General features: G+C 35.9%; 1 long non-coding RNA gene across 1 annotated transcript; it reads left to right on the top strand.

The window, feature by feature from the left end:
• Positions 1–15,491: 15,491 nt before the first annotated feature.
• Positions 15,492–69,058, top strand: LOC122272010 (uncharacterized). The gene is made up of 4 exons (XR_015428565.1): positions 15,492–17,256; positions 19,940–19,995; positions 60,513–60,572; positions 68,093–69,058. It is a non-coding gene; the product is annotated as an uncharacterized LOC122272010 (long non-coding RNA).
• Positions 69,059–72,089: the final 3,031 nt, after the last annotated feature.

Below are 72,089 nucleotides of genomic sequence, written 5' to 3'. Positions count from 1 at the left end.
ATATTAAGTTTTTCTCAATCTTTCGAGATAATATAAAACAGGAAAAGCATTTTAAAATTTAATAACTTTGACGCTAATTTGAATTTTTTTGAAATGTAAAGATTTTCCTTTCTTTATTTCTAAGAGAACATGGTTACAAAAAAATTTAATTAGTCGAATTTTATTTCGCTTGTTTTGAGTTTTGCTCGCTTGTTTTTTATTTCGTTCGTTTTTTATACATGATGGAAAATCGGTCAATATAAACTATTTACTAACTGTTAAAGTAATACGAAATTTAAATGAAATAAGACGCGTTACGCACTTTCAGTCTATTAAGTACGTGTCTGCAAAAATAATCAAATAAATAAAATTTTTAACTCCCCTGCTATTTGTTTTGCTAAACTAAATAAAACTTCGCAAAAAAAAGTAACAATAATAATATTGAGCGCATTAATAACATTTTGATATCAGAATGTTTTTTTTTTTCTAAAATCTCTAGAAACATGCAGAATTTCATATTGTTTTATTTAATAGTTTTTTAGTTAGGTAGTAGGGAGCACACTTAACGAAAAAATTTTCCGAAACAGCAGAAATAACTTTATTTTTTCTTAAATATAAAGAGATTTCTGTCCAATGCTTTTATCTTCCTTGCAAAAATTTGCATATTTTTAATAATTTTTAATTGGAAAATTGAATATTTGTAATGAAATCATTTTGCTCTCAGATTGAAAAAAACCACAAGTTTTGAGTTTTCAAAATTTTAATTTTACCATTCGTCAACTAATATCGTAAGTATTTAACTGAATTGAGTTATGAAAGAGAAATATAAATTATCATAGAGACATGCTTTAATTCTAAATTCTAAACATATAGTATTTTTCGTGCGTTTTAATTAAGAAAATAAAGTTTGTTCATCATGAGCATATATGTTCCAATAATAAATTGGCTTTATTTTTACTAATAAATCAAATGCTAAAAAATATAATTTAAATCTAATTATAATCCAATTTATATATTTGAAATGGAGGGGTAATGCTGGGTAGCTAAGATTCGAAGGCCAGTTGGAGCTAAATAGTTCTATCTAGAAATTATTCTATTTAACCAAGATATTCATTGTTCATATAAATCTCAAAAAGTCATAGATGTTCTATTTTCTTTAAATAGGATTTTTTTCCTGAAAAACTGTAAACCATCTGGTTTTACCCAACTAGTGGGATATTTAAAAACACTAGAATTTCAGTGAAAAAATAGCAGACATTTCTATTTTGTAAGACAAATTTATAAATTATGCATGTAATTTACATGTTGTGGGGGTCGTAGTCGAAGGGAAGGGAAAAAGAGGAAAAATTGTCACATAGCGGCTGAGGGCCCAAGCAAAATTCTTTACAAAAATATAGTTTTTATTAAGATTCTTTTTTTTTTTCTAAAAAAAGGAAAGAAAATAGCAGAGATTACCTGTATAAAAATGCAAATTTTATACAAAGGGTATTCAAAAATTCTACAAAATATGAAAATCAGGCTTTTTGTGCAGTGAGGATAGGACTCGCAAACGAGTTTGTCCGGCAACCCGTAAAACCTTTGTTCAGCTTTGAATGTAGTTTTCTTCTTCCTCTGCTGCACTGCAGCTTTTGTGGGCTCAGCATAGACACACATCAAGAAAGAAGGCACCGGTAGTACGAAATGGAACAGTACTAATAATCGGGTTAAATCCGTATTGTTAAGGTCCTTAGTCAACATATAATAAGCTAGACTAAAAATAATTTTTATAACTGTAATCATCAATAAATAAGGATAGCTTGAAAACGAAAGAACGTTAGACAGTAAACTTAATTAAACTAACTTATCTACACTGAAGCCGTGAATTTATTTTGAACAAGAAGCCAATATGGCTTATTGACTAGCAAAGTGTAATTTACAGTTTGTCTGCAGAAGACATTACTAATTTCCCTAAAATTGATGTGCCGGTTTTAGCTCACTCCCCCCTATCTAAATATTATCCAATTTATTTATATATATTTATGTCAATAATATATTTTCCAATTAACATAACGTAAAGTTAATCGAAATCGGAATATTGTTAATGTGATTGCACTTTATAGAAACCGTTCATCACCTCTTATGATTAAAATGTAAATTTAATTCCGAATTAAAATATTCATCACCAAGCTTGCCCCTACTACTAATGCTTTATATTTATTGATGCATACAATTAACTAAACAAGTGTCTAAATATTTTGGTAGGAAATTTAATACTGCAAGAAATTTTTTCTTTTGTAATATTTTGTTTTCGAAGCAAATTTTTCGTTGTAGCCTCAAACCCTGTAACAGGGCTCGAAAAAACTCAGAAATTTTACCCGTCCCCGAGGACGGCTTGTCCAACAATGTACCCGTCCTCCTTTGAAACTAACCCGTCGCTTCTAAATAAATAAAAATATAATTTTCTCTTATTTATTACAAACATTTATATAAATTGCACAATGAATTAGTAGTTACTAGGATTACATTATACAGTAATAAAAGAAATACTAGGTTACTAATAGTAAAACCTAGTATTTCTATTATGAAATAATTTATTTCTTTGATGAAATAATTTAAATAACAAAAGTTAAGTTATCTGTCAATTATCATGTCAATTTATCCGATGGTACTGCGTTTTTTAAATGAATCAAATATGACGTTTGCCAGTTCCACAATCAAGCCAATGATTTACAGAGGTTTCTGCACAGAAATCTGAAAGAGGTTTTCCATTTAGGTAGATGTTCATAAATGCGTTTAACGCTTCTTGTTTAAGACCAGTAAATATTGTGTTTTTTTGTAAGTTCTTTGCTGAAAAGCCCCTTTCAACCGCTGCAGTACTCCCAGACAGAGAAAACATCAATTCCACCATGCGCAGTATGTTGCTGTATTTCGAGATTAGAGGGTCATTTTAGAAGTGAGGCGCTAGACTCTTGTAAGATAACAAAAATTGAAAATGTATCACGAACATTAACGGGAAAATGGCCGTCCGCGCGGACGCTGGATTCGAGAAATTTGTTGTCCGCGGGGAATTTTTGACCGCCGAGGACGGGCGGTTTTTCGAGCCCTGCCCTGTAACCTATGGTCATTTTGTATTTTATTCAGATTGCCATTTGGGCAGTCTATTCCCAGATGCCAAAAGGGCTGTCCAAGTTCAACAGTCTACCTATTTAATTAAACTATGGAAAAACTTCTCTGAATGCTAAGCTAACTTGATTAATTCGAGAAAGTCTGTTTTATGTCATAAAACAGAAGTCAATACTTTAAGTAAATATGGATAATGAAGAGATTTGAATGTCTTCTGAGTTCTAGGTTCAAAGGAAACATAAAAATAGCAAATGTTTATCTAAGATAATACACAATAAAATAAACATCCAAACGAACGTTTAGCGGAACTGAATAATTGAATAAAAATTTCCTCTTGAAAAATTCTGGAGAAATTTTTCTATTTCCTCTGGATTTATCCACAAAATTTTTATTTACTAATTTATGATACTGACTTTCGAATCGCAGTGATATCAATCGTAATAGTACAAAAATTGGGGAAAGAAATATACAGAATCTCGAAAATAACAGAAATGTGTTACACATAAGCTATTTATGACACAACATAAGAAAAAGGCAAGCTATTTAGACACAAAAGAAAATTAAATATATTTCCCAAATTCACTCGCTCTTCAGTTAAATTATTTTTCTATTAAAAAAAGAATTGAAAAATAAAATATGTGGACAAAAAATATTTTTTGATGAAATGTAATATAAGAAATGCATATTTTGGAGCTTGAAATTTAGTTTTACTTTTTTTATTATGTAAACTATCCGAGGAAATTTACTTAAGTGTCCGTGTAATATCGCGTTTTAATTCCTGCTTTAAATGAGAAAAAAAAATTAATTGGCAAAAACAGTTTAAAGATTTGGTTTAAAATGGATTGAGCTAATTTAAAACAAAATGCATGTTATCAAATTTCAATTTTAAAGTTTTGTGTCTTTTCTTTCCTATGATGTATGACAAAGTGTAGTTTGAGAGTTATAACTATTACAACTGCTTTAAATTCTAAGATATTATTTTGCTGTAGCTCAATTTTTTATCTCTCTTTTAATTTTATGATTACATTTTCTTTTTAACTTTGATTACAAAAGAGTTTTCAAATATTTCTTCCTTTTTTTCATTCTCCAAATTTAAGAGAAAATAATCATAAGTCTACTTATTACCTCTTTAAAAATGAATACAATGGTTATTAAAGTTTTTATTTCATTTCAGGCTCTAATGTTAATTTTATTTTCCAGGTAAAACTAATAAATAATTTAGATTCATTTTAGTTCACTAAAATACTCAGTTCAACTAATAAAACCGTGTCAACTGATTTTATCCACGAGAATGAATGGCTTTGTGACTGCTACTAATAGACAGAGAGGAAGACAGCAGAAAATCTTCAGAAAACACTAAAAAGATCGTCTTTTTTCTAAATTAGGTAAGTTTGATGAATCTTTTTAAACTTACGATAATCATACCTGCCAATTTGTCCGATCGTTGAAAAAGATGTTTACAAAGTGGTTGTAAAACAATTAAATTCGTAAGAATTTTCTTTAAGCAAAATTATTAAGACATCTCTAAGCAGAATTAGCCAACAAATAGATTCTAACTACATACTTTTTAAAAAAATTCTTGATTTGTAGTGGTAGTTTAAATTATTTTTTGAAACTTAAAACTTCACGATTTAAACCCCCGAAATGCTACCACTAAGAAAATTATATCTCAACGGCCGTACAAGTTAGCAGCTATGGATATAGTACTCTAGACAATACATTTTGCAAAATTCGTTTTTTAGGAAAAAATTCATAGATATGTTTACCAAAACAGTGGATGGCGAGGCGTCAAAAATACGATGTTGTTAGAAAACGGAATAATCATTTCTATTTTTTCGGTACGAACCACGAAAGTCTATTTGATTTCTGTGATGATTGCTGTTGACGTCTACAGCACGTCATTGACAATTTTGTGTCAAAAGCACTTTGACGTGCGAAATACGTCTTTCTAGCGCAAGTAGTTGAATTGAAATTTAAACTTGTGAGTAAAAATAAAGAGTTAAGTTATCACAGGATGAAAGAATGTCAAACTCATTGCAAAATATAAAACACAGAACTACTTAACTTTTGATTTAATAATCAGATTTTCACGTACGCAATCAGAATAGAATATTTCAATAGGCTCTGTTAGAATTGTATGTACAGTCTGCAAAAAAAAAGATATCACCCTGAATAACTTTTGTTCTAATGATCGGATTTTCACGAACTAAAAGTCTATGTTAATAGTTCGTGGTGGTGACCTCAAATATGCTCGTTAATTAGTGCTAACTATTAATTATGTTATAAAATCACACACAAAAACGTACTTTCTCTGAATAGACATATGTCCCGCAGTGGACTGATCGTTAAGACACGGTTCCCAGCAGATCACCGAAGTTAAGCATCACTGGCTACGGTCAGTGTGCGGGTGGGTGACCACTTGGATCAGCCTGCGTAGGGACCGAGGGTGTGCGGTATTTGACTCGTTAAACTGTTCTACCGTAAAGTGCTCGACTTCGCGTGCAGGTCGTCGGGCTACCGAAGCGGGGGTGCCATCCCCTCTGAAGAGGATCAAAATTGTGATGGCATGTCTTCGGATCATCCTCAGGGATGTTTCCCAGACCGTCGCCAATAGCCCATTGTGCAGCTCTAGTGCGACGTAAATGAACAACAACAACTGAATAGACATATATTTTTATTACATATTTGGAATCCTGACCCTTAAAATAGGGGTAAAATTATGAAAAAATTGGGTCGCAATAAAGGATTATATATATTTGCCGCAAATGAATATTTCAAGATATCCCATGGACTAAATCAAAAGAGGAATACTTAATTTTGCTAGGTTGCTAAGCAACCAATCTATAATAAAAATTATGAAGAAACTATAAAAAAGTTTATATAATGTTAGGTGATTGCTCGGAGAGGTTCAATTAAATAGTTAATAGAAAATATCACGAAGTTTCTAGGCAATTGACAGTTTTTAAGCTGATTTTTGACCAAAAAGAAAATATTGTTTTTTTCTTTTAATCTCCTTTGAAAAGAAAATTTGAATCAATTTATGAATTATTTATTATTTTCTAACTTTTTAGAATTTAAATACATGAATTTTTAATCTGACATTATTTAGATTTTTTATGTTGTTTTCACTATATTTATGCGAAGACTTCATACTAGAATCAAATTTACATAACTTATCATAATTATATACAAAATTTTAGGAATAATCATTTTTTCAGCTTTAATCGAGTTTTCTAGGCAAGAAAGTTTTAAGAAGCAAAAAAAAAAATGCTTGAAAAATGAAAAAAATAATATAGATTCTATAGTAACTCGAATGCACATTCACAAGGTTTTCTATAATTTACAATATTTCTTTTTTTTTATAACTCAAGGAATTGCTGAATGTTAAATGGCATTTTAAAAACATTGAAATATATTATTTTCAAAAATAAGATATTGAAATAATATGTTGCATACTGTAAGATTCATTGTTAAAAAAATCGTTTCATTTTGAAAATTATTTAGGTTACATGGTTTCCTTTGGATAAATATGATGTGCAAATAGCATCATCATACATTCTGAAACTTACTTTCGCAAATTCGTCATAAAATGCCACACAGCAGTTCTTCAATTACGATATGTTACATTTACCCCCAAATACTGCTACTATAATTTTTTTTGTTATTTTCTTACATACATCTGATACGATACTTTCTTTTTAAAGAGAGCTCGTAAGATCCTTAAGATACTGACATGGGGGAACAAAAACTTAAAAGCTAAAATATTCAATTTCATTAACTCAAAATATCTGCTTTCAAAATTTTAATTTTAAAATTAAGAATAACTTTTACAATATTGATACTCATGTTCTCTTAAGCTGTTAAAGACCACATGAATCATGTTGAAATATTAAAATGCATATGTTTACTTTAACGAGTTAAAAATCCTGATCCAAATAATGAACAAGACCCAAATGTGAAACAGTATAATTGATGATAAAACTCAACTGGCTTCAAGAAAATATGAAGAGGAAAGTAAAAGTCGACATGTTTCAAGCATTCAAATATAAGCGCCCGTTCTCAAGACTTGTCAGGCGTGAATGACTAGTGACTTTAACTATTGGACTCTCAAAACATGTCTATTTTTATTATCATCTATTATTTTATAAATCAATGAAGTTTTTATATTTTTGATTCAGTTTCTTGGGATTATCCATATAGTAACAGAGAATATTAAATTATTTCACTCGGTATTAAAATAAGTTTTACGTAAGATAAAGGCATAGGTTCTTAGATTGAAAAAATAATAATTCATTACTTTCTAAAAAAATCAATACAGTACAATTTTTCTTTAGTTACAAGTTTTAACGTTTTTTAAGGACGTAAAAAAATTACGTTTAAAATTGAAATTTCAAAAGTCGAATGTGAAAATGGAATGTCCCCTAGCACCAGGAATTGAAAAAAAAATAGTTTCAAGGACAGCTACTTCAAAGAGTGTTAGCGTTTCCGACCTACTCGAAGTTGTTTGAAAAGGTATTTTTTATCTATCGATTTCAAAGTTTATTCTACATATATTTTAAGGTATACTTTAGGAGTATTTCGATCGAGTTTATTTTTACACCCTTATTTGTTTAAAATTATTAAATAATTTGCTTAAAATAAATTATTCAAGCTATATGATTTAATGCATTTATAGTATAATAGTAAACGCGGCTTCCATCGCATATCCTTAACCTTGATACCGCTATCATTAAATAAATGGAATAAGCTTAGATAAATAATAAAAGTTAATTTTTTTTCTCGTTTTAGTTTTCAAGGAATAATACGTTTCGATAAAACAGATTTCATTCTGGAAATTACGAAATTATTGAGTAGGTTCCTCGTGGCAATATCATTCTTATCCTCCTATGGCGAAATATAGGAAAAGTTGGTTTTCTCAGTCTCTGTAAAAAGTATGTTAACCTTCTCGTCGCGTATTTTTTTTCCTCTTTATCGAAATATGTTCGAAATTCGTATTTTTCATTGAATTTTTTTTTTTAAATCAGAGGATTCTAAAATTGGCCCGATTATTTTTATTATCATTACAAATTTCAATTTTTAGTTTTTGCTGCTTAACAAAATGAGGCATTTTCCTAACTTCAAATAATATCTTGGGAATCGTGCTAAAGTTAAAAATTAAATAAAATAGTTTAGTGTATTATCCGGAAAAAAATCTAAATGGCATCTACAAGAAAGACTAAAAAATATGATGAAATAATTAGTTGGATAGTTCTGTGAATCACATGTGGTCCGTTAATTAAAAATTTAATTTCACAACTAAGATGTTGGAACGACATTTAAGATATTAGGATATTTTAAGACGCTTTAAAATCGACAGCTCTTTATGATCTGTATCTTTATACTCTTGGTAGTGACTTATAAAACATCAACACTATTTTAGATAATCTATGTTGAAGTCGCCGGAAACAAACAAAAAAAAGACAATCAATAATTTTATTCACTTTCCGAAAAAAATAGTATGCTTAGTAAACAGTCAGCTCTTCTGCATCAAATAATTTTAAACAGCGGAATGTTCTTAATTTCTTAACAACGTTTTATTCACAGCTGGCAGGCAATAATTCTAAGTTTTCTTTAAAAAAAATTGACATTAATTTAAAAATGAACTTTACTTTAAAGAAAACCTAAATTAAAGTACTGAAAAAATTGATTAGTATTTTAATGAGGAAATAATATACGTAGTTTGCGTAAAGAATAAGATTTTTAAAAATGTTAAAATTTAATTAAATAGTTGGTAGAAAAATTCTGCGAAAAACTCCCGGACTGGTGATTAAAAAATTTATTTTAAGATTAAGACGATGTTTAAATGTTGAGAAATTTTAAGATGCTTAAAAATTTTGACTACGTATTCGTATGAAATAGTACATTATATATTGAAGAAATAGTTAAAATAGTTGAAGAATAGTTTATAGTTTCAAAAAAATAAAAAGATTAGCAATCAGTTATTAGCGAAAAATATGAATGAAAGTTTACGCTGCGCGCACGAAGTCAAATTTCTCGTAAATTAATCACATTTTAATATTAATCGCCCCATTTAAATATTTCTCCATTTTCACCAAATTACTTCTTTAAAAATAATTAATTTTAATTTTTCTCAGCTTCTACTACATAAAAACAGTTGAAACTTTAGATTTTTCAACTGAAAAATATGTAGATTAACATGGTATAAGAAAATTCATACCTTATAATTCAAAATTTTTTCATCCTCAATTTAATTAAATAAAAAAAATAATAAATAATTATAAAAAAATATTTTTTACATGAAATTATCTTTGGGTAAATGAGATTTATGGAGTGGTTTCAATTTTTTTATTTTTTGAATTGCTTAACTAGTTTTTCAAGTATGACTAAAGACGCAAAAAGTGAAATATACATTAAGGTGTCCAAACTTTGAATCGCTCTCCTGACCAAACGGTGGGGACCACATTTCCCAGATTGCGGCTACCCCCTATATTTTGAAGATTAAGAATCCAAATATGTAAAAAAAAATAGACGTTTATTCAAAGAAAGTTCGTTTTGAGTCTGGTTTCGTAACTTAATTGATAGTCAACACTAAATAATTAGCATGTTTGAGGACACTCCCAGAAACCATTAAGATCGGCACTTAGTACGTGAAAATCCGATCATTAGAACGAAAGTTATTCAGGGTGATATTATTATTATTATAGTTTTGTCTTTGCAGACTTACTTTCACTTAGTTTATTGAATTAACGACAAAGTTTCTGTCTTGTGATGGCAATATTTATATTTCTAAGTATCTTAAGTAGGGGAGAGGGGGGCACATGTGAACAAATTTTTTTATTTCTTCACTTTTCGAAAAATATCATCAATTTTTCATAGTAAAAAAGTCCATATGTTTAAATAGTATTTTCTTTGTCTTGTGGAATTTTTTGAGATTTTTCAATAAAATATTTCTTTACTTTATAATATTTTAGAAAAATGACTTCAATTGTTCACATGTGCCCCTATTGGGGGCACATGTGAACAGGCCTGGGGCACATATGAACAAGATTAAAAACACAAAGCAATCATCATATTTCAAAGAAAAAAAATCTTTAATATAACAGATATAGATACGCATTATACTGAGGGGGTTGTAGCTTACTATGTGAATTTAAATTGTACAACAGTACTGTCAATAAGAAAATAATTTTTCAGCTGTACAATAATTTATCAGTAATTGGGTTTTTCGCAACTTCATGTTCCACAGGTGTTGTAATGGGCCTTTTTCTTTCTTCTCTAATACTCTTTCATGCTTTTTTTTTTCATTTTTTCTATCTTTTCATTTGTAGGTTTTGGAATTCTATTTTCTCAGGTGTATCAGTTAATATGCGTGATGCGCGATCAACCATTTAATAAAAAAAAATTTTTTTAAGGAAAAATTAATAAATTAATTATGGAAAATTAAATAATGATAATTTTAAATGCATACATATTTTTTAAACTTATAATATCATGAGGATAATAATCTTAATACTATGTAGGGGCACTTGTGAACTGTTCACATCTGCCCCAGATGTTTTGTTCACAAGTGCCCCCGACATCCTTCTTAAACCTAACTTGAAAAATAATGAACTTTTAATTGAGTAAAAAAAAAGAATAATTGTCATAAACTTACCTGAATGTTCATATAATGATCTGCAATAGTTAATTTTAGTTTATTAGTTGATTTATATTATGCTTTCACTTGGAGAAGCGAGCTATTATAATATATGCAACACCAGCTGATACAAAGAAATTGTCAGAATAGACCAACAAAATGTCTCATTGCTCTGAAAGTTTCTCAGAGAGGTAGGACTAGTACTGCCATCAATTGAAAATTTTTCGAGATTTTTTATTTCAAATCATATTGGTAAAACATACCATGTTCACATGTGCCCCCTGTTCACATGTGCCCCTCTCTCCCCTATGTATAATTAAAAGTATCTTAGAACAAAATATTAGTGATAAAGAAGTTTGTCGCAGAAAGCCCGAAAAAATTCTGCCAGCGGGGGGGGCTATTTATATTCTCATTGTCATGGTAACAATATAACTTCATCTAGAATCTAAATAATTGTTTGGCAGTATTTAGTTTTTGATAATTTTTTTTTGAGTTACTTTAATCATAAGCGAGTGGTAACTTTACTAATGCAGTTGCACAGAACATAATAATTAAATTTTTAACAAGAGGTCAAGATGTCAAATCTATTGAAATTTTGTGCAGATTGCTGGCATCATTTGGTGATGATACCCACCCTGCCCGAGAGCTCAAGTATGCAAATGTCACAAGTAGGACTGGGCTATAAATCGATGTATCGAGACATATCGATTTAACGCATATATCGGCAAGACGATACAGCGACTTTCATTCAAGGCGATCCATCAGAAATCTGATTTAAGCCGTCGAGTAAAGACAACGAGCGCAAAACGATATAGCGATATAAGACACGCAAGGATATAAGAAAGATATAGCGATATAAGACTCTTCTCTTACGTTCCGATGTCGACTCGCGCTGTGGAAAACGATGTTCGTTTCGTTATGCTGAAATGGCCTTGATTGGTGAGCTGTAGAATCAGAATCAGAGTTTTGAGAACAAATATCGTTATATCGCATGTTCCTTTTCGCACCTCTTAGCTTTTCTTTTTCGTTGTCGCGACTTTTCTTGTAGATTATTTTCAGTGGGACTAACTTCGTGATCGCCGATGTTACCTTGTTCTGAAGGCAATCTATTATTGAAAAGAATATATAAAGAAGAGTTTCTTCATTAATTAGATAAGTTTTTTTTTTTAAAAGCTTTTTTTTATATTTAAATGTGAAAATTATCGGCAATCTAATTTAGGCTCCCATAAAGAATTGAATTTGTCAGGTTATTTTTTTACTTTCTTTTAATTTATTAAAAACTTTTTGGATGAAATTTCTAACAATTTAATGAGTTTTTATTACTGATTTTAAATTTATAAATCTTGTTGTTTTTATTTTTAGAAATAAAGTTAAAACAAAATTTATTTTCGTCATTTGGATTTGGACATAAGTCAATTAACTTTGTTTATACAAAAAAATTTGAAAGGTTTGCACATTTTAATCATTTTTTTAAATCATTTAGCACTTTGTTTTATTAGAGAGTATAATAATTTTTTTTTAATATTCTTTTCATATTATTTGTTAATTAGCTAAATATATTATCGAATATCACAATTTTTTCATTTTTAAGAAATTAAGTCTTACTTTGTTTTTCGTTCATAATTCGGTCATTATTTAATTTAATTTAATTATTTATCTGAAATGATAAGGTCCCGCAGTGGACTGATCGTTAAGACACGGTTCCCTGCAGATCACCGAAGTCAAGCATCACTGGCTGCGGTCAGTGTGCGGGTGAGTGACCACTTGGATCAGTCTGCGTAGGGACCGAGGGTGTGCGGTATTGGTCCTCGTTAAACTGTCCTACCGTAAAGTGCTCGACTTCGCGTGCAGGTCGTCGAGCTACCGAAGCGGGGGTGCCATCCCATCTGCAGAGGATCAAAATTGTGACGGCATGTCTTCGGATCATCCTCAGGGATGTTTCCCAGACGGTCGCCAATAGCCCATTGGGCATCTCTATTGTGACGTAAATGAACTATAATAGAACTATAATAACTGAAATGATAATAATAAAAAATAGTGTTTTAAAAGCGTTTTTTTTTTCTAAAATTTATTTAGCACTTTGTTTTTAAACATACAAATAATTTTTAACGTTTCATTTAGAAATTGAACATTACGATCGAACTTAATAATTATGTAATTATTTATGCATAATAGTACAAGAAAATATTAATTTGTAAAAAACGCTTTAAAAAAAGTTTTTAACACTTTGTTTTACGCGTATTATGAATTTCTAAACAAACATTTCAATAAATATTTTAAGTAAGATTTGTACATTGTAGTCAATTTATTTAATATCTTTCTTAAGCAAAACATATATATCTTCAAATTTATAAATTGATTTAAATCAATCTGAGTATGACGTTTTGATAGAAATCTGACTTTCTGTGCCTTACAAGTAAATGAAATTCAAAAATACTATATCGCGATGCATCGCTATATCGCGATGCAAAACTGACGATGCATCACGATATATAATTTCTAATATCGCCCAGTCCTAGTCACAAGTTATTTGAACAAGGCCGTTAATAAATGGAATATTTGTCTCATATGCTTTTCGACCAAGAGCGAGTTTTATGACAGAGACGACAGGAGTGTAATGATAGACCTTATTCAGAATGACCGACGAAGGAAAGTTCGAAAACTTAATGCGATGACAAAGATGAGTTATGGAAGTATGCAAAGCATAATTAGTGACAATTTGGAATATCGAAAAGTCTCAGCGGGGTGGCTACCTAGAATTTCAAACAATAAACAAAAAGATGCAAGAAAAGACATTTGTTAAAAGCCGAAGTAACACAACAAAAGTTACAGACATTTCCCTGGGTTACAGTTAGTCATCCTCTATACAGTCTGAATTCGTCTGAATGAATTTTCAGATTACCGGCCCCTTAAAAAAACTTATTGAAAACTTAAAAAAAACTCAAAGTTGCAACACTCACTACAATAGTTGATAGAATCAATCACTTTAAAAACCATAATACAACGAATCAAATGGTTTAAAATATTATTACAATTAAAGGGGAAAATATCATAATGTCATTTATTGATTTTTAGAATCAAGTCATTAAATTAAGTCATTATCAATCAATTCATTATGAATCAAGTCATTAGCCAACAAATTAGTTGATAGAATGAAAGAAACAAACTTTTGAACTTGAACGACATGAAGCCGTTTATGTGCTCGTTACTTAGGAAAAATGGGGAAAACACTTTATTCTTCTGCACTTTAACTGAGCACTTCAGTTATTCTGCAAATTATCTTGATAGAGATTCTCGATTCCGAGATCTTAGTTCTCCTAATATTAGAAAAATTAAGAAGGGGAAGACAAAACTAATCCATTGAAATACAATTATTATATTGCTCTTACGACATTAAAATGTAATGATTGCAATTTAATGATCTTTAATTTTCCCTCAGGATATCAAGAAAAATGAGCAAGAAGCCTTGTAAAGACCTAAAAGTCATTAATGGTAAGGTAGGGTAAGGTAACTGTAGGTAAGTTTTACTAGCTTAAGAAACGTGAGACTATAGTTATTCAAGAAATGGTATGATACTGTTCTAAAGGTAAGCTTAGTAATAATACTTAATTATAAGGTAAGTTATTTATTTATCCTGAACTATATTCAAAGTAATCGTATAGCTAATCTAATATTGCGCTTTTTGTGCAGGTAAAAATTTTTTTTATAAAAAAGCGCAAAAATTGGTCCGGGTTTTTTTTCTTCCGGTTGGTAGATTTTTGGGTGATTCGAGGGATCCCGTCACTCATCCCGTTGGTAAAATCGCAAATCTACATTCCTACGTTCGCTGTTAGATTACATGCGACGAAATTCGGTTGTTCCGTCATCTGATTGCGTTTGCGTTTCCATACTTTTGTTACTTTTTTTCTGTCTTTTCCATTTTTCATTGTGTTCTAAGACTTTTCCCACTTTGTTTGACCATGTTTTTTAACACTTTTCTTAATTCTTTTTTTCCAATTTGCATTTTCCACGTTTTATTTACTATTGTTTATTTTCCACTTTTTTTGTTTATTTTCTAATTTTTTTTCCATTGATGCATATAAATTTTTTTTTTAAATTTTCTTTTTCTACAATTTCTCCATTACGTTTTTTTTTTTATTTTTTCCCGTTGCGTGATTGTTATATTTTATCCTTCGTGTTTTTTTCTAAATTTTTTTTTCATTGCTTTCTAATTTTTATCCTTTGTTTTTTTTTCATAGTGCTTTCTCCATTTTTTTCCATTGTGTTTTTCAATTTTTTTCCATTGTGTTTTTCGTTTTTTTTTCCAGCGTATTTTTAACATTCTGTTTTTTTATTTTTATTTTTTACATTGTGTTCCTCCGATTTTTCCAGTGTTTTTTCTAATTTTCATGGTGTTTTTTCCAAATTTTTCAATTGAGTTTTTCCAATTTTTCCATTGCTGTTTTTTCAATTTTTCCATTGCTGTTTTTCCGATGAGTTTTTTTTACATTTTGTTTTTTAAATTTTTTACAGTGTTATTATATTTTTTTTGCCATTGTCTTTTTTTTTTCTTTCAATTTTTCCCTTGTGTTTTTTCCATTGAGTTTCATTTTCCAATTTTTGACTGTGAATTTTTGAGATTGATACTGATTTTCCAATTTTTGATATTTTCCATTGTGCGAATCTTATATTTTTTTCCTTCGTACTTTTTTGTATATTTTCTTCAATGCTTTTTATTTTTTTTCCATTTTATTTTTTTTCTTTCCTTTTCCATTGTGTTTACTAAATTCTGCATTTTCTATTGTGCTTTCTCCCTTTTTTCTAAGTGTTTTTTTTTATTTTTATTTTGTTTTTAAATGTTTAGTGTCATTTTTTATTTTTTCATTGTGCTTTTTAATTTTTTCTAGAAGGATTTTTTCCATTTTGTTTTTTCCGTTGAATTTCATTTTCCAATTTTTTATATTGAATTTTTAATATTGTTGTTCTTTTTCCAATTTTTGATATTTTCCAGAGTGTGATACTTATATTTTTTCCTTTGTATTTTTTTCTAAATTTTCCTTCAATGCTATCTAATTTTTTTCCATTGTTATTTTCTTTTTCGGTTTTTTCCATTGTGTTTACTAAATTCTGCTATTTCCATTTTTCCGTTGAGCTTTCTCTATTTTTTCCATTGTGTTTCTATTCTGTTTTTTTCTTCCTCAATGTTTTTTCTCCATTTTTTCCAGGGAATTCCAGTGTATTTTTTCTATTTTCCATTGTGTTTTTCCGATTTTTAAATTTTTTTTTCAGTGTGTTCTTTACATTTCTATTTTTTCCATCATCAGTCATTTTCCATTTTCAGTGTGTTTCCATCAGTTCTGTCAGTGTAATTTCCATTGGTATTTTCTCGTTGCGTTTTTTATTGTTTTTTTTTTGTGTGTGTTCTGTATTTGTTTTTTTCGGTGTGTTTTCAGTTGATTTTTTATTAGTGTGTTTTCCATTGATTTTTTTTATTGTGTTAAACTTTTATTTCCATTTTTTGCATTGTGTTTTTCTTACTATTCGGTGTGCTTTCAATTCATTTTTTTAGGTATTTTCCATTGGTTTTCGATTTTTTTTAGTTTTTCAGTTTTTTTTATGCTTTTTGATATTTAGATTTTCATTCAATGTGTCTACCAAATTTTTCCAAAATAATTTTCATTTTGTTTTCTAGTGTTTATCTAATATGTTTCACGGCACTTTATTCAATTTCTTTCAAATTTTTTCCCTCCAATGTGATCATAACGGTTTTCAGTCCTAGCTTTAATAGATTCAAATATTCACATCACATTTTCTTTTCAATTCATTTTCATGTTTCCTGTGAACAGAAAAAAACGGTTTATTTTTAATTCTTATTTAATTTATTTCAGCTTTTAAGGATTTTCTCGTTTTCAGAAGTGAACTTCGTGCTATCAACAGGGGTCTGGAATTATTTATGCACAATGACCTTTGTTTTGAAGACCTTTAGATACTCATTGATAGCCGCAGCTTCCTGCAACATCTCGACAACAGATCCCATATTGGCGGCAAAACCAGTATTTCCATCCTAAACTAATTAAAACTCTTGTCCCTTCAGCATAATATTCACCTGCAGTGGATTCCTTCTCACGTTGGTCTCTATAGCAACGACTTAGCGGATAGCCTGGATAGAGAGGGTTGCAGCCTACCACACCCTACCTCTTATGATCTCACCTATGTTGAACTTTACTCCCTGAAGAAATTCCAGCTTCTCAGTGACTGGCTGATTCCTCCCACCCACCATTGGTATAAAGGAAATAATCCTGGAGTTTCTTCGACTCTTTCTTCCCTTTGAAAGGAGAGTCTGCACCACCCTCTCCCGTCTAGCTACTGGTCATCTAAAGGGTTTACTATTTTCCCAAGGAACTAAAACCTACTCCCTCTGCCATCAATGCTTCCGCCGATCATAACCTGGACTGTCTTGGTCTTCTCTGGGAAGACATCTACTGTACTCCTCTTTTGGTCTTTGAATCATTTTCTTTGAGCAGATTAAGAGGAACTGTTGCTTCTGAAGGACAAACACTGTAAGTAAAACGTTCCATCTTTATTTTTCTTTCTTAACTGTTTTATGTATTGCAATTCTGAAATTTTACGCACCAGTCATGTAACCGTTTTAATAATAACTTATTAGAGTTTCCGGCTCTCGTAAGATCTCCAAAGACACTGCCAAACGCACTACTTTAAAGCACAATGTGCAAAATTTTTTGTTTGCTTCACTCGAAAAAAAAAAAATTCTTAAATGCTTCTAACGATATAAGTATATATATACTCACACACTACTTAATAAACTGAAATTTTTTATATACACACTAAATCTTCCAGCACCCCCATCCCCTTTTTTCTTTTAAAGAAAACATTTTTAATTACGATCTCAATCAGAATTTTCGAACTCAATATAAATTCTGTTAGTAATGAAGGTTAACCATTTTAAATAAATAGACTTTCGAGCACAAAATTTGGTTTTTATATTTTAATACTTTTACGACGTATATTTATTCATTCCAGTGAAGAAATTTTAAGCTATTTGTTTATGAATTATTATTTAATCAATCATGGTTCATGGCCTATAATAAACTGTAACGAACTAATTTTCATTTATCTATTTGCTGGTTAACTTTACTAAAAACTAAATTTAAGTAAATTGATCAAGGTAAATTATTCGATAACCTGTATTAATTTAAAAATGTGTGATATTTTTGCATTGACAAACGAGGTAGTAAAAACGAAGTAACTTAACAAATTTGGAGATGCAAATTAATCTTAATTCGGATTAATAATACTATAATAAATTTAAATAAGGCAATACATCATTTAGATTACTTGCAGTCACCTGATTGGTTGATTCTATCATCGTTGGTCTTATCGATTAAACATTATTTTACGTTTTTAAAATTTGGCTAAAAATATGCGTTATTCCCTCTTCTGGTATTTTATATTACTTTCACTCCCCCTTACCAGGGCACGGGATTGATCATTACACATATACATAATATATCACAGTTATTCTATAAAACCTGAGTCCTCAAACTATTGAGTACTTTCTTCGAAATGTTTTTTTGCAATGAGGTCAGCTACATTATCTCGTGAATTAATATATTGAAACTCGACAATTTTTTGATCTACATTGTCACGTATAAAATGATACCTAAGGTCTATGAGTGAGTTTGATTTTTAGCTATGAACATAGCTGCCTGGTTATTAGTACGGGAGGTGGTAGAAACATTTCTTTACCGAGCTCAAACAGTAAACACTTTATCCACAATACTTCTTTGGTCACATGGGCCATTGCCAGGTAATCAGCTTCTGCGGAAGACAATGCAGAGCAATGCTGTTTTTTACTAGACCAAGACACCGCAGCGCCCCCAAGAATGATCACATAACCACTAAACGATTTTCTGTCAATGCAATCTGCTGCCCAGTCTGCATCGGAAAATATTTTTAGCTTCTTTCTAGTTTTTCTGTGTGTCAAACAAAGATGTTTGTTTAAGATACCTGATTAAGTGTTTGCTAGCGCTATCTATTTTGGTTATAAATCACTAAATAAAAGTAGCCAGGAAAATGACAGATTTTCTTGTGACAAACAAATGATAAACTATAAATAAGAAACAAACAACAGAAGAAACTATTTTAAACAAAGATTTTTTGTAAATAATACCCTCTGCATATATTCTAGAAATGCTTACAGCGGTTGAGATAAAAAAAAATTAGATATTGGTGAATTTATGGGAAGTTTTGAAGCTAGTTATTATTGGAAATATTATTTGTGACATGCCAGGAAAATGACATTTTGAAATTAAATTAAATTTTTCAAATACACAAAACAGTCAATGTTAATGCAAAGTCATTCTAAAATACTAACACAAATGCTATTTATTAAAATTTTTAAAAAAAGTTCTTTTAGTAGTATAGTATTAGATCTTGAAGCAAGAGACTGTAAATTGTCATATTTCGTGGGAATCACCCATACCTATTTAGTCTCCCTGTGGTCAATGGTGAATGATAATACATCTCTTAGCGGGCTAATATTCGTTGAAAGAAATATGGGGAACAATTGAGCTCGTATAATACAGGGTGTTTCATATTGAATGGGACAAAAAGAATGTGTGACTGCCTTAATGGATTTATTCAGCCGAAACAAATTTGTTCTGCAACTACAATTGTACAAGTTTTATTTGGCAACAGGGAAAGAATCATCGAATGACGAACTCGCCGCTGGAGGCGCTGTTAAACAAAATGTCATCCATGCAGGAGAAAGTTTTGAATATGCCAAAACCTCCTCGGTAACTTTTGTGCAAAGACATTTTCGCACGAAATTTCAAAAGGAACCACCGCATCGGCATAACATAAGCAGGTGGGTGATGCAGTTCCAGGATACTGGCAATTTATGCAAGAACAAAAGCCCAGGACGAAAAGAAACTCCATCACAGGGGATATGCTATCACGAGTGGGGCAGGATTACCGTGTAGACATTTGTCGTGTCACCGGAGGGGCACATATTGAATTTTCTAAATATATTAATTATAACGTTTACAATCATGTTTTCTTTTTGTCCCATTAAGTATGAAACACCCTGTAGTATTGTAATAAAATTCTTATTCGAACAAATAAATTTCAGTGACCACATATTCATATGTGTCGTAAATTTATTATTATTTTAAAACAGCTGATATTTTATTCATATCTTATTGATTACTTTGGAATTTATAGGACAGTATGTTGTCTTTATGACGGAGAATAGTAATTTGTGATTCATCATAGCTTTGGTAAGAATAGTTCTTCTATAAATTTTCTAGTTCTCTAGTTCTTCAATAAATTTTCAGGCCGTTGTAATATATCGAAAGCACCTAAAGTTGGAATGGGATTTGTGATTTGCTCTCTTTTTCGGGCAAAGAGGGCGAAAGGTTATGAGCGATGCCTGTTAACAAAAATTAAAATAAGTTTAAACTCAAATTTATTAATATATCATAATTTACTTTTGTTATGAATACTTCAAACGAATCTTGTTTGGAAAGAGCGTGCAAATTTGGATTACATAGGATAGTTTGGTTCCTACAGTCTTAGATTTCTAATTTAGTCCTTAGTTAGGAGCGTTGTTAACATGCGACACTAAAATTCCTTCACTTTCAGTTGGGGTCAAGCGATGCTACAATGAACTTAGTTTAGTCAAATTATAATTTGTCCTTTCTAGGTCATAATTTAGCTGAAACGTTATAGCCATAATTTTTTTGGCAGGAAAATCAATGGAACCTTTCGTCGGATAATCAACTCTAAATATTTCTTAGAATTTTTTTTTAAAAAATACTACCTTGCAGTTTCTAGGACAAAAGTTACCTAAAGCCTGTTTTAAGAAGCTTTTTTCTTTTAGAACGTCTACCGATTTCCCAAAATGAGTTAAGCGTTTGGTGGGCGGAATTCAAATTTGTGGTTTCGTAATTTTTAAGTCTATACATTTTAAGAAACTTCTAATGGCCATGACTTTTCCTGGTGGGTGAGCTAACGATATTTTTCGTTGAAGCAACGTATGCTCTTATAATTTTGTTAAGTGAGCCAATGTTTGAGGCAAAATTTCTTTCTAGATTAAAAACTTGCCTTAGCCATATTTTTTTCTAGGTGGGGTAATGAAATTTTTTGTTGCGCCAGCAATTTCCTACAATTTTTGGTAAAATATCATAGCTCTTATGTAATAAATTAGCTAAAACATATTTTGGTCATACTTTTTTTTATTGGTGGGTAGCCTAACGAAAATTTTGTTAGGATAACGATTTCCTTCGATGGGTGAATATTTAAAGGTTGTATTTCAAATTTCTAAGGCAAAAGTTATCTTACGCCTATTACCCATTGTCAAAATAGATCTTGTTTTGGGTCTGATGGCGTGCGCACTTTATTTGGACGTCATCACACTATTCAACTATGTTCTAGAGTAATAGTAATCAGTGCGCATGCGTTGCTGTGGCGACCGCTACTGTTTGTGCGGACAACAAGTTCAAGTTAAGCTACGGCAGGGAAAATTCATACTTGAAGTTTCTAGGTCATAAACTGTAATTTATATGGCAAGAAAAAATAAAAATTAGTTTTGGTTGTACTTTTGACAAGATGACAAACGAAAAAAAAATGTGGTCCTGACTATTTCTTGGGATGAGCTATCGCTTGGCGGCGAAATTCAAATTTTCTAATCATAAGAAAACTAAAAAAAAATTCCGTAACTCATTTTAGTAGGTAAAGTAGCATATAGTTGGACTAATTGTTTCCTACAAAGGGCAAACTTTCGGTATCAAAATTTAAACTTGTTTCTAGTTATGACATGAGATATAACATGTGATAAATACATGAGATGTGGGCAGAGATAAAATGTAAATAATGTTTTGGTAGAGGAAAAAAAAAACAATTTTTAATAATTTATTTATTCTGCAACTTACAATTGGTTCTGTAAAAACCTTTTGAGAACCTAAATACTAAAGATTTTTGGCAAGGTTTAAACTTTTTCTACGTCATCAAGTAGCTTTTTTGTGGCTTGCTTTATGAAAATTTTGGGTGAACCATTTGTCTAACGTTTCAAAACAAAATTCCAACTTAGGATTCCAGAGACAAAATTTAACCAGAAGTAATTTTATGCTTTCGTTGCTGAGCGAAATAGGACGAAATGAGTAATACCAACCAGCCAGTGGCATTTTTTTATAGGGTCACTTTTTCAAAAATTGAAATTTTAAAACGATTTAAGTAGCTGCTCATATTATTTATTTATGTAAAGCATTTCTCAAAATATCATATACACTACACGATTCATTTCTGAAATAGTGAAAAAAAATTCTGTACCTAAGTAATTTTATTTAAAATTTCAGTATGGTATAAATAATAGTTTTATCTTATAAAATTCAGAGTTTAATCTTTTAAACCAGTGATGCTTGATGAAATTCGAGTTAATTTAGAATCGTAAAATTTATTAGATACTAAACAAAGCTGATATTATTGGGATTAGTATAGCGAAATATTTTTATTATTGCTTTTAAATATTATCAAACATAAATTAAAATTTAATGGGAAATGAACTTGATTTCGAAATGAATTTTTAATAACGAAATTCTGTTCCCCTGAAATACTGTTCCAGTTTAAAATAAATTTGTTCAGAGTTTCATTGTTCAAAAATGAAAAATAAGTAGAATCCTAACTGACATAAAATTTATAAATAGATCATTGCTCATAAAACATGTAAAAGAAAGAAAAAAAAGATCAGAAATCTATGTTACTGTAAAAAGTGTGTAATCCGGAATACACTGGAATATGCAAATTCCAGATATGCAAAAGTTTCTTTTACTCGAAAACTGTATTTTTTAATATTTCTCAATTTTTTCGAGAAAACAAAATGCTGCTTCTTAATATTTACGTAATCAACGCTTATAAAAAGTTTTAATGATAAAAAGAGAAAAATCTGCAATGGTTGTCCCTAAATATTAAGTTAATTAAAAGAATTGAAATCATTAAACAGAGAAAAAAAAATGCAAGAATACAAAAATACCTTACTTAATTTTCATCTATATTTATTAAAAAATTTTGCCGTAATTATTAGCGTTTCATATTAGCGTATTTAATATACTAAAAAGAACTGCAATAAAAAAACAAAAGTTTATACATTTATATAAAAGAATATGAAATTGTAAATTTAAAAAAGCGCAAGAAACAGAAAAAATACATTTTAGAAACACAATTATAGCAAAATAAAGATAGACAGGAATAAAAACAATAAAAAAAGACCTATTATAAAATAAAACGTTGTGAACGCCTTATTACGATCACTGGTTACCCATTGGTCAAATGCTTTTTCTTTCTCGATTGACTCCGTTAAACACCCCAACATTTCAAATCATGGGTTTCAAAAACTGTCTCAATGGATGATTGGTTTTCAAATCCTGCCTATGTACGTGTTTCACAAAATTACTTTTCCTTCTTCAGTATTCATATTTATATTTAAATCACCGTCAAGACAGTAATGATACGTTAATAATAAGAGGAATGTAAACGATAAAGTATAAAATGGGCAGGCAATGTTATCAGAATGGAAGTGTTTTCAATGCCTGACCAGATGGCACACGAAAAAGAGGCAGGCTGAATCTGAGTTTGATAGATGGCCTAGAAAAAGACCTTTTGGTCTTAAAAACTAAAAATTTGAAAACACTGGCAAAAAGAAGGTTAGCTTGGAAAAAACTTCTTGAGAAAGCCAAGGCCCACCATGGACTGTCGAGCCATTGATGATGATGAATAAAAAGAAAATAAAAATACTTTAAATTATTATTATGTAAATACATTAAAAATACCTGGTAATGAAAAGAAAAACAGCAGCCGTCGCCATAGCAACGCGTGCAATGACGACGCATGCGCAGTGTTTAATATTGTTCTTGGCACAGTTGAAAAGCATGTTGATGGCATCAAACCAAAACCCGTTATGCCATTGGGTAATAAAACAGGTATAAAAACAGTACTAACAGTACTTTCTGACAGTTATGTAAGAAGATAATGACAGACCCAAAAATAGATCGTTTTGAATTTAAAAACAAAATTTTATTTCTCCACATTATATGAGAAAAAGTGGCGATAAAAGAATAAAATCATCAGAAATACTCTTAAAAATACCGCGTCATAATAAAAACGTCAATAGTAACAAAAAATTAGCAATAAAGAATCTCAGTTTTTCATTTTATCACAATTTCGAGTAAAACTAGCCACAAAAGAAAAAAAAATTCTAGTAGAATCTCAGTTTAAAAATCCTGTGCCCTTATATAAACACAGTTTAACAAAATTTAGAGAAAGATGAAGCGAAAAAAAAAATAGTTCTTAATTCTTAAAACAAAACTAAAAAGCCGAAAATGTAAGAAAAAAAAGCGATTATAGAAAAAGTCTCAACAAGAAAAAAGTCCTTAAATATGCGCCTGAATAAAATCGCCGTTAAAAACAATATTTTAGAATATAATTCTGATAAAGAAATTGTTTTTAATTCTGCAAATCTCGAGTTTTCATATGGTCGCAAGTGAAGAAGATAAAAAAAGGAGTAGTTTTATTCGTCATTAAAATCTTTTTTCATAAACTTGTAACGTCCACGAATGAGAGAATTCGTGGGAAACCGGGATAGCCTGGTTAATAGAGCGTTGGGACCATGTTCAAGTGGTCGTGGGTTTGATCCCCGTCTGCCGAAGAATGCCCGTTTAATGAATGGTAACTGGTGCACGTTTAAGCTGTCGGGACACAAACTCTTCCATGCTTAATTAACAAATCCTTCTTTTGGGGGAACTGATTTGGAGATAGATAATTCTCTGGTTCAGATCCAAATTATGAGCTCTGGATGCATGAGTGGATCCGTCCTTTAAAAGGGCTGTGACATGTGTGTGTCTAAAGTCAACTTCTAGGCCCCGGATGGCGGCGCCAATGAAAAACAAGAAACGCACTTCCTGCTTTAAAATTCGCTTGGTTTCACAGAGCAGGCTTGCTGGTATAAGCAAGTTTCCTTATGAACAGAAAAGATAAGAATGCTTAGAATGAAAGTTTCAAAGAAAATAGCATCTTTCTTGCTTAATACAAGAAGTCGAAATCACTGAGTTTGGAGAACATGGCGCAATTTTGGCAGAAAAAGTAGCGTTTGTTTAATCAATATATATATATATATATATATATATATATATATATATATATATATATATATATATATATATATATATATATATATATATATATATATATATATATAATTATCTCCCTGTGGCCAGTGGCGACTGATAATTCATACCTATACTTAACGTTAACTTTCGATGACAGAGGTGTGGGGAAGAAATGGGAACATTTCGTCGATCTAATAAATAACAGTGAAAACATTTTCTTATGTATCGTAAATTTATTATTGTCTTGAAAGGCTAGTATTCTATTAATACCTTATTAATTACTTTGCATTTTATAGGAGAGGATGTTCTCTTTATATAATGGAGAATAGTATTTTTTGCTTCATCATGGCTCTGGTAAGAATTATATTTCAGTGCTTCAATAAATTTTCAGGCCGTTCAACTATAGCGACAGCACCTAAATTTGGAAAGGAATTTGGGATTTGATAACTTTTTCGGGCAAAGTGGACGGAAGGTTATGAGAGATGTCTAATAAAAAAAATTGAAATAAATTCAGGCTCAAATATACTAATATATCATAATTTACTTCAAAGCTTCAAACGCATCTTGTTAATAAATAAGTTTGGATTAAAGATACGACAAGTAAGATAGTTTGGTTCCTATCGTCTTAAGCTTTCTAATTTAGTCCCCAGTTGTGAGCATTGTTAACATGAGACACTAAAAGACCATTATTTTCTGTTGGGGTCAAGAGATAATACAATGGACTTACTTCACGGCTCTCGTACAGTTTCTTGTCTAGTTTATAGATTTTGTGTTATTAATATCGTCCTCCTCAAGATTTTTTAAGCATTTTAATTTGTAATACAATAATTTATTAATGAAACCAACTCTAGGGTAGATGCGAGCCGGATGCGGAATTCGTATCGCCCAGCCATTGACAGGACTCAGGCCCTGTTCACCTCATTGGTGGGAGAAAACTCTGTCCCCTGCGCCATCACAGCTCTGATATGGGTTCTTGTCTAGTTTATAGATTTTGTGTTATTAATATCGTCCTCCTCAAGATTTTTTAAGCATTTTAATTTGTAATACAATAATTTATTAATGAAACCAACTCTAGGGTAGATGCGAGCCGGGTGCGAAATTCGTATCGCCCAGCCATTGACAGGACTCAGGCCCTGTTCACCTCATTGGTGGGAGAAAACTCTGTCCCCTGCGCCATCACAGCTCTGATATAGGTTCTTGTCTAGTTTATAGATTTTGTGTTATTAATATCGTCCTCCTCAAGATTTTTTAAGCATTTTAATTTGTAATACAATAATTTATTAATGAAACCAACTCTAGGGTAGATGCGAGCCGGATGCGGAATTCGTATCGCCCAGCCATTGACAGGACTCAGGCCCTGTTCACCTCATTGGTGGGAGAAAACTCTGTCCCCTGCGCCATCACAGCTCTGATATAGGTTCTTGTCTAGTTTATAGATTTTGTGTTATTAATATCGTCCTCCTCAAGATTTTTTAAGCATTTTAATTTGTAATACAATAATTTATTAATGAAACCAACTCTAGGGTCGATGCGAGCTGGATGCGGAATTCGTATCGCCCAGCCATTGACAGGACTCAGGCCCTCTTCACCTCATTGGTGGGAGAAAACTCTGTCCCCTGCGCCATCACAGCTCTGATATAGGTTCTTGTCTAGTTTATAGATTTTGTGTTATTAATATCCTCCTCCTCAAGATTTTTTAAGCATTTTAATTTGTAATACAATAATTTATTAATGAAACCAGCTCTAGGGTCGATGCGAGCCGGGTGCGGAATTCGTATCGACGGGATTCGGACCCCGTTCACCTCATTGGTGGGCGAAAGCTCTGTCCCCTGCGCCATCACAGCTCTGATATAGGTTCTTGTCTAGTTTATAGATTTTGTGTTATTAATATCGTCCTCCTCAAGATTTTTTAAGCATTTTAATTTGTAATACAATAATTTATTAATGAAACCAACTCTAGGGTAGATGCGAGCCGGATGCGGAATTCGTATCGCCCAGCCATTGACAGGACTCAGTCCCTGTTCACCTCATTGGTGGGAGAAAACTCTGTCCCCTGCGCCATCACAGCTCTGATATAGGTTCTTGTCTAGTTTATAGATTTTGTGTTATTAATATCGTCCTCCTCAAGATTTTTTAAGCATTTTAATTTGTAATACAATAATTTATTAATGAAACCAACTCTAGGGTAGATGCGAGCCGGGTGCGAAATTCGTATCGCCCAGCCATTGACAGGACTCAGGCCCTGTTCACTTCATTGGTGGGAGAAAACTCTGTCCCCTGCGCCATCACAGCTCTGATATAGGTTCTTGTCTAGTTTATAGATTTTGTGTTATTAATATCGTCCTCCTCAAGATTTTTTAAGCATTTTAATTTGTAATACAATAATTTATTAATGAAACCAACTCTAGGGTAGATGCGAGCCGGATGCGGAATTCGTATCGCCCAGCCATTGACAGGACTCAGTCCCTGTTCACCTCATTGGTGGGAGAAAACTCTGTCCCCTGCGCCATCACAGCTCTGATATAGGTTCTTGTCTAGTTTATAGATTTTGTGTTATTAATATCGTCCTCCTCAAGATTTTTTAAGCATTTTAATTTGTAATACAATAATTTATTAATGAAACCAACTCTAGGGTAGATGCGAGCCGGGTGCGAAATTCGTATCGCCCAGCCATTGACAGGACTCAGGCCCTGTTCACCTCATTGGTGGGAGAAAACTCTGTCCCCTGCGCCATCACAGCTCTGATATAGGTTCTTGTCTAGTTTATAGATTTTGTGTTATTAATATCGTCCTCCTCAAGATTTTTTAAGCATTTTAATTTGTAATACAATAATTTATTAATGAAACCAACTCTAGGGTAGATGCGAGCCGGATGCGGAATTCATATCGCCCAGCCATTGACAGGACTCAGTCCCTGTTCACCTCATTGGTGGGAGAAAACTCTGTCCCCTGCGCCATCACAGCTCTGATATAGGTTCTTGTCTAGTTTATAGATTTTGTGTTATTAATATCGTCCTCCTCAAGATTTTTTAAGCATTTTAATTTGTAATACAATAATTTATTAATGAAACCAACTGTAGGGTAGATGCGAGCCGGGTGCGAAATTCGTATCGCCCAGTCATTGACAGGACTCAGGCCCTGTTCACCTCATTGGTGGGAGAAAACTCTGTCCCCTGCGCCATCACAGCTCTGATATAGGTTCTTGTCTAGTTTATAGATTTTGTGTTATTAATATCGTCCTCCTCAAGATTTTTTAAGCATTTTAATTTGTAATACAATAATTTATTAATGAAACCAACTCTAGGATAGATGCGAGCCGGATGCGGAATTCGTATCGCCCAGCCATTGACAGGACTCAGTCCCTGTTCACCTCATTGGTGGGAGAAAACTCTGTCCCCTGCGCCATCACAGCTCTGATATAGGTTCTTGTCTAGTTTATAGATTTTGTGTTATTAATATCGTCCTCCTCAAGATTTTTTAAGCATTTTAATTTGTAATACAATAATTTATTAATGAAACCAACTCTAGGGTAGATGCGAGCCGGGTGCGAAATTCGTATCGCCCAGCCATTGACAGGACTCAGGCCCTGTTCACCTCATTGGTGGGAGAAAACTCTGTCCCCTGCGCCATCACAGCTCTGATATAGGTTCTTGTCTAGTTTATAGATTTTGTGTTATTAATATCGTCCTCCTCAAGATTTTTTAAGCATTTTAATTTGTAATACAATAATTTATTAATGAAACCAACTCTAGGGTCGATGCGAGCCGGATGCGGAATTCGTATCGCCCAGCCATTGACAGGACTCAGTCCCTGTTCACCTCATTGGTGGGAGAAAACTCTGTCCCCTGCGCCATCACAGCTCTGATATAGGTTCTTGTCTAGTTTATAGATTTTGTGTTATTAATATCGTCCTCCTCAAGATTTTTTAAGCATTTTAATTTGTAATACAATAATTTATTAATGAAACCAACTCTAGGGTAGATGCGAGCCGGGTGCGAAATTCGTATCGCCCAGCCATTGACAGGACTCAGGCCCTGTTCACCTCATTGGTGGGAGAAAACTCTGTCCCCTGCGCCATCACAGCTTTGATATAGGTTCTTGTCTAGTTTATAGATTTTGTGTTATTAATTTCGTCCTCCTCAAGATTTTTTAAGCATTTTAATTTGTAATACAATAATTTATTAATGAAACCAACTCTAGGGTCGATGCGAGCCGGATGCGGAATTCGTATCGCCCAGCCATTGACAGGACTCAGTCCCTGTTCACCTCATTGGTGGGAGAAAACTCTGTCCCCTGCGCCATCACAGCTCTGATATAGGTTCTTGTCTAGTTTATAGATTTTGTGTTATTAATATCGTCCTCCTCAAGATTTTTTAAGCATTTTAATTTGTAATACAATAATTTATTAATGAAACCAACTCTAGGGTAGATGCGAGCCGGGTGCGAAATTCGTATCGCCCAGCCATTGACAGGACTCAGGCCCTGTTCACCTCATTGGTGGGAGAAAACTCTGTCCCCTGCGCCATCACAGCTCTGATATAGGTTCTTGTCTAGTTTATAGATTTTGTGTTATTAATATCGTCCTCCTCAAGATTTTTTAAGCATTTTAATTTGTAATACAATAATTTATTAATGAAACCAACTCTAGGGTCGATGCGAGCCGGATGCGGAATTCGTATCGCCCAGCCATTGACAGGACTCAGGCCCTCTTCACCTCATTGGTGGGAGAAAACTCTGTCCCCTGCGCCATCACAGCTCTGATATAGGTTCTTGTCTAGTTTATAGATTTTGTGTTATTAATATCGTCCTCCTCAAGATTTTTTAAGCATTTTAATTTGTAATACAATAATTTATTAATGAAACCAACTCTAGGGTAGATGCGAGCCGGGTGCGAAATTCGTATCGCCCAGCCATTGACAGGACTCAGGCCCTGTTCACCTCATTGGTGGGAGAAAACTCTGTCCCCTGCGCCATCACAGCTCTGATATAGGTTCTTGTCTAGTTTATAGATTTTGTGTTATTAATATCGTCCTCCTCAAGATTTTTTAAGCATTTTAATTTGTAATACAATAATTTATTAATGAAACCAACTCTAGGGTCGATGCGAGCTGGATGCGGAATTCGTATCGCCCAGCCATTGACAGGACTCAGGCCCTCTTCACCTCATTGGTGGGAGAAAACTCTGTCCCCTGCGCCATCACAGCTCTGATATAGGTTCTTGTCTAGTTTATAGATTTTGTGTTATTAATATCCTCCTCCTCAAGATTTTTTAAGCATTTTAATTTGTAATACAATAATTTATTAATGAAACCAGCTCTAGGGTCGATGCGAGCCGGGTGCGGAATTCGTATCGACGGGATTCGGACCCCGTTCACCTCATTGGTGGGCGAAAGCTCTGTCCCCTGCGCCATCACGGCTTTGATATAGGTTCTTGTCTAATTTATAGGTTTAGTGTTAATATCCTCCTCAAGATTATATAAGCATTTTAATTTGTAATACAATAATTTATTAACGAATGCCAGCTACAGGGTCGATGCGAGCCGGGTGCGGAATTCGTATCGACCAGCCATTTACGGTATTTGGACCCCGTTCACCTCATTGGTGGGCAAAAGCTCTGTCCCCTGCGCCATCACGGCTCTGATATAGGTTCTTGTTCAGTTTTTTAGGTTTCGTGTTAATATCCTCCAAGATTTTTAAGCAATTTAATTTGTAATACAATAATTTATTATTGAAAGCCAGCTCTAGGGTCGATGCGAGCCGTGTGCGGAATTCGTATCGACCAGCCATCGACGAGATTCGGTCCCCTTCACCTCATTGGTGGGCGAAAACTCTGTCCCCTGCGCCATCACGGCTTTGATATAGGTTCTTGTCTAGTTTATAGGTTTTTTGTTAATATCCTCCTCAAGATTATATAAGCATTTTAATTTGTAATACAATAATTTAATAACGAATGCCAGCTCTAGGGTCGATGCGAGCGTTGTGCGGAATTCGTATCGACCAGCCATCGACGAGATTCGGACCTCTTCACCTCATTGGTGGGCGAAAGCTCTGTCCCCTGCGCCAACACGGCTCATATATAGGTTCTTGTCTAGTTTAAAAGTTTTGTGTTAATATCTTCCTCAAGATTATATAAGCATTTTAATTTGTAATACAAGAACTTATTAACGAAAGCCAGCTCTAGGGTCGATGCGAGCCGGGTGCGGAATTCGTATCTACCAGCCATCGACGAGATTCGGACCCCTTCACCTCATTGGTGGGTGAAAGCTCTGTCCCCTGCGCCATCACGGCTCATATATAGGTTCTTGTCTAATTTATAGGTTTCGTGTTAATATCCTCCTCAAGATTATAAGCATTATAATTTGTAATACAATAATTTATTAACGAAAGCCAGCTCTAGGGTCGATGCGAGCCGGGTGCGGAATTCGTATCGATCAACCATCGACGAGATTCGGACCCCTTCACCTCACAAGTGGGCGAAAGCTCTGTCCCCTGCGCCATCACGGCTCTGATATAGGTTCTTGTCTAGTTTATAGGTTTTGTGTTAATATCCTCCTCAAGATTATATAAGCATTTTAATTTGTAATACAATAATTTATTAACGAATGCAAGCTCTAGGGTCGATGCGAGCCGGGTGCGGAATTCGTATCGACGAGATTCGGTCCCCTTCACCTCATTGGTGGGCGAAAGCTCTGTCCCCTGCGCCATCACGGCTCTGATATAGGTTCTTGTCTAGTTTATAGGTTTTTTGTTAATATCCTCCTCAAGATTATATAATTATTTTAATTTGTAATACAATAATTTATTAACGAAAGCCAGCTTTAGGGTCGATGTTAGCCGGGTGCGGAATTCGTATCGACCAGCCATCGACGAGATTCGGACCCCTTCACCTCATTGCTGGGCGAAAGCTCTGTCCCCAGCGCCATTACAGCTCTGATATAGTTTCTTGTCTAGTTTAAAGGTTTTGTGTTAATATCCTCCTCCAGATTATATAAGCATTTTAATTTGTAATACAATAATTTATTAACGAAAGCCAGCTCTAGGGTCGATGCGAACCGGGTGCGGAGTTCGTATCGACCAGCCATCGACGAGATTCGGACCCCATCACCTCATTGCTGGGCGAAAGCTCTGTCCCCTGCGCCAACACGGCTCATATGTAGGTTCTTGTCTAGTTTAAAGGTTTTGTGTTAATATCCTCCTCAAGATTATATAATTATTTTAATTTGTAAAACAATAATTTATTAACGAAAGCAAGCTCTAGGGTCGATCCGAACCGGGTGCGGAATTCGTATCGACCAGCCATCGACGAGATTCGGACTCCCTCACCTCATTGGTGGGCGAAAGCTCTGTCCCCTGCGCCATCACGGCTTTGATATAGGTTCTTGTATAGTTTATAGGTTTTGTGTTAATATCCTCCTCAAGATTATATAAGCATTTTAATTTGTAATACAATAATTTATTAACGAAAGCTAGCTCTAGGGTCGATGCGAGCCGGGTGCGGAATTCGTATCGACCAGCCATTTACGGGATTTGAACCCCGTTCACCTCATTGGTGGGCGAAAGCTCTGTCCCCTGCGCCATCAAGGCTTTGATATAGGTTCTTGTGTAGTTTATACGTTTTTTGTTAATATCCTCCTCAAGATTATATAAGCATTTTAATTTGTAATACAATAATTTAATAACGAATGCCAGCTCTAGGGTCGATGCGAGCCGGGTGCGGAATTCGTATCGACGGGATTCGGACCCCGTTCACCTCATTGGTGGGCGAAAGCTCTGTCCCCTGCGCCATCTCGGCTTTGATATAGGTTCTTGTAGAGTTTATAGGTTTTGTGTTAATATCCTTCCAAGATTATATAAGCATTTTAATTTGTAATACAATAATTTATTAACGAAAGCCAGCTCTAGGGTCGATGCGAGCCGGGTGCGGAATTCGTATCGACGAGATTCGGTCCTTATCACCTCATCGGTGGGCGAAAGCTCTGTCCCCTGCGCCATCACGGCTCTGATATAGGTTCTTGTCTAGTTTATAGGTTTTGTGTTAATATCCTCCTCAAGATTGTATAAGCATTTTAATTTGTAATACAATAATTTATTAACGAATGCCAGCTCTAGGGTCGATGCGAACCGGGTGCGGAGTTCGTATCGACCAGCCATCGGCGAGATTCGGACCCCTTCACCTCATTGGTGGGTGAAAGCTCTGTCCCCTGCGCCAACACGGCTCATATATAGGTTCTTGTCTAGTTTAAAGGTTTTGTGTTAATATCCTCCTCAAGATTATATAAGCAATTTAATTTGTAATACAATAATTTATTAACGAATGCCAGCTCTATGGTCGATGCGAGCCGGGTGCGGAATTCGTATCGACGGGATTCGGACCCCGTTCACCTCATTGGTGGGCGAAAGCTCTGTCCCCTGCGCCATCAAGGCTTTGATATAGGTTCTAGTGTAGTTTATAGGTTTTTTATTAATATCCTCCTGAAGATTATATAAGCATTTTAATTTGTAATACAATATTTTAATAACGAATGCCAGCTCTAGGGTCGATGCGAGCCGGATGCGGAATTCGTATCGACGGGATTCGGACCCCGTTCAGCTCATTGGTGGGCGTAAGCTCTGTCCCCTGCGCCATCTCGGCTTTGATATAGGTTCTTGTAGAGATTATAGGTTTTGTGTTAATATCCTCCTCAAGATTATATAAGCATTTTAATTTGTAATACAATAATTTATTAACGAAAGCCAGCTCTAGGGTTGATGCGAGCCGGGTGCGGAATTCGTATCGACCAGCCATCGACGAGATTCGGACTCCCTCACCTCATTGGTGGGCGAAAGCTCTGTCCCCTGCGCCATCACGGCTTTGATATAGGTTCTTGTATAGTTTATAGGTTTTGTGTTAATATCCTCCTCAAGATTATATAAGCATTTTAATTTGTAATACAATAATTTATTAACGAAAGCTAGCTCTAGGGTCGATGCGAGCCGGGTGCGGAATTCGTATCGACCAGCCATTTACGGGATTTGAACCCCGTTCACCTCATTGGTGGGCGAAAGCTCTGTCCCCTGCGCCATCAAGGCTTTGATATAGGTTCTTGTGTAGTTTATACGTTTTTTGTTAATATCCTCCTCAAGATTATATAAGCATTTTAATTTGTAATACAATAATTTAATAACGAATGCCAGCTCTAGGGTCGATGCGAGCCGGGTGCGGAATTCGTATCGACGGGATTCGGACCCCGTTCACCTCATTGGTGGGCGAAAGCTCTGTCCCCTGCGCCATCTCGGCTTTGATATAGGTTCTTGTAGAGTTTATAGGTTTTGTGTTAATATCCTTCCAAGTTTATATAAGCATTTTAATTTGTAATACAATAATTTATTAACGAAAGCCAGCTCTAGGGTCGATGCGAGCCGGGTGCGGAATTCGTATCGACGGGATTCGGACCCCGTGCACCTCATTGGTGGGCGAAAGCTCTGTCCCCTGCGCCATTTCGGCTTTGATATAGGTTCTTGTAGAGTTTATAGGTTTTGTGTTAATATCCTCCTCAAGATTATATAATCATTTTTATTTGTAATACAATAATTTATTAACGAAAGCCAGCTCTAGGGTCAATGCGAGCCGGGTGCGGAATTCGTATCGACCAGCCATCGACAAGATTCGGAACCCTTCCCGTCATTGGTGGGCGAAAGCTCTGTCCCCCGCGCCATCACAGCTCTGATATAGGTTCTTGTCAAGTTTATAGGTTTTGTGTTATTAATATCCTCCTCAAGATTTTATAAGCATTTTAATTTGTAATACAATAATTTATTAATGACACCAGCTCTAGGATCGATGCGAGCCGGGTGCGGAATTCATATCGCCCAGCCATTGACAGGATTCGTTCCCTGTTCACCTCATTGGTGGGAGAAAACTCTGTCCCCTGCGCCATCACAGCTCTGATATAGGTTCTTGTCTAGTTTATAAGTTTTGTGTTATCAATATCCTCCTCAAGATTGTATAAGCTTTTTAATTTGTAATACAATAAGTTATTTACGAAAGCCAGCTCTAGGGTCGATGCGAGCCGGGTGCGAAATTCTTATCGACCAGCCATCGACGAGCTTCGGACCCCTTCACCTCATTGGTGGGCGAAAGCTCTGTCCCCTGCACCAACACGGCTCATATGTAGGTTCTTGTCTAGTTTAAAGGTTTTGTGTTAATATCCTCCTCAAGATTATATAAGCATTTTAATTTGTAATACAATAATTTATTAACGAAAGCCAGCTCCAGGGTCGATGCGAGCCGGGTGCGGAATTCGTATCGACCAGCCATCGACGAGATTCGGAACCCTTCACCTCATTGCTGGGCGAAAGCTCTGTCCCCTGCGCCAACACGGCTCATATGTAGGTTCTTGTCTAGTTTAAAGGTTTTGTGTTAATATCCTCCTCAAGATTATATAAGCATTTTAATTTGTAATACAATAATTTATTACCGAAAGCAAGCTCTAGGGTGGATGCGAGCCCGGTGCGGAATTCGTATCGACCAGCCATCGACGAGATTCGGAACCCTTCACGTCATTGGTGGGCGAAAGCTCTGTATCCCGCGCCAGCACAGCTCTGATATAGGTTCTTGTCAAGTTTATAGGTTTTGTGTTATCAATATCCTCCTCAAGATTGTATAAGCATTTTAATTTGTAATACAATAAGTTATTAACGAAAGCCAGCTCTAGGGTCGATGCGAGCCGTGTGCGGAATTCGTATCGACCAGCCATCGACGAGATTCGGACCCCTTCACCTCATTGCTGGGCGAAAGCTCTGTCCCCTGCGCCAACAAGGCTCATATGTAGATTCTTGTCTAGTTTAAAGGTTTTGTGTTAATATCCTCCTCAAGATTATATAATTATTTTAATTTGTAATACAATAATTTATTAACGAAAGCCAGCTTTAGGGTCGATGTTAGCCGGGTGCGGAATTCGTATCGACCAGCCATTGACGAGATTCGGACCCCTTCACCTCATTGCTGGGCGAAAGCTCTGTCCCCAGCGCCATTACAGCTCTGATATAGTTTCTTGTCTAGTTTAAAGGTTTTGTGTTAATATCCTCCTCCAGATTATATAAGCATTTTAATTTGTAATACAATAATTTATTAACGAAAGCCAGCTCTAGGGTCGATGCGAACCGGGTGCGGAGTTCGTATCGACCAGCCATCGACGAGATTCGGACCCCATCACCTCATTGCTGGGCGAAAGCTCTGTCCCCTGCGCCAACACGGCTCATATGTAGGTTCTTGTCTAGTTTAAAGGTTTTGTGTTAATATCCTCCTCAAGATTATATAATTATTTTAATTTGTAAAACAATAATTTATTAACGAAAGCAAGCTCTAGGGTCGATCCGAACCGGGTGCGGAATTCGTATCGACCAGCCATCGACGAGATTCGGACTCCCTCACCTCATTGGTGGGCGAAAGCTCTGTCCCCTGCGCCATCACGGCTTTGATATAGGTTCTTGTATAGTTTATAGGTTTTGTGTTAATATCCTCCTCAAGATTATATAAGCATTTTAATTTGTAATACAATAATTTATTAACGAAAGCTAGCTCTAGGGTCGATGCGAGCCGGGTGCGGAATTCGTATCGACCAGCCATTTACGGGATTTGAACCCCGTTCACCTCATTGGTGGGCGAAAGCTCTGTCCCCTGCGCCATCAAGGCTTTGATATAGGTTCTTGTGTAGTTTATACGTTTTTTGTTAATATCCTCCTCAAGATTATATAAGCATTTTAATTTGTAATACAATAATTTAATAACGAATGCCAGCTCTAGGGTCGATGCGAGCCGGGTGCGGAATTCGTATCGACGGGATTCGGACCCCGTTCACCTCATTGGTGGGCGAAAGCTCTGTCCCCTGCGCCATCTCGGCTTTGATATAGGTTCTTGTAGAGTTTATAGGTTTTGTGTTAATATCCTTCCAAGATTATATAAGCATTTTAATTTGTAATACAATAATTTATTAACGAAAGCCAGCTCTAGGGTCGATGCGAGCCGGGTGCGGAATTCGTATCGACGAGATTCGGTCCTTATCACCTCATCGGTGGGCGAAAGCTCTGTCCCCTGCGCCATTTCGGCTTTGATATAGGTTCTTGTAGAGTTTATAGGTTTTGTGTTAATATCCTCCTCAAGATTATATAATCATTTTTATTTGTAATACAATAATTTATTAACGAAAGCCAGCTCTAGGGTCAATGCGAGCCGGGTGCGGAATTCGTATCGACCAGCCATCGACAAGATTCGGAACCCTTCCCGTCATTGGTGGGCGAAAGCTCTGTCCCCCGCGCCATCACAGCTCTGATATAGGTTCTTGTCAAGTTTATAGGTTTTGTGTTATTAATATCCTCCTCAAGATTTTATAAGCATTTTAATTTGTAATACAATAATTTATTAATGACACCAGCTCTAGGATCGATGCGAGCCGGGTGCGGAATTCATATCGCCCAGCCATTGACAGGATTCGTTCCCTGTTCACCTCATTGGTGGGAGAAAACTCTGTCCCCTGCGCCATCACAGCTCTGATATAGGTTCTTGTCTAGTTTATAAGTTTTGTGTTATCAATATCCTCCTCAAGATTGTATAAGCTTTTTAATTTGTAATACAATAAGTTATTTACGAAAGCCAGCTCTAGGGTCGATGCGAGCCGGGTGCGAAATTCTTATCGACCAGCCATCGACGAGCTTCGGACCCCTTCACCTCATTGGTGGGCGAAAGCTCTGTCCCCTGCACCAACACGGCTCATATGTAGGTTCTTGTCTAGTTTAAAGGTTTTGTGTTAATATCCTCCTCAAGATTATATAAGCATTTTAATTTGTAATACAATAATTTATTAACGAAAGCCAGCTCCAGGGTCGATGCGAGCCGGGTGCGGAATTCGTATCGACCAGCCATCGACGAGATTCGGAACCCTTCACCTCATTGCTGGGCGAAAGCTCTGTCCCCTGCGCCAACACGGCTCATATGTAGGTTCTTGTCTAGTTTAAAGGTTTTGTGTTAATATCCTCCTCAAGATTATATAAGCATTTTAATTTGTAATACAATAATTTATTACCGAAAGCAAGCTCTAGGGTGGATGCGAGCCCGGTGCGGAATTCGTATCGACCAGCCATCGACGAGATTCGGAACCCTTCACGTCATTGGTGGGCGAAAGCTCTGTATCCCGCGCCAGCACAGCTCTGATATAGGTTCTTGTCAAGTTTATAGGTTTTGTGTTATCAATATCCTCCTCAAGATTGTATAAGCATTTTAATTTGTAATACAATAAGTTATTAACGAAAGCCAGCTCTAGGGTCGATGCGAGCCGTGTGCGGAATTCGTATCGACCAGCCATCGACGAGATTCGGACCCCTTCACCTCATTGCTGGGCGAAAGCTCTGTCCCCTGCGCCAACAAGGCTCATATGTAGATTCTTGTCTAGTTTAAAGGTTTTGTGTTAATATCCTCCTCAAGATTATATAATTATTTTAATTTGTAAAACAATAATTTATTAACGAAAGCAAGCTCTAGGGTCGATCCGAACCGGGTGCGGAATTCGTATCGACCAGCCATCGACGAGATTCGGACTCCCTCACCTCATTGGTGGGCGAAAGCTCTGTCCCCTGCGCCATCACGGCTTTGATATAGGTTCTTGTATAGTTTATAGGTTTTGTGTTAATATCCTCCTCAAGATTATATAAGCATTTTAATTTGTAATACAATAATTTATTAACGAAAGCTAGCTCTAGGGTCGAGGCGAGCCGGGTGCGGAATTCGTATCGACCAGCCATTTACGGGATTTGAACCCCGTTCACCTCATTGGTGGGCGAAAGCTCTGTCCCCTGCGCCATCAAGGCTTTGATATAGGTTCTTGTGTAGTTTATACGTTTTTTGTTAATATCCTCCTCAAGATTATATAAGCATTTTAATTTGTAATACAATAATTTAATAACGAATGCCAGCTCTAGGGTCGATGCGAGCCGGGTGCGGAATTCGTATCGACGGGATTCGGACCCCGTTCACCTCATTGGTGGGCGAAAGCTCTGTCCCCTGCGCCATCTCGGCTTTGATATAGGTTCTTGTAGAGTTTATAGGTTTTGTGTTAATATCCTTCCAAGATTATATAAGCATTTTAATTTGTAATACAATAATTTATTAACGAAAGCCAGCTCTAGGGTCGATGCGAGCCGGGTGCGGAATTCGTATCGACGAGATTCGGTCCTTATCACCTCATTGGTGGGCGAAAGCTCTGTCCCCTGCGCCATCACGGCTCTGATATAGGTTCTTGTCTAGTTTATAGGTTTTGTGTTAATATCCTCCTCAAGATTGTATAAGCATTTTAATTTGTAATACAATAAGTTATTAACGAAAGCCAGCTCTAGGGTTGATGCGAACCTTGTGCGGTATTCGTATCGACCAGCCTTCGACGAGATTCGGACCCCTTCACCTCATTGGTAGGCGAAAGCTCTGTCCTCTACGCATTCACGGCTTTGATATAGGTTCTTGTATAGTTTATAGGTTTTGTGTTAATATCCTCCTCAAGATTATATAAGCATTTTAATTTGTAATAAAATAATTAATTAACGAAAGCCAGCTCTAGGGTCGATGCGATCCGGGTGTGGAATTCGTATCGACGGGATTCGGACCCCGTTCACCTCATTGGTGGGCGAAAGCTCTGTCCCCTGCGCCATCTAGGCTTTGACATAGGTTCTTGTGTAGTTTATAGGTTTTTTGTTAATATCCTCCTCAAGATTATATAAGCATTTTAATTTGTAATACAATAATTTATTAACGAAAGCCAGCTCTAGGGTCGATGCGAGCCGGGTGTGGAATTCGTATCGACGGGATTCGGACCCCGTGCACCTCATTGGTGGGCGAAATCTCTGTCCCCTGCGCCATTTCGGCTTTGATATAGGTTCTTGTAGAGTTTATAGGTTTTGTGTTAATATCCTCCTCAAGATTATATAATCATTTTTATTTGTAATACAATAATTTATTAACGAAAGCCAGCTCTAGGGTCAATGCGAGCCGGGTGCGGAATTCGTATCGACCAGCCATCGACAAGATTCGGAACCCTTCCCGTCATTGGTGGGCGAAAGCTCTGTCCCCCGCGCCATCACAGCTCTGATATAGGTTCTTGTCAAGTTTATAGGTTTTGTGTTATTAATATCCTCCTCAAGATTTTATAAGCATTTTAATTTGTAATACAATAATTTATTAATGACACCAGCTCTAGGATCGATGCGAGCCGGGTGCGGAATTCATATCGCCCAGCCATTGACAGGATTCGTTCCCTGTTCACCTCATTGGTGGGAGAAAACTCTGTCCCCTGCGTTATCACAGCTCTGATATAGGTTCTTGTCTAGTTTATAAGTTTTGTGTTATCAATATCCTCCTCAAGATTGTATAAGCTTTTTAATTTGTAATACAATAAGTTATTTACGAAAGCCAGCTCTAGGGTCGATGCGAGCCGGGTGCGAAATTCTTATCGACCAGCCATCGACGAGCTTCGGACCCCTTCACCTCATTGGTGGGCGAAAGCTCTGTCCCCTGCACCAACACGGCTCATATGTAGGTTCTTGTCTAGTTTAAAGGTTTTGTGTTAATATCCTCCTCAAGATTATATAAGCATTTTAATTTGTAATACAATAATTTATTAACGAAAGCCAGCTCCAGGGTCGATGCGAGCCGGGTGCGGAATTCGTATCGACCAGCCATCGACGAGATTCGGAACCCTTCACCTCATTGCTGGGCGAAAGCTCTGTCCCCTGCGCCAACACGGCTCATATGTAGGTTCTTGTCTAGTTTAAAGGTTTTGTGTTAATATCCTCCTCAAGATTATATAAGCATTTTAATTTGTAATACAATAATTTATTACCGAAAGCAAGCTCTAGGGTGGATGCGAGCCCGGTGCGGAATTCGTATCGACCAGCCATCGACGAGATTCGGAACCCTTCACGTCATTGGTGGGCGAAAGCTCTGTATCCCGCGCCAGCACAGCTCTGATATAGGTTCTTGTCAAGTTTATAGGTTTTGTGTTATCAATATCCTCCTCAAGATTGTATAAGCATTTTAATTTGTAATACAATAAGTTATTAACGAAAGCCAGCTCTAGGGTCGATGCGAGCCGTGTGCGGAATTCGTATCGACCAGCCATCGACGAGATTCGGACCCCTTCACCTCATTGCTGGGCGAAAGCTCTGTCCCCTGCGCCAACAAGGCTCATATGTAGATTCTTGTCTAGTTTAAAGGTTTTGTGTTAATATCCTCCTCAAGATTATATAATTATTTTAATTTGTAATACAATAATTTATTAACGAAAGCCAGCTTTAGGGTCGATGTTAGCCGGGTGCGGAATTCGTATCGACCAGCCATCGACGAGATTCGGACCCCTTCACCTCATTGGTGGGCGAAAGCTCTGTCCCCAGCGCCATTACAGCTCTGATATAGTTTCTTGTCTAGTTTAAAGGTTTTGTGTTAATATCCTCCTCCAGATTATATAAGCATTTTAATTTGTAATACAATAATTTATTAACGAAAGCCAGCTCTAGGGTCGATGCGAACCGGGTACGGAGTTCGTATCGACCAGCCATCGACGAGATTCGGACCCCATCACCTCATTGCTGGGCGAAAGCTCTGTCCCCTGCGCCAACACGGCTCATATGTAGGTTCTTGTCTAGTTTAAAGGTTTTGTGTTAATATCCTCCTCAAGATTATATAATTATTTTAATTTGTAAAACAATAATTTATTAACGAAAGCAAGCTCTAGGGTCGATCCGAACCGGGTGCGGAATTCGTATCGACCAGCCTTCGACGAGATTCGGACCCCTTCACCTCATTGGTAGGCGAAAGCTCTGTCCCCTGCGCCATCACGGCTTTGATATAGGTTCTTGCATAGTTTATAGGTTTTGTGTTAATATCCTCCTCAAGATTATATAAGCATTTTAATTTTAATACAATAATTTATTAACGAATGCCAGCTCTAGGGTCGATGCGAGCCGGGTGCGGAATTCGTATCGACGGGATTCGGACCCCGTTCACCTCATTGGTGGGCGAAACCTCTGTCCCCTGTGCCATCACGTCTTTGATATAGGTTCTTGTGTAGTTTATAGGTTTTTTGTTAATATCCTCCTCAAGATTATATAAGCATTTTAATTTGTAATACAATAATTTATTAACGAAAGCTAGCTCTAGGGTCGATGCGAGCCGGGTGCGGAATTCGTATCGACCAGCTATCGACGAGATTCGGACCCCTTCACCTCATTAGTGGGCGAAAGCTCTGTCCCCTTCGCCATCACGGCTCATATGTAGGTTCTTGTCTAATTTATAGGTTTCGTGTTAATATCCTCCTCTAGATTATATAAGCATTTTAATTTGTAATACAATAATTTATTAACGAACGCCAGCTCTAGGGTCGATGGGAGCCGGATGCGGAATTCGTATCGACGGGATTCGGACCCCGTTCACCTCATTGGTGGGCAAAAGCTCTGTCCCCTGCGCCATCACGGCTTTGATATAGGTTCTTGTATAGTTTATAGGTTTTGTGTTAATATCCTCCTCTAGATTATATAAGCATTTTAATTTGTAAAACAAAAATTTATTAACGAACGCCAGCTCTAGGGTCGATGCGAGCCGGGTGCGGAATTCGTATCGACGGGATTCGGACCCCGTTCACCTCATTGGTGGGCAAAAGCTCTGTCCCCTGCGCCAACACGGCTCATATATAGGTTCTTGTCTAGTTTAAAGGTTTTGTGTTAATATCCTCCTCAAGATTATATAAGCATTTTAATTTGTAATACAATAATTTATTAACGAAAGCCAGCTCTAGGGTCGATGCGAACCGGGTGCGGAATTCGTATCGATCAGCCATCGACGAGATTCGGACCCCTTCATCTCATTGGTGGGCGAAAGCTCTGTCCCCTGCGCCTTCACGGCTCATATATAGTTTCTTGTATAATTTATAGATTTCGTTTTAATATCCTCCTCAAGATTATATAAGCATTTTAGTTTGTAATACAATAATTTATTAACGAATGCCAGCTCTAGGGTCGATGCGAACCGGGTGCGGAGTTCGTATCGACGGGATTCGGACCCCGTTCACCTCACTGGTGGGCGAAAGCTCTGTTCCCTGCGCCATCTCGGCTTTGAGATAGGTTCTTGTCTAGCTTATAGGTTTTGTGTTAATATCCTTCTCAAGATTATATAATTATTTTAATTTGTAATACAATAATTTATTAACGAAAGCCAGCTCTAGGGTCGATGCGAGCCGGGTGCGGAATTCGTATCGACGAAATTCGGACCCCTTCACCTTATTGCTGGGCGAAAGCTCTGTCCCCTGCGCCAACACGGCTCATATGTAGGTTTTTGTCTAGTTTAAAGGTTTTGTGTTAATATCCTCCTCAAGATTATATAAGCATTTTAATTTGTAATACAATAATTTATTAACGAAAGCCAGCTCTAGGGTCGATGCGAGCCGGGTGCGGAATTCGTATCGACCAGCCATCGACGAGATTCGGACCCCTTCACCTCATTGCTGGGCGAAAGCTCTGTCCCCTGCGCCAACACGGCTCATATGTAGGTTTTTGTCTAGTTTAAAGGTTTTGTGTTAATATCCTCCTCAAGATTATATAATTATTTTAATTTGTAATACAATAATTTATTAACGAATGCAAGCTCTAGGGTCGATGCGAACTGGGTGCGGAATTCGTATCGACCAGCCTTCGACGAGATTCGGACCCCTTCACCTCATTGGTGGGCGAAAGCTCTGTCCCCTGCGCCATCACGGCTCATATATAGGTTCTTGTCTAATTTATAGGTTTCGTGTTAATATTCTCCTCATGATTATATAAGCATTTTAATTTGTAATACAATAATTTATTAACGAAAGCTAGCTCTAGGGTCGAGGCGAGCCGGGTGCGGAATTCGTATCGACCAGCCATTTACGGGATTTGAACCCCGTTCACCTCATTGGTGGGCGAAAGCTCTGTCCCCTGCGCCATCAAGGCTTTGATATAGGTTCTTGTGTAGTTTATACGTTTTTTGTTAATATCCTCCTCAAGATTATATAAGCATTTTAATTTGTAATACAATAATTTAATAACGAATGCCAGCTCTAGGGTCGATGCGAGCCGGGTGCGGAATTCGTATCGACGGGATTCGGACCCCGTTCACCTCATTGGTGGGCGAAAGCTCTGTCCCCTGCGCCATCTCGGCTTTGATATAGGTTCTTGTAGAGTTTATAGGTTTTGTGTTAATATCCTTCCAAGATTATATAAGCATTTTAATTTGTAATACAATAATTTATTAACGAAAGCCAGCTCTAGGGTCGATGCGAGCCGGGTGCGGAATTCGTATCGACGAGATTCGGTCCTTATCACCTCATTGGTGGGCGAAAGCTCTGTCCCCTGCGCCATCACGGCTCTGATATAGGTTCTTGTCTAGTTTATAGGTTTTGTGTTAATATCCTCCTCAAGATTGTATAAGCATTTTAATTTGTAATACAATAAGTTATTAACGAAAGCCAGCTCTAGGGTTGATGCGAACCTTGTGCGGTATTCGTATCGACCAGCCTTCGACGAGATTCGGACCCCTTCACCTCATTGGTAGGCGAAAGCTCTGTCCTCTACGCATTCACGGCTTTGATATAGGTTCTTGTATAGTTTATAGGTTTTGTGTTAATATCCTCCTCAAGATTATATAAGCATTTTAATTTGTAATACAATAATTAATTAACGAAAGCCAGCTCTAGGGTCGATGCGATCCGGGTGTGGAATTCGTATCGACGGGATTCGGACCCCGTTCACCTCATTGGTGGGCGAAAGCTCTGTCCCCTGCGCCATCTAGGCTTTGACATAGGTTCTTGTGTAGTTTATAGGTTTTTTGTTAATATCCTCCTCAAGATTATATAAGCATTTTAATTTGTAATACAATAATTTATTAACGAAAGCCAGCTCTAGGGTCGATGCGAGCCGGGTGTGGAATTCGTATCGACGGGATTCGGACCCCGTGCACCTCATTGGTGGGCGAAATCTCTGTCCCCTGCGCCATTTCGGCTTTGATATAGGTTCTTGTAGAGTTTATAGGTTTTGTGTTAATATCCTCCTCAAGATTATATAATCATTTTTATTTGTAATACAATAATTTATTAACGAAAGCCAGCTCTAGGGTCAATGCGAGCCGGGTGCGGAATTCGTATCGACCAGCCATCGACAAGATTCGGAACCCTTCCCGTCATTGGTGGGCGAAAGCTCTGTCCCCCGCGCCATCACAGCTCTGATATAGGTTCTTGTCAAGTTTATAGGTTTTGTGTTATTAATATCCTCCTCAAGATTTTATAAGCATTTTAATTTGTAATACAATAATTTATTAATGACACCAGCTCTAGGATCGATGCGAGCCGGGTGCGGAATTCATATCGCCCAGCCATTGACAGGATTCGTTCCCTGTTCACCTCATTGGTGGGAGAAAACTCTGTCCCCTGCGTTATCACAGCTCTGATATAGGTTCTTGTCTAGTTTATAAGTTTTGTGTTATCAATATCCTCCTCAAGATTGTATAAGCTTTTTAATTTGTAATACAATAAGTTATTTACGAAAGCCAGCTCTAGGGTCGATGCGAGCCGGGTGCGAAATTCTTATCGACCAGCCATCGACGAGCTTCGGACTCCTTCACCTCATTGGTGGGCGAAAGCTCTGTCCCCTGCACCAACACGGCTCATATGTAGGTTCTTGTCTAGTTTAAAGGTTTTGTGTTAATATCCTCCTCAAGATTATATAAGCATTTTAATTTGTAATACAATAATTTATTAACGAAAGCCAGCTCCAGGGTCGATGCGAGCCGGGTGCGGAATTCGTATCGACCAGCCATCGACGAGATTCGGAACCCTTCACCTCATTGCTGGGCGAAAGCTCTGTCCCCTGCGCCAACACGGCTCATATGTAGGTTCTTGTCTAGTTTAAAGGTTTTGTGTTAATATCCTCCTCAAGATTATATAAGCATTTTAATTTGTAATACAATAATTTATTACCGAAAGCAAGCTCTAGGGTGGATGCGAGCCCGGTGCGGAATTCGTATCGACCAGCCATCGACGAGATTCGGAACCCTTCACGTCATTGGTGGGCGAAAGCTCTGTATCCCGCGCCAGCACAGCTCTGATATAGGTTCTTGTCAAGTTTATAGGTTTTGTGTTATCAATATCCTCCTCAAGATTGTATAAGCATTTTAATTTGTAATACAATAAGTTATTAACGAAAGCCAGCTCTAGGGTCGATGCGAGCCGTGTGCGGAATTCGTATCGACCAGCCATCGACGAGATTCGGACCCCTTCACCTCATTGCTGGGCGAAAGCTCTGTCCCCTGCGCCAACAAGGCTCATATGTAGATTCTTGTCTAGTTTAAAGGTTTTGTGTTAATATCCTCCTCAAGATTATATAATTATTTTAATTTGTAATACAATAATTTATTAACGAAAGCCAGCTTTAGGGTCGATGTTAGCCGGGTGCGGAATTCGTATCGACCAGCCATCGACGAGATTCGGACCCCTTCACCTCATTGCTGGGCGAAAGCTCTGTCCCCAGCGCCATTACAGCTCTGATATAGTTTCTTGTCTAGTTTAAAGGTTTTGTGTTAATATCCTCCTCCAGATTATATAAGCATTTTAATTTGTAATACAATAATTTATTAACGAAAGCCAGCTCTAGGGTCGATGCGAACCGGGTACGGAGTTCGTATCGACCAGCCATCGACGAGATTCGGACCCCATCACCTCATTGCTGGGCGAAAGCTCTGTCCCCTGCGCCAACACGGCTCATATGTAGGTTCTTGTCTAGTTTAAAGGTTTTGTGTTAATATCCTCCTCAAGATTATATAATTATTTTAATTTGTAAAACAATAATTTATTAACGAAAGCAAGCTCTAGGGTCGATCCGAACCGGGTGCGGAATTCGTATCGACCAGCCTTCGACGAGATTCGGACCCCTTCACCTCATTGGTAGGCGAAAGCTCTGTCCCCTGCGCCATCACGGCTTTGATATAGGTTCTTGCATAGTTTATAGGTTTTGTGTTAATATCCTCCTCAAGATTATATAAGCATTTTAATTTTAATACAATAATTTATTAACGAATGCCAGCTCTAGGGTCGATGCGAGCCGGGTGCGGAATTCGTATCGACGGGATTCGGACCCCGTTCACCTCATTGGTGGGCGAAACCTCTGTCCCCTGTGCCATCACGTCTTTGATATAGGTTCTTGTGTAGTTTATAGGTTTTTTGTTAATATCCTCCTCAAGATTATATAAGCATTTTAATTTGTAATACAATAATTTATTAACGAAAGCTAGCTCTAGGGTCGATGCGAGCCGGGTGCGGAATTCGTATCGACCAGCCATCGACGAGATTCGGACCCCTTCACCTCATTAGTGGGCGAAAGCTCTGTCCCCTTCGCCATCACGGCTCATATGTAGGTTCTTGTCTAATTTATAGGTTTCGTGTTAATATCCTCCTCTAGATTATATAAGCATTTTAATTTGTAATACAATAATTTATTAACGAACGCCAGCTCTAGGGTCGATGGGAGCCGGATGCGGAATTCGTATCGACGGGATTCGGACCCCGTTCACCTCATTGGTGGGCAAAAGCTCTGTCCCCTGCGCCATCACGGCTTTGATATAGGTTCTTGTATAGTTTATAGGTTTTGTGTTAATATCCTCCTCTAGATTATATAAGCATTTTAATTTGTAAAACAAAAATTTATTAACGAACGCCAGCTCTAGGGTCGATGCGAGCCGGGTGCGGAATTCGTATCGACGGGATTCGGACCCCGTTCACCTCATTGGTGGGCAAAAGCTCTGTCCCCTGCGCCAACACGGCTCATATATAGGTTCTTGTCTAGTTTAAAGGTTTTGTGTTAATATCCTCCTCAAGATTATATAAGCATTTTAATTTGTAATACAATAATTTATTAACGAAAGCCAGCTCTAGGGTCGATGCGAACCGGGTGCGGAATTCGTATCGATCAGCCATCGACGAGATTCGGACCCCTTCATCTCATTGGTGGGCGAAAGCTCTGTCCCCTGCGCCTTCACGGCTCATATATAGTTTCTTGTATAATTTATAGATTTCGTTTTAATATCCTCCTCAAGATTATATAAGCATTTTAGTTTGTAATACAATAATTTATTAACGAATGCCAGCTCTAGGGTCGATGCGAACCGGGTGCGGAGTTCGTATCGACGGGATTCGGACCCCGTTCACCTCACTGGTGGGCGAAAGCTCTGTTCCCTGCGCCATCTCGGCTTTGAGATAGGTTCTTGTCTAGCTTATAGGTTTTGTGTTAATATCCTTCTCAAGATTATATAATTATTTTAATTTGTAATACAATAATTTATTAACGAAAGCCAGCTCTAGGGTCGATGCGAGCCGGGTGCGGAATTCGTATCGACGAAATTCGGACCCCTTCACCTTATTGCTGGGCGAAAGCTCTGTCCCCTGCGCCAACACGGCTCATATGTAGGTTTTTGTCTAGTTTAAAGGTTTTGTGTTAATATCCTCCTCAAGATTATATAAGCATTTTAATTTGTAATACAATAATTTATTAACGAAAGCCAGCTCTAGGGTCGATGCGAGCCGGGTGCGGAATTCGTATCGACCAGCCATCGACGAGATTCGGACCCCTTCACCTCATTGCTGGGCGAAAGCTCTGTCCCCTGCGCCAACACGGCTCATATGTAGGTTTTTGTCTAGTTTAAAGGTTTTGTGTTAATATCCTCCTCAAGATTATATAATTATTTTAATTTGTAATACAATAATTTATTAACGAATGCAAGCTCTAGGGTCGATGCGAACTGGGTGCGGAATTCGTATCGACCAGCCTTCGACGAGATTCGGACCCCTTCACCTCATTGGTGGGCGAAAGCTCTGTCCCCTGCGCCATCACGGCTCATATATAGGTTCTTGTCTAATTTATAGGTTTCGTGTTAATATTCTCCTCATGATTATATAAGCATTTTAATTTGTAATACAATAATTTATTAACGAATGCCAGCTCTATGGTGGATGCGAGACGTGTGCGGAATTCGTATCTACGGGATTCGGACCCCGTTCACCTCATTGGTGAGCGAAAGCTCTGGCCCCTGCGCCATCACGTCTTTGATATAGGTTCTTGTATAGTTTATAGGTTTTGTGTTAATATCCTTCTCAAGATTATATAAGCATTTTTATTTGTAATACAATAATTTATTAACGAATGCCAGCTCTAGGTTCGATGCGAACCGGGTGCGGAATTCGTATCGACGGGATTCGGACCCCGTTCACCTCATTGGTGTGCGAAAGCTCTGTCCCCTGCGCCAACAAGGCTTTGATATAGGTTCTTGTGTAGTTTATAGGTTTTTTGTTAATATCCTCCTCAAGATTATATAAGCATTTTAATTTGTAATACAATAATTTAATAACGAATGCCAGCTCTAGGGTCGATGCGAGCCGGGAGCGGAATTCGTATCGACGGGATTCGGACCCCGTTCACCTCATTGGTGGGCGAAAGCTCTGCTCCCTGCGCCATCACGGCTTTGATATAGGTTCTTGTATAGTTTCTAGGTTTTGTGTTAATATCCTTCTCAAGATTATATAAGCATTTTAATTTGTAATACAATAATTTATTAACGAAAGCTAGCTCTAGGGTCAATGCGAGCCGGGTGCGGAATTCGTATCGACCAGCCATCGACGAGATTCGGACCCCTTCACCTCATTGGTGGGCGAAAGCTCTGTCCCCTGCGCCATCACGGCTCATATATAGGTTCTTGTCTAATTTATAGGTTTCGTGTTAATATTCTCCTCATGATTATATAAGCATTTTAATACAATAATTTATTAGCGAATGCCAGCTCTAGGGTGGATGCGAGACGTGTGCGGAATTCGTATCGACGGGATTCGGACCCCGTTCACCTCATTGGTGAGCGAAAGCTCTGGCCTCTGCGCCATCACGTCTTTGATATAGGTTCTTGTATAGTTTATAGGTTTTGTGTTAATATCCTTCTCAAGATTATATAAGCATTTTTATTTGTAATACAATAATTTATTAACGAATGCCAGCTCTAGGGTCGATGCGAGCCGGGTGCGGAATTCTTATCGACGGGATTCGGACCCCGTTTACCTTATTGGTGGGCGAAAGCTCTGTCCTCTGCGCCAACACGGCTCATATATAGGTTCTTTTCTAGTTTAAAGGTTTTGTGTTAATATCCTCCTCAAGATTATATAAGCAATTTAATTTGTAATACAATAATTTATTAACGAATGCCAGCTCTAGGATCGATGCGAGCCGGGTGCGGAGTTCGTATCGACGGGATTCGGACCCCGTTCACCTCATTGGTTGGCGAAAGCTCTGTCACCTGCGCCATCACGGCTTTGATATAGGTTCTTCTATAGTTTGTAGGTTTTGTGTTAATATCCTCCTCTAGATTATATAAGCATTTTAATTTGTAATACAATAATTTATTAACGAAAGCTAGCTCTAGGGACGATGCGAGCCGGGTGCGGAATTCGTATCGACGGGATTCGGACCCCGTTCACCTCATTGGTGGGCGAAAGCTCTGTCCCCTGCGCCAACAAGGCTTTGATATAGGTTCTTGTATAGTTTATAGGTTTTGTGTTAATATCCTTCTCAAGATTATATAAGCATTTTAATTTGTAATACAATAATTTATTAACGAAAGCTAGCTCTAGGGTCAATGCGAGCCGGGTGCGGAATTCGTATCGACCAGCCATCGACGAGATTCGGACCCCTTCACCTCATTAGTGGGCGAATGCTCTGTCCCCTTCGCCATCACGGCTCATATGTAGGTTCTTGTCTAATTTATAGGTTTCGTGTTAATATCCTCCTCTAGATTATATAAGCATTTTAATTTGTAATACAATAATTTATTAACGAACGCCAGCTCTAGGGTCGATGCGAGCCGGGTGCGGAATTCGTATCGACGGGATTCGGACCCCGTTCACCTCATTGGTGGGCGAAACCTCTGTCCCCTGTGCCATCACGTGTTTGATATAGGTTCTTGTATAGTTTATAGGTTTCGTGTTAATATCCTCCTCTAGATTATATAAGCATTTTAATTTGTAATACAATAATTTATTAACGGAAGCTAGCTCTAGGGTCGATGCGAGCCGGGAGCGGAATTGGTATCGACCAGCCATCGACGAGATTCGGACCCCTTCACCTCATTGATGGGCGAAAGCTCTGTCCCCTGCGCCATCTCGGCTTTGATATAGGTTCTTGTCTAGTTTATAGGTTTTGTGTTAATATCCTCCTCAAGATTGTATAAGCATGTTAATTTGTAATACAATAATTTATTAACGAAGCCAGCTGTAGGGTCGATGCGAGCCGGGTGCGGAATTCGTATCGACCAGCCATCGACGAGAGTCGGACCTCTTCACCTCATTGGTGGGCGAAAGCTCTGTCCCCAGCGCTATCACGGCTCATATATAGGTTCTTGTATAGTTTATAGCTTTTGTGTTAATATCCTTCTCAAGATTATATAAGCATTTTAATTTGTAATACAATAATTTATTAACGAATTCCAGCTCTAGGGTCGATGCGAGCCGGGTGCGGAATTCCTATCGACCAGCCTTCGACGAGATTAGGACCCCTTCACCTCATTGGTGGGCGAAAGCTCAGTCCCCTGCGCCATCACGGCTCATATATAGGTTCCTGTCTAATTTATAGGTTTCGTGTTAATATCCTCCTCAAGATTATATATGCATTTTAATTTGTAATTGAATAATTTTTTAACGAATGCCAGCTCTATGGTCGATGCGAGCCGGGTGCGGAATTCGTATCGACGAGATTCGGACCCCTTCACCTCATTGGTGGGCGAAAGGTCTGTCCCCTGCGCCATCACGGCTCATATGTAGGTTCTTGTTTAATTTATAGGTTTCGTGTTAATATCCTCCTCTAGATTATATAAGCTTTTTAATTTGTAATACAATATTTTATTAACGAAAGCCAGCTCTAGGGTCGATGCGAGCCGGGTGCGGAATTCGTATCGACCTGCCATCGACGATATTCGGACCCCTTCACCTCATTGGTGGGCGAAAGGTCTGTCCCCTGCGCCATCACGGCTCATATGTAGGTTCTTGTCTAATTTATAGGTTTCGTGTTAATATCCTCCTCTAGATTATATAAGCTTTTTAATTTGTAATACAATAATTTATTAACGAACGCCAGCTCTAGGGTAGTATCGAGCCGGGTGCGGAATTTGTATCGACTGGATTCGGACCCCGTTCACCTCATTGGTGGGCGAAAGCTCTGTCCCCTGCGCCATCACGGCTTTGATATAGGTTCTTGTATAGTTTAAAGGTTTTGTGTTTATTTCCTCCTCAAGATTATATAAGCATGTTAATTTGTAATACAATAATTTATTAACGAAGCCAGCTCTAGGGTCGATGTGAGCCGGGTGCGGAATTCGTATCGACCAGCCATCGACGAGATTCGGACCTCTTCAACTCATTGGTGGGCGAAAGCTCTGTCCCCTGCGCCAACACGGCTCATATATAGGTTCTTGTCTAGTTTAAAGGTTTTGTGTTAATATCCTCCTCAAGATTATATAAGCATTTTAATTTGTAATACAATAATTTATTAACGAATGCCAGCTCTAGGGTCGATGCGAGCCGGGTGCGGAATTCGTATCGACGGGATTCGGACCCCGTTCACCTAATTGGAGGGCGAAAGCTCTGTCCCCTGCGCCATCAAGGCTTTGATATAGGTTCTTGTGTAGTTTATAGGTTTTGTGTTAATATCCTCCTCAAGATTATATAAGCATTTTAATTTGTAATACAATAATTTAATAACGAATGCCAGATCTAGGGTTGATGCTAGCCGGTTGCGGAATTCGTATCGACGGGATACGGACCCAATTCACCTCATTGGTGGGCGAAAGCTCTGTCCCCTGCGCCAACACGGCTCATATATAGGTTCTTGTCTAGTTTAAAGGTTTTGTGTTAATATCCTCCTCAAGATTATATAAGCATTTTAATTTTTAATACAATAATTTATTAACGAATGCCAGCTCTAGGGTCGATGCGAGCCGGGTGCGGAATTCGTATCGACGGGATTCGGACCCCGTTCACCTAATTGGAGGGCGAAAGCTCTGTCCCCTGCGCCATCAAGGCTTTGATATAGGTTCTTGTGTAGTTTATAGGTTTTGTGTTAATATCCTCCTCAAGATTATATAAGCATTTTAATTTGTAATACAATAATTTAATAACGAATGCCAGATCTAGGGTTGATGCTAGCCGGTTGCGGAATTCGTATCGACGGGATTCGGACCCAATTCACCTCATTGGTGGGCGAAAGCTCTGTCCCCTGCGCCATCACGGCTCATATATAGGTTCTTGTCTAATTTATAGGTTTCGTGTAAATATCCTCCTCAAGATTATATAAGCATTTTAATTTATAATACAATAATTTATTAACGAACGCCAGCTCTAGGGTAGATGCGAGCCGGGTGCGGAATTCGTATCGACCTGCCATCGACGAGATTCGGACCCCTTCACCTCATTGGTGGGCGAAAGGTCTGTCCCCTGCGCCATCACGGCTCATATGTAGGTTCTTGTCTAATTTATAGGTTTCGTGTTAATATCCTCCTCTAGATTATATAAGCTTTTTAATTTGTAATACAATAATTTATTAACGAACGCCAGCTCTAGGGTAGATGCGAGCCGGGTGCGGAATTTGTATCGACGGGATTCGGACCCCGTTCACCTAATTGGAGGGCGAAAGCTCTGTCCCCTGCGCCATCAAGGCTTTGATATAGGTTCTTGTGTAGTTTATAGGTTTTGTGATAATATCCTCCTCAAGATTATATAAGCATTTTAATTTGTAATACAATAATTTAATAACGAATGCCAGATCTAGGGTTGATGCTAGCCGGTTGCGGAATTCGTATCGACGGGATACGGACCCAATTCACCTCATTGGTGGGCGAAAGCTCTGTCCCCTGCGCCAACACGGCTCATATATAGGTTCTTGTCTAGTTTAAAGGTTTTGTGTTAATATCCTCCTCAAGATTATATAAGCATTTTAATTTGTAATACAATAATTTATTAACGAATGCCAGCTCTAGGGTCGATGCGAGCCGGGTGCGGAATTCGTATCGACGGGATTCGGACCCCGTTCACCTAATTGGAGGGCGAAAGCTCTGTCCCCTGCGCCATCAAGGCTTTGATATAGGTTCTTGTGTAGTTTATAGGTTTTGTGTTAATATCCTCCTCAAGATTATATAAGCATTTTAATTTGTAATACAATAATTTAATAACGAATGCCAGATCTAGGGTTGATGCTAGCCGGTTGCGGAATTCGTATCGACGGGATTCGGACCCAATTCACCTCATTGGTGGGTGAAAGCTCTGTCCCCTGCGCCATCACGGCTCATATATAGGTTCTTGTCTAATTTATAGGTTTCGTGTAAATATCCTCCTCAAGATTATATAAGCATTTTAATTTGTAATACAATAATTTATTAACGAACGCCAGCTCTAGGGTAGATGCGAGCCGGGTGCGGAATTCGTATCGACCTGCCATCGACGAGATTCGGACCCCTTCACCTCATTGGTGGGCGAAAGGTCTGTCCCCTGCGCCATCACGGCTCATATGTAGGTTCTTGTCTAATTTATAGGTTTCGTGTTAATATCCTCCTCTTGATTATATAAGCTTTTTAATTTGTAATACAATAATTTATTAACGAACGCCAGCTCTAGGGTAGATGCGAGCCGGGTGCGGAATTTGTATCGACGGGATTCGGACCCCGTTCACCTCATTGGTGGGCGAAAGCTCTGTCCCCTGCGCCATCACGGCTTTGATATAGGTTCTTGTATAGTTTAAAGGTTTTGTGTTCATATCCTCCTCAAGATTATATAAGCATTTTAATTTGTAATACAATAATTTATTAACGAAAGACAGCTCTAGGGTCGATGCGAGCCGGGTGCGGAATTCGTATTGACCAGCCATCGACGAGATTCGGACCTTTTCACGTCATTGGTGGGCGAAAGCTGTGTCCCCTGCGCCATCACGGCTCGTATATTGGCTCTTGTCTAGTTTATAGGTTTTGTGTTTATTTCCTCCTCAAGATTATATAAGCATGTTAATTTGTAATACAATAATTTATTAACGAAGCCAGCTCTAGGGTCGATGTGAGCCGGGTGCGGAATTCGTACCGACCAGCCATCGACGAGATTCGGACCCCTTCATCTCATTGGTGGGCGAAAGCTATGTCCCCTGCGCCTTCACGGCTTATATATAGGTTCTTGTCTAGTTTATAGGTTTTGTGTTAATATCCTCCTCAAGATTATATAAGTATTTTAATTTTTAATACAATAATTTATTAACGAATGCCAGCTCTAGGGTCGATGCGAGCCAGGTGCGGAATTCGTATCGACTAGTCATCATCAGTATTTGATCCCGGCTCTTCTCATTGGAAGCTGATCGCACTATTCTTTCAGCCATCATGTCATTAAAACAATGTCTTACATATTGCCTTTAAATATAGCAATTGTGCATTTTCGTTTTAATTATTTTTTACTAGTAACATATTAAAACACGCCATGAATATCTGAAACCCTGAGTGACAATTAAGTATAAAACAATACTTTGCAAGGTCTTAAATTTGGTAATATGTAAGAGACAACTTAGTGAAAAAATACTTAATTGATCAGATCTTATAAATTCGGATCTTAGATTCCCTATCTGTAACTTAGCAAATCAAAAAATTTCAATGCTCTTTAAAAAAAAAATATTTAAGTTCTTTTTTGCAAATTGTTTACTAGTTTTGATATACATCTTTTTCATTCTGTTAAGCGTTATTAACTAATCATCCCACATCAACGTGACTAATTCATTTCGTCGATATAATTGTTCCTTACTATAAGGTCTTAAATTTTTATCAAAAAAGAGCTCAAGAGTTCTTTATTTGAAAAAAAATAGATAAATGTTTACTAATTCAGAAATAGATCTTAATTGGTTTCAAAAAGATTAAAATAAAAATACCGTCTTCCAAAATATTTACAAAAATTGAAGTATCTAGGAAGTTCTCCTTTTTTTATATTTTCTTTTTACGCCATGTTGGTAAAATAAACAAATTTTAATTTGAACTTTAAATCAAGTAAATAAAAATTGCAATGTCTAATTCTTTTCAAAATAACTTTGTTCAAGAAAATTTTTAGCCGCTTTAAATAAAAATTAGGTGACCGCAAATATAAACTGCTGTTTGTAGAAAATGCAACACCATGAAAGAATCATCAGAATCAAATGAAATTTAATGCAGAAACGACTTGTACTGATACAAATAAATGATGAAATTTTCAAAACAAAAGAAACAAATTAAGCGTCCGAAATCAGTATTTGGTGCAGCCACCACGCGCTGCAATAAGTGCTGCTATACGACGTGGCATGGAGTCAAACAGATGTTGAATATCTGCTTGAGGAAGAGAATTCCATATCGCTTGTATGCGCAACCAAAGTTCGTCTTTGGAAACTGCAGGACGCGGATCACGAGTGAGACGCCGACCAACCATATCCCACACGTGCTCAATAGGCGACATATCCGGCGAATAAGCAGGCCAAGGAAGAAGTTGCATGCGTTGTGCTGAACAGAAGTCTCTAACAGTCCGCGCAACATGTGGGCGTGCATTATCCTGCTGAAAGATAGCTCCAGGGATGCCTTGAAGGAAAGGAACGACTTCGGGCTGTAGCACTTCACGGACGTATCTGTTGCTATTGAGATTACCCTCAATTCGTATCAAATTGGATCGTCCATGATACGAAATCGCACCCCAGACCATAACTCCGGGTGTTCGACCACTATGTCGTTCAATAATACACTCAGGAAGGCAGCGTTGACCGGCATAACGTCTAACACGAACACGGCCATCATGGGTCCACAAATTGAAGCGTGATTCATCTGAAAAGACAACTTGGTGCCAATCAGCTCGCCAGTCTCTGTGCTCAAGAGCCCACTGCCGACGCAGCCGTCGATGATCCGCCGTGAGGGGAATCCTGTATAATGGCACCCTTGCACGCAATCCACGGCGCAGCAGACGACGACGAATTGACGAAGCCGACAATTGTACACCTGTAGCAGTAGACCAATGTGCTGCCAGCTGCCTGGAGGAAGCTGTGCGATCATTCACCGCCATGCGGAGCAGGTGTCGATCATCGCGCTCTGACGTCACCTTCTGTCGTCCAGTGCCTGTTTTTCGAGTTGTTCGGTGCTCGTCGGTCCACTGCTTCCAAACTCGCATCACTGTGGAACTGTTCCGCTGCATACGAGCTGCTATTGCGCGATAGGAAAATCCTCCTTCTCGAAGGCCGATTATCCTCCCTCGTTCAAACTCCGTAAGTTGCTTGAATTTCTTATTCTTCCGTCGTGGAGGCATACTCAGGTCTCACTAAACATTTGCCACTAACAAATAATCATAGACTATTTTCAACGTCCCGCTACAGCACTTTATTTATACGCTTTCAGCATCAATTCAGAGGGCGCTGCGCGCGCCACGCACGCGCGATGGCTCTGAAACTTTATTAATTTGCATAATATCCTATAATTGACATTTGCTGCGAATTTCATTTGATTCTGATGATTCCTTCATGGTGTTGCATTTTCTACAAACAGCAGTTTAGTATTTTCAATGTGAGGCCAAATTCATAAACTTAGAGAATAAGGTAAAATGTATTAATTTTAAACTTGTGTAATTTTTTTTAAATAATTCCTTCGTTGAAATGTTTGACACCTCTTTTCAGATATAAGTAGTTGGGATAAAAAGTGTACAGAAGAAGCTGAAAAATTATCAAGGAAAATAACGTTTAAAAAAGTATGATAGTTGTAGTTCATTTACGTCGCTCTAGAGCTGCACAATGGGCTATTGGCGACGGTCTGAGAGTTATCTCAAAAAAAAAAAAATTATGATAATAGAATATAAACTTGTCAAATCTAATATTTTTAATGATAAAACTTTTTAATGGGTATTTTGCATTATTAATGTCATCCATCTATTAAGATTCAACTCTCTCCCATTTCGAATAAATTATGAATTTCTAATTTTGTATGATTTTGAAAGTTCTGAATACTGAAGCACTTAAAGGTGCTTATTTCTGATTTTTGTTTTCTAAAAGCCCTTATAGGTAATTTATTTTATTGGGTGTTCTTAAAAAATTGCTTAATTTTCTTTTTTCGAAAATGAGATTATTTTTTCTTTACCAATTTTGCCACGCGTAACGCAAAAGCATACTTTTCACATAGTTTTCTTAGTCAACGTTTTCTCAATTCTGTCAACCACAATATATTTCGGTGTACTGTCAGTCCGTAGCCTATGAAAGCGCCAATCATTTTACATATTTCATGAAATACTTCACTCTGGGTTCGGGGAAATTCTTGCACTCTCATTTCAAATCAAATTCAATTAAAAGGAAATTGCATTCCTGACTTGCATCATATTCGACAAGAAGACAACATATTCGTCAATATTTAAGCAAACAAAAAACCGATAATTTTCGTGCAGAAAATGTTTGAGGCCTTCTAATCGCATTTTTTAAAAAAAATAAGAACTTTCATTGCGGAAAAAAATGCTCGATATAAGTGAATTAAAATAATTTTTCTGCTGAAATCATTTAAAATCTTCACGCAGACTTACCAAAAATAGGTTGAAAAATTTTAATAAATGAATTGTAAATAATAATGTAAACCTTGGCCAAAGAATACCAAGATGTAAACTTTAACGCCAAGATGTAAACTTTAACGTCCTGATAGGAAATGATATTTTCTAATAATGATAATAAAACCATTTCGAGATTAATCCCCTGTAGTATTAAATAAATAAACGTTAAATTGAAATGACTGGATAATAAATAGTATATTACCCATTTAAAATAAAACAGTTACTAAATAAATCTCAATGTATCGAAAATTTAAATGTATTGAACTGGGGGTAAACCTTGCCCAAAATGCAGCAAAAAAAAATAAAATAAATGTTTCTGTTTTGTTTATAAATAGTTCAGTAGAATTTTTTGTCGTATCTTCGAATATTATTTAATTTTGCGTGAAAAAAGATGAAATTAGTGAATTATTGATGCAAATCTTATATTGAAGCGTCTAAGTAATAAATGATTCGCAATCAAAATAAGTTGAGCAAATAAAAATATGTAAGTACAAATTAAGTAAAACGTAAAAATAAAAATTGCGCACAGTAATGCATAAAGCATAAAGTGAAGCGAAAATATAAGGTGTAAAAAGTAAAATATTTAATGAAGTAGAATATGAGTTTAGTACAATGAAGTAAAAAAAAAGCTTAAATTGAAACAAAACATAAAATATCAAGCAGAAATTATAGCAGAGAATAAAGTGTGGTAAAATGTGAACTATCAGGAAAAGTTAAAGCGTTTAAAATATGAATTATAATGTAAAGTGGTACGTAAAAAGTGAGGTAAAGTGAAGCAAAAAGTAAATTTTTTTTAAAAAAAGCGTAAGTAAAAAATACGGAGTTAAATAAACATGAAGTAAAAATCGGAAAGTACAAAAAGGGAAGTATATAAAAAAAAATCAAGCATAGTAGAAAGCATAGCTTAATAAAATGGGTAAAATATTAAGAAACGTGTAAAGCAAATAAAGGTAAATTCAAGGGAAGATTATATACAGTAAAGTGTAAAATAAAGCATCAACTATAAAATTGAATATCGAAAAATATGAAGCAAAAAATATGAAAAACTATCATGTAGAGAATAAAATAAAGCTTGAAGTATAAAACAATGCTTAAAGTAAAAATTATATTAAAATGTAAAATATAGTAAAGTGAAGAAGACTCTAAAATATAATGTAGTAAAAAATACAGCATAGTTTAAAGTAAAGTATGAAATAGAAGCGTCAAGTAAACAAAGCATAAATAAAAGTATGAAGTAAAATAGAATGTGAAGTATAAATTAAATCATAAAATGCAAAGTAAACAACTAGTAAAGTAATGCGTAAAGTAAAAAGTGGAAAGCATAATGTAAAAATTGTATAAACTAAAAAGTAAGCGTAGAATTAAATGTAAAATAAAATACATGTCAAGTGGAAATTAGAAGGTTAAGTAAAACGTGAAGTATAAATTACAGCGTAAGACATAAAGTAAAGCATAAAACATAAAGTGAAGCGTAATGTAAAATAAGCAAATCACTTCTTATACTTAAGTAAGAAAGTAACAACGCACTATCTTGCTCTAATTTTGGCTATTACTGAAGTAATCTAATTTTAGAATTCAAATAAACAAGGTAACTTTTCAAAAATTAAAATTAGTAGATATTTCTATTCATTTTAGTGAAGAGTATTCATTATTTCTGTTTTTCTGTTAAAAATCTTGATTTACGAAACACGTAAGAGCAATTGTTGTCCAACTTTTATTTTAAATTTGTTAATTAAGTTATTTTAATTGCAATTTTTTAAAAGAAAATTTTTTAAAAAAATGATGTGATTTAAATGTCTTACGCAGGCTTGGCTCATATCCCATCTGCCACTTGTCAGAAAAAGAAAAAAAAAATCACAAACCCCTACCTCCTTTATGGCCTTGCATAATGCTTGAAAGATCCCTATAATGTTGCATAAGTATTAATGTAATAATAATAAATATGTAACGTTTTTTCAGCTTTCGAAAACTTCATGAAGTACAAATTCAACGATGATTCGACATCTTAGCTTTTTAGAGGTAAGTAATATAAAAGAAGATTTTGATAATTTTCATGTTCATATGAACCAACATTTATATAAATTTTCAAGAAAACAAAGAGCTATATAAATAAAGACATTAAACCTCATTTCGTATACTAAAAAGAATTTGCGTCCAAAGTTTAGCCTAGACAACTTATATGTCAAAAACTCAAACAATAAAACAATTGTTTTCGTTCAGAAAATTTTTGTAGACCTTCCAATCAAGTTAAATCAATTTAAAAAAAGGGAAGGGCTACGCAAAAAAAAAACCGCGATACATGCAAATTACAGGGTGGCTGCGAAATAGTGTTACAAATATCGAATCATTTTGTTTTATGGATATTAAATTGAAAATGATAGATACACAAATATGATGAACACTATAAATGAAAGTTTACATTAAAATTTTTTTTAATCTAACAGACCTCCATCTTTATCGCTTACTAAAGATAATCTCTTGCGCCATTGTCCGATGGCGGCCCGAATAATTTTAGGAGGTAATTGGTCCCATTCACACAATAAAAAAGCTATTGGGGGGTCTGTGCTGCTCAGCATTCACTTTAGACTCTAAACCCCAAACACAATAGTCTAGAGTCAACGTTAGATAATTTTACCATTGTGGAGGGGGGGGACATTGATAGCTTATATTTAAACATTCCTTCAAAATAAAATACAGTACACCAAAAAATAAACATAAAGTGATTTAACATTTTAACTTACTAGAACGTTAAATCAATGAGAACCCTGAGCTTGTTTCTTTGCAATGAGACGGTTCCATCTGGGGGTAATCGGAGACAATGATACATTACAAGTATTAAAAAATTTATGTCACTACCTTCGGGGGTCCCTTTTTTTTTAAATAAATAAAATTTTAATCGAGCGAAGATATTTTTAATTTGGTGTATAAACCTAGGAATTTAAAATCAGTTTCAATGAAATGGGCGGTCGGTACCAATTGATCCGGGGGTTGGGGAACACTGGTCTAGAGGATTAAGATCTAGTGAAGAAGAGGGACAATCTTCTTGCTTAATAAATTTGAGACAATTGACATGGAACCAAGCCTATGTTATTTTGGCTTTGTGTAACGGTGCAGAATCTTTTTAAAATATCCATACCTTTTTGGTATACAATCTGTCAGCATGTGTAGCCAATACTTCCTTTTTGTAATATTCAGCATTGACTTTCGATGTTACCCCGTTATCGATGAATTTCAGAGAAAAAATTTCCGTTATTTGTTAACACTGCAACCCAAGCCATTACAGAATTCTTGTGCTGAAAGCGTTAAACAGTTAAACTTTCAGGTATAGCATCGAAGGTAACTGAATATACAACATTAACTTTATTGTGTGCAAAATATTTACACATCAGAAAAGACTATTCTGTTAAAAATTTGTTAGTGTGCCGGTCAAGCGATTTCTTGCACCATCGTAACTGTTTTAATTTTTGAGCAGTTGTCAAACCTTGAACTTTTCTATTGAGATAAGGGCGGAAACCCAGGTCTGTATTTAACAGAACTTGCTTAGACTCTCGCTCACTTCTATAACCATTTTATTAGTAGGGCTCTGTGGATTTTTTGTGTATCTTTTCAGGAGTTTTAAAATGCTCATCTTTGTGAGAAATGAGCGTGGACTACCTGACTGGGTCGATCTTTACAGCTTTTAGTATCCAATAATCGATTTATAGTTCTATATATAAATGCTCTATTATACCCAAGAGATTTTAATTGCTTGAAGATTTCTACCTGCAGAAAATCCGTGATTGAAAAGCTTTTTAAACCTCAGTCCTTTCGATTCCATCTTTAAATTTATTCTAAATGCCTTGCTTTAAGCAAGAATCGTCTGCACTTATAGAAAGCGCCAATCACAGGAATAGTGAGAGAGAAATTGTTTTGCCAATTGATTAAAATTAATTATAATTTTTGGTGTAACTGTATTTTGTAGTTACCCTGTAAAATGATTAAATTTCCTGCTGGAAATGTTCAAAATCTTGACGAGGACTGAAGAAAAATTAAAATTTTTTAATCAATGAATTATAGGTGAACTAGTTAATTGTAGCAAGTCCTGATAGGGAGGGAACTGTGCTTGGTAATAAAGAGAATAAAACCATCTCGAGAATAATCACCTGTAGTATTAACACGTTGAATGCCACGCTAATTTTACATGGCTTGCCCGTCTGACCAGAATGATTTTCTCAGTGTATATTGCATTAATTTTTTCAAACCATTTTAGTAGCAATAATAATACGAGACGCATCCAGAAAGTAAGTTTCCCGATGTTTTCTCCTTAAAGTAAACGTAATTAGCCGTGTCAATTGCGCATGCGTAATAGATCCCTGACGTATGAATCATATGCCAGCCGAAGAGGTCCCTCCTCGTTCGAGCAGCTTTGGGAGTTTTTATTCCTTCTCCTGCCACCTGCGAGGTTCGGTCAGTGATAAAGTTCTTGAATGCGCAAAGCATTGCGAAAATTGAAATTCATCGTCAGGTCTATGGGCCGAACATCTTGAGTAAGTAGATGGTGCGTCGCTGGTGTAAGCAGTTTCCCAATGCTCGTACACATACGGCTCGACGCACAGATGTTTTGACAGAATTTGACTGGGAGTTGTTTGATCATCCACCCTACAGCCCTGATCTTGCTCTCAGCGATTTTCACCTTTTCTTGCACATCAAGTAATTCCTATCCTCCGGTGAGCGTTTTGGCAACAACGTAAAGTTGAAGACGTCTGTCACACGCTGGTTCCATTCACTGGCGACAGAGTTCTACGACAGAGGGATACAAAAGTTGATTCCACGATACGACAAGTGTCCCAATTCTGGTGGTGGCTATGTAGAAAAGTAGCTGAAACATTGCTGTACTTGTTGTCAATAAATATGTTCCTGAAAGTATGAGTTCTTCTTTGAAAAAAAATAGGGAAACTTACTTTCTTTATGCCCTTTGTATAAAAAAATTAAAAGTATTAAAAATTTACTCGAATAACGTGTTTCTTATTATCTTCGCTTCACCGGTGACCCCCGTGGCTCTACGAACAAACTCAGGGCCGGTCACCGGTGACCCCCATGGCATTCAACGTGATAAATTATTAAACGTTTTATTGAAAAGTCTTGATAAAGAATGGCAACATTATCCAAGTAAAATAAACGTTTTAAATTAAATCTCAAAGTAGCAAAGTATTATATTTATTGAACTGCGGTTAAACCTGGTTCATTTTGACATAGTCCTAAAATGAGGTAAAAAAAATAAAATTAGAAAGTTTAAAATAAATGAATTTTTTAGTCATAAATAACTAATAATTACTAAGTAGTGTTTCCTTTGTCTTTTTCTTCGATTATGATCTTATTTTTCATTAAAAAAACAAATTAGTAAATTAGAAGCATAAATTACATAACGTTTTACTGAATCATCCCGATATTAAATCACGCCAAAACCAAATTAAAGTAAATTTAAGCATGAAATAAAGTGCAAAATTTAATATAAATAGTAAAATAAGAATTGTACATAGTAGTAATGTATAATACTTGTATAAAGTAAAGCTTAAAATATAAGGAACGCATACTTTTTACTTCACTAAACATTTTACTTTTTATAGTAAAAATAAAAGTAGAAATTATTGAAAGAATAAAGATTAGTAAAGAGTAAAGTACCGGGTAAATTAAAAGCGCAAAATATGAAGTATAAAGTAAAGTGTAATTGGGCTATTCCACGGTAACTTACGTCACATTCACATAAACTTTATTGCATTGAGAACTGAGAAGCAAACAAATAATATGAATACACATATTAAAATAAAGTGATTTCTTAAAATTACAATCAAAACCAAAAGGAATCTAATTAAAATAATTATTCTTTTTCAATTTAAACAGTGTAAAAGCCTAAAATTAGTGTGGTGACTTACGTTACCGAAAAAGGAATGGCATAAATTTGCAATATACTTGAAGGCAAAATTCTGTTCTTATGCAAAAGTTTCATGATTAAGATTATATGTATAATTTTTCTGACATGTTTAAGTATTTCTTATGCCTAGATTTAAGATTTTATTTCTAAATTTAAATTAAATATAATTTTTTAAGTGGTTAACTTACGTTACAGTAACTTATCTTACGAAATTCCCTTTGTATCAAACTTTCATCAAATAATGTACAAATGCAAATTAAGTTATTTAAACAGTATAGTGCAAGGGAGAAAAAGTGTACATGAAGTAAATTCAGATACTTTTGATTCACACATAACTGCAAACTTATTAAGTCCTCTGTTATTAACTAGTACAGGGAGCTCAATTATTTTCACCATGCTTTCTTTCTGGTAGAATATTTCATCTCTTTTTTTTCTGGCCATTTTCAATAGATTCCCACAGCAGCCATTACATTGACTTTAAATTCTTGCTCTGCAACAGACATTACCACACCAGGATATAACATGTCCTCCTATCTAACCATATATCAACCCCCAGCATTTATCTTGGATTCATCATTTTCTTTTTCAACATCTTTCACTAAAAAAAAACTCTTCTGGTATGCCTTCTTGTACTCTTAAATGGTGGATCTGCTTAATGTTTTTAATCAGTGGAGATTTTTAGAATAGACTAGACACTTCACTCATCTGTTCTAGAGACTCGCACTCAGCTGTTTTTTCTAAACATAAAATAAATTTCTAAAGAGTTTAGTAAGATGGAACATTATAAATATTGCTGAAGGCTTCCTTAGTCAATCCGAACTTTTCATGATGCTTACAAACACAAACATTGCCTGGAAGTTTGCTACTAAGCAAGACATGCTTTGGACGGAGCTCAAAGAATTTAGTTTTTCCAATTTTGCATCTGGATTTTCTTCCATAAACATTTGGTGCATTTCTCGAACTGAATGATAAAGATGCCGTGCTTGTACTTTCTTTTTGCTACCATTAGCATCTCTTATTATAACTACACTGGTTATCATAAATTAAGGAAAATTCACAAAAATCGCGATAACTCAAGAAATTACACATGGAATTTTATGAAACTTACCCACAATATACAACACATAGTAAGGTATTAAACAACATAAAAAGAAATTATCAGACATTAATAGTAGTATAGAAATTAGCACATGTATAAAATAAACAAATTGGAAGTATCGGTTTGCAATAGAAAAAGTACCTTTAATATGGAATATGATTGCCTCTAGAAGCAATACAGCACAAACAGCGATGTGTGATGCTTTCAATTATGCGGTCTATCAGTTCAATAGGAAGTGAGAGCCATTGCTCTTGTAAAGCAGTTGCAAGCGTGGCAAGGGTCTGAGGGGGCGGATTGATGGCAGATACACGCCTCCCTAGAGCATCCCAAACGTGCTCGATAGGATTCAAGTCCGGGGATCGAGCTGGCCACTCCATGCGAGTAATTGTTTCCTGTTGAAGATAATCATCAACAATGCGAGCTCTGTGTGGTCTTGCATTATCGTCCTGTAACAGGAAGCAATCACCAATTGCCCCGGCATATGGGCGCACATAAGCATCAAGGATGTTGTCTCGATAAACCTGAGCATTCACGGTTCCCCTTGGAAAGACATGGAGGTATGTGCGCCCTCCTAAGGATATGCCTCCCCAAACACAGACACTGCCTCTTCCGTATGCATCTCTTTCACGGATGTTTGATGGATGATAACGGGTCCCAGGTTCTCTCCATATCAAATAACGTCTACTGTCACTTTCTAGACTAAACCTGGACTCATCCGTAAAGAGAACAGGCCTCCATTGATCTGACGTCCAGTGGACATGTTGTCGGGCCCACTGCAAACGGTCTCTCCTATGGCGTGATGTGAGCGGCACGCAAATGGCTGGTCGTCTCGCATACAGACCACCTTCGTGGAGCCTTCTGCGCACAGTTGACGTTGACACCAACCTTCCGGTGGCTGCAGCAAGAGAGGATCTAAGATGTGTCGGAGTAGCGGTTCTATTCCTGCGTGCACTTAATGTCAAATATCGGTCATCGGCACTGGTCGTAACAGTTGGCCGTCCTTGACTGAACCTCCTAGATGCCGAATCTGTGGTTTGAAATTGCCTCCAAAGTCTATGAACCACAGATGGACTCACATTTAGCCATCTGGCCACTTCTGATTGACTCTGCCCTGCCTCTAGTCTCCCGATGGCTCTCCATCGTAGTTCTTCAGGCAAATGATGCCTAGAGGTCATTATTACGAATTGGCTATCTCAGATTTTCAATGTCGCAATCACAGTAAAATTTGTGTGCTTTCTCTCAAACTTGGACTTTTATGCTCCAGGCAGATGACGTAAGCCGAGTGCAGCGCCACTAATTTGCATATTGCAATTTTACTCAGCTACTCTTAGTGGACAACATATGCAAATTTTGCACGGTTTGGCTTACTTTTGAAAGAGTTATCGCTATTTTTGTGATTTTTCCTTAATTTATGATAACCAGTGTATATCCTTAACTCCCAGTGTCTGTCGAAACATTTCGTTCAACTTTGAAAGCATATGAATGCCAACACCCAAATTAATACCTTAAAGCAAAGAGTTTCATTAAAATTAATATCTTAAAGCAGTGATAATTTATTTAAACTTTGGTATTGTAACTGGATACATCTTATTTAGGATTTTATGGACAATTTTCAAGAGGAATAGACTCATTTCACATTGGTAACTTACATTGCATGCATGTCAGTAACTTACGTTACACATATTGAATGGGGCACAAAACAATAAATAAGTAATATTTGAAAAGAAAACTATTGCTGCTTATTTAGTGTTAGCCTCTAAGGAAGAAAAAATATTCTTACTTTTGTATCCCCTGTTCTTTTTTGCACACAAAAACTTTTTCTAGTTTTTGGTAACTTACGTTACATGCATTAATGTTTAGTTGAAATTTATATAATTAAAAGAATTTAGCAACAAAAACTTATTTTAGCGCTGCACAATATTTCTATTAAATGTAATAAACAATATTTATTCTTTGGAACATTTTGAAATTAAAATAATGTTAACTTACAGATTTTCAAAATCTGACCATATTCTTCACCCAAATCAGAACAAGCAAATGCCAATGTTCAATGGGTTACCAACACTAAAAAACTATATTCTAAAAAAAATTTATTATCAATTATCAAACTTCAAACCTTTCTAATTCAGAAAACATCCAAAATGATAACATTATTCTTATTTGAATTTTCCAATGCTTTTCCCCTTTTTCATGGAATTGCCCAATTGTTCTGATATAATTTATTAAATGGTTTTCAAATAGATCACTATTATACTAATGAAACAGGTACAGATAAAAATGATTTTTCGAGTATACTTGTTCGTAAAATTTTGACGTGTTTAATTAAAAGTACCCTTATTCAATTACGGTAGAGGGAAAGCATTTGGTCTCGGACCACACAGTATGGTGGTCTCGAGAGGATATGGCCTCACTTTTTTGAAGTTGTCTTTTCCTCTCTACTCTATGAATAAGAAACAAGGGTTTTTTTGCAAACATTATGAAATATAAAAGCATGTTATAAAGAGGTAATATAGTGTTATTTCATTACAGGATTTTAAGATACTTGGAAAAGTGAGTGTTAAAATCGACAAGTCGCAAAACTGTTTAGAAGATGATGGTATGCTATAATTGAACGTACGCCACCCCTGTCATGTTCGTTACAGTCTCCAACGTACTCTAAATATACTCCTACATATTCAAGAATGATTTGATTTAAAATCTTCTATAAACTGAAAGGGTCGCCGCATGTTATGATGTTCAACAATTCACGTCACCGGGCCTCCTGAGTGAGAAAGCTCCATTGAAAGAAGATTATTTTCGATGAAGTAAACGAGAACTGTAAAGGCGGCCAAGTTAACTTACTAAAATGTTTATTTATATTAATTATATTTCATTATACTTTATTTATACTCATATTTTATTTATACTTATAATTTTTTTTATACTTACAATTTTATTATTATTATTTATACTTTATATTTAATCTTCTTATTCTTGTGAATCTAATTAAAATGTATTGCGTGTGTGTTTCTTACTTTACCCCTAAAACATGAAATAAGGTATTGAAAAAGAATATCACTTTAAACTAAATTATTCTTGAAATATAATAAATTAACAGCATCTTAATTTTATCGAAGTAATAGTTAAAATGCTATTGGAGCAAAAAATAAATCCCTTTTTTAACAAGTTATGTGAGATAGAATTAAATTGGAATTCACTTTCTCATTTTGTAGCTCTATTACAAGTAGTCATGCTTAGTTAGATACGATGTATATTATATCAGATATTAATAATTCTGAACATAAATTAGAAATTGATTAATTGCAATATAAAGAGAGACTTACTCTCTAAATAAACGAACAGTTCGGTTTATACAAAATATCTAACAACTGCTTCTAGCAAACTGTGTAATAAATATTTGAAAATTATGGTTTCTGTAAACGGGAAAATTATAAGACATACAGAATAAAGTAAAAGTTAAATGCTTAAAATAGCGCATAAAGATAAGGATTCATGTAAATATGCCAGGAAAATCTTAGCTTAACCTGCCTGAAAAATTGTTAAACACTAAAATTACAATATTTATATTTTAAAAAAAGGTTTTGCAGGCTTAAATAATGTTTTAAAAGTACTAAGACAGCTGCTTTTAAAATGGTAAAAGAATTTTTTTATCAGTAAATAGTTGTTATAATCACAAACGAAAGAAAGAAAGACATATTTTAATTACTTCTGCTGGTCATCATAGGTATGTGTAGAATTTAAAATGTGTTTTAAGTAAACTAAAAAATTTTGAGAAAAAGGCTAAAAGCCTTGTTTAAATTTTTTTCAATTTAAACTGTTTTTTTTTTAACTCAAGTAATTTTCCTGAATTTCGACTTGGGCTCACAATCACCCCTGATTATTAAATGTAACCTATAAAAATGAAATTTAAAACTACACAAATTCAGAATAAAAAATTCAAATTGGAAAAACAAAATAAAAACTCAATTGGAAATAAATTTAATGTTAAATTGACTTTTTTTTTCCTCGTTAGTAAGTATGTACGTTTAAATAATTCAATTCCAGCTGAAGGAAAATTTTAAATATCGCGTATACCTAGATATGCTTACGAAATCAAATAACTAAAATTTGGAAGTGAAAAATTATTCCTTGCAAATGAATTAGAAGCAGGAATTGATACTCTTACTGATGTCATCACACATGTGACGTCCACTTAACGTGCGTCTTTATTAGTTTATATAAATATTAGCATCGAGTCCTCTAATTAAAATAAATCTTTAAATGGATGATTGGTTATGGTTAGCCAAATAAATTTTTAAAAATCGTATTATAATTTTACTGCTATTAGTTCATCCTTTTCACTGAGAAATCCAAAATACAGCCGATATGACCTATTTAATTATTCTGAAACTAATTCGAAATGCAAACTGAGACCAGTTATTCATTTTCTCTAACAATAGTAGTGTTGGAATCACAATTCTTTTGTTAACAATTTTCATCAAACTGAATTATGCAACGCAAAACAGCGATTTTCATCTTGTACGTAATACAACTCAAGTAATCCAACATTTTGATAAAAGATTTTTTTTTAACATTTTTCTGTAAGTGTGTAACATTTCATTTAATAGTTTTTGAGTTATGACAGAGAAAAGTGTGCTCGGTAAAAATTTTCTGAAACGATGGTGGTGGCAACAGTAGTTTCATTTAGTATAGAGACAAAACTTATTTTGCTAATGAAGCACCCAATAAACACTTCCGAATTTAAAACTTTAATGAGCATATCGTATACACCAGATAACGTTTGCGAGCATAACGATATAAGTAGACTCGGTTAGAAAAATAATCCGTTTCAGTTCTTGAAGCTATCTGCACTCTGTAAGCCATGGCGTACTAATATTAATCTATAAAAGGGGTACTATTATTAATCTATAATAGGGGTAATATTTATCTATATTAGGGTTACGCGAAAGGTTCATTTTAGACGAATTCCCGTTGCGATCATGGGCATAACTATTATTAAAATAAAGTATTGAATCTGATGTATTGAACAATAATGAAGCCGAAAATGATATAATATTTAATTAATTATTTAATATATATTAAATTATTAAGGAAAGATAGTATATTAAGAAAGACAAAATATTTAATATTTTTCTTAATTTAACAATAACTCATTTATAAAGATTTTGTCTACCGTACAAGTAATCGAAATGCTTCTTTAAAAATGTTAAGTGCAGACATAATGTTGCATACTTTTGTATAATTCTTGCTTTATATTTCGCTACCACTACAAAAAATTTTAATCGGAACAGTTTGTTACGTTTCTTGCTTTTACGGAAACACATTTATCTACTTTGTTGCTTTGTCCGGGGTATGCTTGGAACGCTAGAGTGATCAGGGCTGGAGCTTTTAATAAAAATAATATATTAGAGAGAAAAAGCTGAGGCATTTGTATATAAATGTAAAAACCGTCCGAAAGGCATGGAGAGCGACAGCTAGCAGAAACGATTTAGTACAGCGAATGCTATTAGCAGTAGAATGGCATGTCTCTTGTCGATAAATTGACAATAAACAATTAGTATTTCCTTAAATTTCTAAATATTTTTAGGAACAATTCAACCATGAAGTTGCGTATTTTCACAAACTTTTTTTTTTCAAATGCCTACCTGTGTTGACCTTTTCCCATCATTCAGGCATATACAGGGCAATTTTGTTGGCCTCTCTTTCAGGGGCACCACGTTAGGTGGGCCAACGTAGATCCCATAGTGAGGACTTAGTTCAGAGAAGGGAAGAACATCCATGACATGTCCGGGATTCGAACCCAGAACCTTTCTGATGCATGGGCAGTTCCCTGCCCCTACACGCCGGTCGGCATTTTTTTTACGAACGTATAATAATCTACTTAAATGCCGTGATTTTTTTTTCTACTATATAGGCGATTCGCCCAGAACGCTAAGCAATCTGAAATGAATTTCTTCAGAAATTCCGGGGGTTGGCGCATATTCCTAATAGACAAGATTTTATTTTTATGATAACGTTGAGGTCCACTAAAACTTGGAGAAAAAATGTATACTTAAAATTTTAAATCGCGTCCTTTTTACTCTCTACACTGAGATAATTCAAGAAACACTGCACTGAGTCCACTGTTTAAAAAAATAAGTATATTTTTGTAGTTGAATTGCATAGCTTTCCTTTGTCATTCAAGCATGTAGAGTCTAATTAATATCGGAAAATAATTTTCTATTTAAAATATTTTAAGAGTTTTGAATAGATAGCAAACCATAAACAATTTTCACTTTGTCTGAGAGTCGTAAAACTATCATTTAAAAACGCTTGTGTTTTAACTTTCAAGACAAAGCGGTCAAACAGCCAGGCGCAAGTTAATCGCTTCGTATGAGCCAATCTATAATTTATACAAAATAGTATGATAATATAAAAATAGCTGTCATCTTATGACTTGACCTCTGGAATGAGGGTCATAAAATCTTTATGAATTAGACTAGTATATATTTGTTCTTAAATGGGATATTTTTTGCAGCATGAAGTC

The sequence above is a fragment of the Parasteatoda tepidariorum genome, chromosome 8 (genome assembly GCF_982258835.1).
Source record: "Parasteatoda tepidariorum strain Cologne lab strain chromosome 8, Ptep-v5.0, whole genome shotgun sequence".
Classification (NCBI taxonomy): Eukaryota; Metazoa; Arthropoda; class Arachnida; order Araneae; family Theridiidae; genus Parasteatoda; species Parasteatoda tepidariorum.
The sequence above is the reverse complement of the archived record's forward strand: the minus strand, read 5'-3'. Positions and strand labels throughout refer to the sequence as shown.